Genomic DNA, 72,089 nt, shown 5'->3' on the forward strand with positions numbered 1-72,089 from the left:
TTACACAAGCACTTCCTTTCACACCCTTCCAAGGTCCAAATTAATGTGAAAAGCGGAAGGTAGACGCTCAAGCGCGTGAGGGTGGCTAGTTGTATTCAAGCCACTCCTTTTATTTAACGCGACTCGCTTACGTCGCACCTGCACCGTAGATAAAGGTTTCCCTGGGGTTAAGTATTCTGGAAAGGATTATTAAAAATTATGAGGAGGGATAATTTAAAATCTCATTGGCAAGATTCTCCTTCCAGGGGCTCACCAATAAAAGATAATTTTGATAGACTGTCATCAAGATGAACTTCTTGACATCTGACTCCTAATCTTCATCTTTTCAGAGCCACTGCCTTCAGTCCAACTCGGAAAGTAAAATGCAAGATTTTCTGTGTGAACCTTGGTAGTCAAATATTGCTTCTATACCTTCTATAGGGTGATAACCAAAAGCCTGTCTTATTATTTCATCTACAGTATAATTCCCCGGGATTAGTTGGAAGATCAGAAATTATATACAGGCTAAATCCACCTTGCTAATGGCATTTGGAATTTCAGGGGCGCAGCCTGGTAATTCCCATTTGCACTTCTGCAACAAATGGATTTCCAAGGAAGAGGGTCTCTTGGAGGGAGGGGGGAGCTAAATTCCATTTAGTCAGGCCTGAGAGTGCAAACCTTGTGGAACCAAATGGTGACATTCTAATGTGATCACCATTTTAAACTAATGTTGCTGGAAACATCCAGAGGATTATTTTGAGACCTTAACATGTGGGTTTATGTTTATAACGTGGTGTGCCCAAGGTGGGTGAGCACCTGTTACTCATCCCAACTTCTGCCAACCTAGCAGTTCGAAAGCACGTAAAAAATGCAAGTAGAAAAATAGGGACCACTATGGTGGTGGGAAGGTAACAGCCTTCGGTGCGCCTTCGGCGTCTAGTCATGCCGGCCACATGACCACGGAGGCATCCTCGGACAAGCGCTGGCTCTTCGGCTTTGAAACAGAGATGAGCACCGGACCCTAGCGTTGGAAACGACTAGCACGCGTGTGCGGGGGAACCTTTACCTTTACTGCCGTTTTACCCTGCCTGAGACTGACAGCTGAATACAAAGTAGATTAAAAGAGAAATTCCAGCTACATCTAACTTCCAACTTCGCTTTAAAAAACCTTCAATCGCGCAGCGATTAGAACAATTGTAATAGATACTGAAACGAAGTTGTTTACCAAATTATTGAAAAACCACCAGTCTCCGAACAGCGGAGCGAGCTCAGGCACACTTCATAAGCGCCTCTTAAAATATGGAGCGAAATGCTAACAAATAGGAACCACAACCACTATTCAGTGGAGTGTCAATATTACACAAGCACTTCCTTTCACACCCTTCCAAGGTCCAAATTAATGTGAAAAGCGGAAGGTAGACGCTCAAGCGCGTGAGGGTGGCTAGTTGTATTCAAGCCACTCCTTTTATTTAACGCGACTCGCTTATGTCGCGCCTGCACCGTAGAGTGGCATAGGCTTGCAGTGTGTGGGAAGGGTAAGGTTGGTAAAGCTACGAGTTTGGGAGCTCTTCTTTGGGAGGAAGTGCTGCTGTTTTAGCGAACTTCACCTCTGCAGTTTTGAAACGAATTGATCTATTGCAAGGCTCCAATTCTCAACGCTACTTACTTTGGAATATTTCCACGAGCACTTTCAATGTTGAATAAACGAGCGCAAAGGATCACACTGTAAGTCACAAGGTTCGTTTTTTCTGTCAGTGTTTAACTTTGGCACCTCCCATTCCCAGGGAAAAAAGTGCTGATTTTTTGCTGCGTCTCATGGTGAAGAATGCACCTTAATAGAACTGCTGAAAAAGAAGGGAAGTGGCGGCTGAGGGTGGAACTGCTTATTTCCCACCTCTTGCAAGAGGGTGGGAGTCGTGTGAACGGACGAGGCTGGCACCATTATAGCAGTTTATTTTCTGTTCCATGTCTATGATTGGCTGAGGAGTCCGAACGATTTAGCGTCTGTCTCTGGTCTTGGTGGGATACGGTGAGCAGATGCCCTCCTTAAGTTCTTCAGAAACCTTTCTAACGATCCACACGCGACCCTCAATACTCTCCTGGCCCTTCAAACCATACTGCCCTGTTTTCTCCTCCCCCCTCACCGATTTATCTTCCATTCTTTGCTTTCGATCTTGTTTTCTCCTTTTTAAAACTATCACTCTTTCCTTCCTTCTTTCTTGAAACCTTTTGTTGGGCCATTATGAGGATTCAAAATCATCTTATTTCTTTCTGACTTCTTTCCCCACTTCTTTTAGATGAGTAATTTTTAATATACGTTGTTTTGCAGCAAAGAGTTTTGATATTTTAACACCATTATACTAACCAGAAAAATGCCCTGTTGGGAAAACGAGAACTTTGGTGAATTTCCTATTTGCTTGGAAGCAACCAATGTGGGGAGTGCTGATATTCCTTGTGAAGCAAATTCATCAATTTGTACTATTCAGACTGAATAGTGGAATGAAAAGTTAGCTCCAAGAAGGCAATCTGTTAGCTACTGTTTGTAGTTACATTTTTCAGATATGAACAAGAACTCATATTAAAGCATACACTATGCAGCTAATGAAGCCTAGGATAATGTGCATACGTAATTCTCACAATTAATTTATAATTAGGTCTGTTATGCAAAACCTAAACACTGGCTTAATGCAGTAGGTAAGTTGTGTAAACTTGGTTCCTTGTTTTTTTTTTCCTATCTCATTGGTAGGCACATTTGTCAGTTGGCTCCCTTCTGGCCTTTCTTCAGCAATTTGACGGAATCTTTTCACAGTATTATTGTCTGTTAATATTTTGAAGTTACCATATACATTACCATATATATTTTAAGTTATCATATATGTTAAAGATAAAGTGAAGCTGCTACAAAACAGTATTGTGTAGTAGAGCACTTAATTAGATATGCAGTCTGAATTTTTAAACAATCTTGAAAAAAATGTCAGCTAACTCTGTTTGCAGTATATATACCGGTCATAGCTGTTTTATTTTGAATATAAACTGAGTTGTTTCAAGTGTAGACAGTTACAAATGATAAACAGAATCAATTATTTACTGTGTTTCATAAAATATGGAGGAGAAATTCAAACACAAATTATCTACTTAGCTAATTTTTTATTGTTGTGAGCTGCTCACAGTTGTGTTTAAGGTGGAAGACCATGAAAAACTTAAATAAACAAACAAAACCTTGAAGATGGGCAGCTTATAAATTTTATAAACAAACAAACCTAAATTTGGGATCAACTAAAAAGCATAAAATAGAGTACAAGTTTCAAATTCATCAATCCTTTGTCAATGGGATAATAGGAAAATGAAAAGTCCAGAAATTAAGTCAGATGCTTGCCATGAAGTAATTAAAAATTAATTTCACAAAAGAAATGGTGGGGCTGAATTCAGTAGATGATGGCAATATTAGTGTAAGGTTACAGCTAGCATTCAGGAACAAAATAAATGTTTCCTCTGAAATAATTCAAAGCCATTTAGTTTTCAGACTGTTTTGTGACATGAGTGAAGTCCACAAGCTTCTGACCTGGCAGAAAGTACAATTTAGAAAAATTACAGATTTGTATCAGCAGAAATGGAACATAATTTAAGGTGGTTCATTAGGTTACAAACAGTCAAACTAAATTGTATCTATCTAGAGTTGCAAAGAAACCACACTTCAGAAAAAGAGTCCTCTTAAATAGAAGAAAATTCATTTCCTTTGAATGTTAACTTTATTTATTTATTTTTATTTTAATTCCATTTATATCCCGCCCTTCTCCGAAGACTCAGGGCGGCTTACAAGCTTAGCAGTAGCCTTCATTCTATGTATATGCCTGCTTATTAGGGCTTTCATACACCCCCCCAAGCGGCATTATTACAAAGTCAGCTTAATTGCCCCCAACAATCTGGGTCCTCATTTTACCTACCTCGGAAGGATGGAAGGCTGAGTCAACCTTGAGCCTGGTGGGACTCGAACCTGCACTAATTGCAGGCAGCTGGTGTTACTTAAGGAGGCATTAGCCCACGCTCCAGCTGGAGCTCGGCACTGATCCTGGCGCTTCTGAGCCCAGAAGAAGTGCCAATCAGCTGGAATGTTGCAACATCTGCAGGGTCTTGTGATTTATGTTCAGATGCCTGGACACTGATTCATATTTATGATGGTCACAGTGTCCCAGGGTCATGTAAAGTGACCAAAACCTGCTGCAACCACCCAGTAGATGGGGGAATAAAAACCAAATACCTCCCACCCCACCCCACCCCACCCCCGCTGCCAATCCTCAACCGAAATGCTCACAACAATGAAAACCTCGGACAGGAGGAAGAGCGCCACCGGGCGGGCAGGCAGGTGGCTTGGGGGGCACTTTTTTCAGTGCCATTGTAACTTAACAGTCACTAAGTGAACTGTTGTAAGTCGAGGACTACCTGTACTTCATCATTTCCCCCCCTTTTTTTGGTCATCAAGTTTTTGACACCTTGCTAGGCAACTGATGGTATTCGGATGTTGCCATATCCTAAAAGTGGTACAGTGGATGAAAAGGTTGAAAAGCCCTGCATTACAACACCTTTTCTTGATTTTTCCACTCTCTTATCAACTTTGCTTCTGCAAAGTGTGGTGTAAATAAGGAACCAATCTTCATAGAGCAAATTTGAGTATCTGACAACGGCTGGGATTTTTATCCTTAGCAAATGCTACAAACTGTCCTAGCACTCCTGATGGATAGCCCAGCTGGAATCTTTGGGAGTGATTCTGAAATCTGTCTTTCTCTTCTGTAAATGCCATACCCACTTAAAGTTCCACCCAAGAATTTTTTTTCCAAAAAGCTGGATCCCCTGCCTTCTAACTGTTGAAAGAAGTGGTGCCTATAAAATAATAATACTTAGATCACGATCTATGTGGTCTAGCAGTATTCTCCCTCCTCCTCAACTTTGTATTTCTGTTTGTGGACATCTTCAAGTCCATGTTGACTTCTGATAACTGCAGCTTTCTTAACAAGACTTGGGAAGTGATTTGCGATTCCCTTTTTCCTAGGGCTGAGTCTGTGTAACTTGCCCAAGGTCACCTAGCTGGTTTTATGTCCAATGCAGGACTAGAATTCATGTCTCCTGATTTTTAAGCCAATGCCTTAACCACTATGCCAAATTGGATTTCTTTTTTCTCATTAATGTATAGCAAATCTGAGACCAGTCTTAAGACTGGAGATGAATACTCACTTTTAAAAAGGTGAAGATGATTCAAGTATTCCTTCATTTCTTTTTAAGTTATTGCTATTTCTCATTGATACAACCAACCCTCAACCCAGAAAACCACTGGATAATTTTGGGTTAGTCACTTTCCTTCATATAACCTACCTCACAGGGTTGATGTTGTGGGGGAAAAATAGGATGGAATACTATATTTACCATCTTGAGCCCCTGTATAAAAAGACAAGATATAAATCTATTTAGTAAATTACATGAAAAACTATGATGTATTTAAATAAACAGTTATTCATTTTTCAAAGTGTTTCTGCTCTTGAAACAATTATTTGAACTTAAAACACCTGCGTGCCACTGACAGGACTGAATTACGGTAGATTACCTAATCACATCAATTTTACTATTCCACTGATTGATAAACTCGGGCTGGATGTAGTTTATATATTAACAAAATTCCACAGTTAACTGAGCTTAAGACCAGAAAGCAGTAGCATTTTCACAATTCAGCATCACATAGTTGGATGCAATAAATTCCTGGGATGTGGGAGAAGCTTTAGAAGGGAAAGATATTACTGGAGAAGTCACAGATTTTAAATATGCTTTTCAAGATTGTCTGTCCTAAACTCAGGAACGAAGTGCTGCTTTATAAAATCAAAAGTTCTTTTTCTGCTCTGATTTGTTAATGCTGCTTGTTTACACCAGAGTGACAGCGTTTATGTACAATGGATCAAGCCCTCTTGTGGTTGAAGAACCTGTTTACTAGAAAGGAGGCAGAAGAAAGCAAATCGATTGAGCAGAAAAATTCATATGCTGAGAATAAAGCATCCTCTTATGGCAGCATTAATGGAGCAGATGCTTCTGAGGTGTCTTGTGTTCCTTGCGGTAACCACACCAGTCGAGGTTTTGTCACTTGTCCTACTTGCCAAGGCACTGGAAGAATCCCCCGAGGTAGGTATATTCTCAAGACTTTGTTGATTGACATCTAGAGTTAAACCAGACCCCCTTCTGTTTTCTATATTGTTTAACCAAGGGATGCATTAACTGGGCTTAATAGTACTGGCCTATAAAGCTGCTTTGGCCTGATTAAGATTGCTGCAGACAGGCGGTTCTCATGTAGTTTCTTTGCAGTGAAAGTAGCCAGACCCGTATATCACGTTTTGCACATGGGGAGGCTTTTATTAAATTGACAGATTCTGGCAGTTTTGAATTTCCTAAAGATTTGCTTTTCCAGACTATTCACTAATTTTCTCTCTCTTCTGCTGTCTTCCTTCTAGAGCAAGAGCAACAGCTAGTGGCTCTCATTCCATATGGAGACCAGCGGCTGAAGCCTAGACGGACGTAAGGACATCTTTTTCTGCTAAACAAATTTTTCCTCATTTTTTCTTCAGCCTCTTCATAGTGGAGTTATCCCCATTTGTTAGACACTGCTATCTGTGATTGCTGTGTATGTTGAGGTGGGATTTAATTCTGCTATCACTAACTGCCTGTGATCTGTTTTGACAGGAAGCTGTATGTATTTCTCACAGTAGCCATTTGCCTGCTGACAACTTGTGTCATGATGTACTTCCTGTTCCCACGTTCAGTTGCTGTGCTCCCCTCAGGTCTCAATGCCTCCACCATCTCTTTTGACAATTCTACTTCCAGCATCATCCTGAATATGACTGTAAGTTCAAGGAACAGAGTGACAGAAGAGTGAGTTGGGGAGAGACATGGACCAGATTCATTATATGGATTTTTTTAAAAAAATTCATCTGAGATTGAATATAATTTGTGTGGTAGCTTTAAGAAGCAGGGAGAGAATATTGCAGGGCCGCTAACTGAAAAACGTGTCAATTTTTATCTGGAAGCCTCTCTTTTGTCCAGTTCTATAACATGCAGTTGCTCATTTTTCAGGGAAAGCTTAGAGGTAATTTTTGTCAGAAGATTATATTAAGAATGAACACTGGTGGGTAGAATAGTTGTTGGGATAAACTTTGTCCCCAAATTAAATCTTAATTCTTTAAAACAAAAAATAGATGACTAAATGAGATTAAAAGGAATAAACTTTAGTCAGTCCCGATTTCTATTAACCCAGAGGAAGTACTTCACTGGGTTTTCTGTGTGAGCATGGTTCAATTTCTTTTTAATCAAAACTTGAAACCTGTGAATAGATAGCGTCCAAAGAGAAGAAACATTATGTATCATAGTACAAGTTCCAAAAATCTTGTGTCTGGCCACATGGTCTCTTTTTTTAAAGGCTTATTTCATAATGTTTTATCTTCAATATATTGTGGCTTAATATAGTTTGTTTTTTAAGGGGAAGACTTTTAAACTAAAATGAAATAAATGACCTAGTGCAATGTCTGAATTCAGCATATATGATCCGAGAAATAGATTATACATAAGGGGGGAAAAAGAATTTGTGTAGCTCTTGATAGTACATTCCAGAAGATATTTTTCAAGGCACAATAAAATAAATACATGGTTAATAAACATCAAGAATTTGTTTCCTACTCAGAAGGGCTAAGGCATGAACTTTAATATTTGTTGAATTCTTAGATCATGGCTAACAAACCTTCTGAAAAGGAAAATCTAAACATTTGCTCAGAATTTGTCTTGCAATCAAAACATAGGAAAGAAAAAAACACCTCAGTGTTAGCAAGCAGTAATGCAATTTATTTTTTGCAGCCTTTAACAGCATTATTTTTCTAAAAAGTAAATACTTTGAGTACTCCATATAATGGAGTCTAAAATAATATGCCAGAATGCAAAGAAATGTATTCATCCATAGAAAATGCCAATTTAATTCTTGCAGCCAAGATGATGCTCTTCAGATACTACAGATTATGGTACCCATCATCCCAAATTAGCACGACCTGTTGATTAGGAATAGAAAACTGTAGCCTAAAACATCTGAAGAGCTTTAAATGGCCTGTACCCGATGAAAATACCAGAATCTGAATATATATATTTTAGGAAAGAAAAAATCCATTCATTAAATTCATATTTTTCTTTTGGGGAAAAAGAAATTGAACTTAATTATTTTTATATATGGAATAAAATATAGTAAAGGTAAAGATTCCTCCGGACATGCGTGCTAGTCGTTTCCGACTCTAGGGGCCAGTGCTCATCTCCGTTTCAAAGCCGAAGAGCCAGCGCTTGTCCGAGGACGTCTCCATGGTCATGTGGCCGGCATGACTAGACGCCAAAGGCGCACAGAACGCTGTTACCTTGCCACCGTAGTGGTCCCTATTTTTCTACTTGCATTTTTACGTGCTTTAGAACTGCTAGGTTGGCAGAAGCTGGGACGAGTAACAGGCACTCACTCTGTTACGTGGCACTCGGGATTTGACCTGCCAAACTGCCGACCTTCTGATCAACAAACTCAGCGTCCTAACCCACTGAGCCACCACGTCCCTTTTTAAAATATAGTACATATCATTTATTACATTGGCAGACCAATCTTATTGAGTGTTTTCAATTATCAACATATTTTTATCAATAGGTTAATTTGTGCAGTAAGCATACAATATATACTTTCTCCTTGTTTAGCAACCACAATACATTCCTTAATTCAGAAGGAAACAGAGCACTGAATATATGACAGAGAAAGGGAGGGAGAGGGACAAAGTGGGGGGAGAGAGAGCTGCTTTGAAGATCAATGGTTGTTCTTTCATGCAGCAAACCCAATATTACTCTGGCACAGAAATTTGGTCATAATGCACACATTGGTTGGGAAAATTGTTATACCTGTCATGTTTGCAAACAGTTACTAAATGAGGCATTCGCTAAAACGTGTGCTATATAGATCTTTTCCATTATTCCACGGTGCATGTATACTAAAGTTGAATCACTGGCTTCTAATAACTTCATAATGAAGTATATTGTTTAGTTATCTAAAATAATACCAGACCAAGTGTGCAAAGATGAAATTGCAGTTCCTATAAAGCTTTCTTTTCTCCCTCTATCTCTCACTGTTGTAACCTCTGCAGTCATATCATCAGCACAACTTGTACAGAAGCTCAACAGTATACCACACCCAAACATAAAAATGTATTTTGCAGATAAACATTCAAAGCAGCATTATGCTACCATAAATAAGCACTATATTATTTCATGTGTAGAAATGCTGATTGCAAATGAATGTTCTGAAGAACATGGAAAGGATATCAGCCTTCATCTCATGGATAAAATGAAATTGATCAAAAGGAAGCTGTTCTTGATTTAGTTTGGTTAGTGTTGATCTGTATCTAAGAGAAGCAGGGAATGCAAAAGCATCTGCCATGATCCACAGCTTGGAATAGCGGCACAATAATCTTAGCAGTTGTCCTGCATGCACCAAATACAAAAACATGTCAATTCCATGTTCTGAATAGATTCTTGTATGTTAATAGAACTGGCTCCTGTGACTCTTAAAAAGATAGATTGAGCCAAATTAAAGAGTAATATATACAGTGAGTCATAGAAAAACCTTCATCCTGGGCCAACTTGCTACTTGTCCAGATCACTGTCACACAATCATTGTCTTCTTTCCTTTTGCATTCAGCCATTTATCCCCATAAAAGTAAATGACTATTTATCATGTATATGCTTTACTGTTTTAAGACATGAACCATGGGCTGCACAGCACTTCGGATTTGATTTCAAAAAGGTGCTTGCATGATCTGGGGAAGAGAGTTGCAGATATGGACTGCATTTAAGCACCTGTGCACTTTTGAATTAAATCTGAAACTTTGCACAAACCTGGAAACCATACGTTTCATGTTTTCTATTATATCTTAAAAAGTAGTAGCAGCAGAGACAGAATAGGGCCCTCTTAAGGGGAAAAGTTCAGGAGGATTCTTTTATGAAGGAGAACAATGTGTACCAATTTACAACTTTTTTCTCACCACCTATCCTCCTTCTCTTTAGAATATATTAAATGTGACAAACAACAATTTTTATCCTGTGTATGTGGCTCAGCTTGATATTGAAGTCTTGCATAAAACAGTGGTGATTGGGAAAAAAGCAGTGATGACTCGGTTGGATATCAAGCCTTTGCAGAGTGCCCAGGTGAGACTTGAAGGAATTTATTAATTTCTCTGCAGAACACAAACATAATAATAAACCTTTATTGTCAAAGTACAACATGTGTACATTGAGATTAGTTGAGCCTCCCCCCCCATGCTCCCTTCCCCCAACACACAGTGACAACAAACCCTCCATCCTACCACACCATGTGAACCAACTACACCACACACCGGGCTCCCAAGTCAATTCTGCATAAGTTCACAGAGATTATATCCCATTCAAAAGCCCAACAGCCCACGGATAAAAGCTATTTTTCAGCCTGTTGGTACGGCTGGCTATACTCCTATATCTCCTACCCGATGGAAGGAGAGTAAAGAGATACCATCCAGGGTGTGAGTCATCCCTGAGAATTTTCCTCACTCTTCCAAGGCAACGAGCCCTGGTGATGTCATCCAGTGGTGTCAGGGAACAGCCCACAATGTCTTGTGCTGTGCTCACTACCCTCTGTAATACTTTCCTGTCCGCGGCTGTCAGACCAGCATACCAAACCACAATACCATACGAGAGGACACTCTCTATACTGTCCTCTCTATGAATACACTTTGCAGTAATTTTCTCTTTTTGATATATTTTTAGATCCTTTATAGCGTCTCTAGTACAATCATGGATACCAACACTTAGTAAGTATATCTCTAAGAAATGATTCTGCATTCTGCTGATTCATTTTAAAATAATGGTGTCAAAACTGAAATTTTACTTGTTTTGACAATTATTTATCTGTCTTTTAATCAACTAGTTGATAGATTTGTATGTTGCAGAACTAATGGAGAAGCTTTTAAAAATATTTGAAGGAAGGATCTGCAGTTCTCCAGAATCTAGAGTTCTTTTCCTCCTCACTCGCACCATGGCAGCATTAAAATAGTAAAGGTAAAGGTTCCCCCGCACATGCGTGCTAGTCGTTTCCGACTCTAGGGGCCGGTGCTCATCTCCGTTTCATAGCCGAAGAGCCAGCGCTTGTCCGAGGACGTCTCCGTGGTCATGTGGCCGGCATGACTAGCACGGAACGCTGTTACCTTCCCACCGTAGTGGTCCCTATTTTTCTATTTGCATTTTTTACGTGCTTTCGAACTGCTAGGTGGGCAGAAGCTGGGACGAGTAACAGGCGCTCACTCTGCTACGCAGCACTCGGGATTCGACCCGCCAAACTGCCGACCTTCCGATCGACAAGTTCAGCGTCCTAACCCACTGAGCCACCGCGTCCCTTAGCATTAAAATACTTGACACCTATGTATAAGTTGGCTGGAAATTATAAAATTTTTTTTTCACATTTGAATCCCTTCCTCCTCTTTGTTCCTCTTTGATGGATTTATATTTTCTTACTGAAGCATTGGTCCCTATTGGGGGATTACCTCGCTTTGTTTCTTGTCCCTATTGCTAGAAAAGCAAGCACATCTTCCCCTTGGTGTGTCTTTAAGGATATATTGATTCCATTGATACACTGATATATTTGATTTCAACTCTTGTACAGTACTTGATAGTTTCCCATCTGATGTCTTCATGGGTCAAGTAAAGAAGCAAACATGGTTTTATCATTATTCTTAATACTTGAACTAAAAGGATGAGGAAAAGCTTGTCATTTCACTTGATTAAAGGATAAGCGATAAAAGAACTCCACCATTTCAGTGTGCCATCAAAAAGCTTGTAAAAACTCAAGCAAGTTTCACCAATTCATATTTATTTCTGCCCCTTGGATATAAGGGGAAACTAGAAAACTCTAATCAAGTTCACTTGGTAAAAAAAAAAGGTCCACCTTTAACCAATGCATTTGAATTGTTTAAAAGTGCCTAGCCTTTCACATTTCCACTGGTGAACTTACACAGACTAAAAAGTTCAGCCTTTCACCATTCCATAGTCCAGCAACCCAGGATGAAATAGTAGCTGAGGCTTTGTTGAGAATGATAAGCATTCCTGCCCTCAAGAGATATTAATGGCCTATCCTTGCCATAAGGCAACCTGATTGAGCAGATCAACCCTTAAGGATTTTTCTGGTTATTTTCCCAAGATACTTTGATTTATGGATTTCAAGGACTTGAACATACAAATTTCTGGGTGCAAAATATCTCTGTGCCATGGATCAAAACTTTCCATTAATATGGAATATACCCATTTCATCTGTAAAATCTGGAGAAACTAGTCTAATTTAATACACACCAGAAAGGAATACTAAAATAAAAAATGAATTATACTTAAGATGTGATTTTGCATGTGCCATATAGAAACAGTAAAATTCCCCTTCATTATTTCAGCAAAATTTGCACATGGATCAAAATAAAAGTTCACAATGTTCTTCTGCATATACAGTAAGTCTGATTCTCTTTTCTAGAACTGTTTGTTTTGTTTTCCCTTTATGATAGCTAACTCCTGGTCCAGTATTTGCATCTTCTAACCTAAAATGCTGATGGTTGGATGATTGGAGTAGGGCCAAGTATGTCATCCTGCTCAAATGGAGACCATGCCTTTAATCAAGAGAATCTTCTCTAATTTAGATAGCTGTTTCACTCCTCTTGTTTGATCATTTCATCCTATCACTTATCAATGTAATTAATGTAATTTCTGTTATGCTCCTAGGAATTATATTACATTGGTTCTCTCAGTAATAACTAATAAGTTTCTAGATCTGTTGTTAATTTTACATTCTCTATCTGTCTCTTATCTGTCCCAAAATTTACCAGCCTGGGTTGAGCTCCGGATGGCTCCCGACCTGCGCTCCTTCCGGCGTGATTTAAAAACTTATTTATTTGAACAATCTGGCCTGGTCTGATGGGTTTGGGGTTGGATTTAGTTTTAAACACACTTTTAGTATTGTATTATTGGGCATAATTATTTAATTCTTTTTAATCTCTTTTTAACTTTTGTATTTACATTTTGATATTTATTGCCCTGTACACCGCCCTGAGTCCTTCGGGAGAAGGGCGGTATAAAAATTTAATAAATAAAATAAATAAATAAATAAATAATTTATTGGTAGAGATAACAAGGAGGTATCGTATTTACAAACATTTTATTACTATTGAATTCCTATTTTTCTCTCCCACAGAGGTACCCTGACTTGTTCCTATCTCTCTCATTCGGAGCAACTCTCCTTTGAAAAGTATCAGTATGTGGATTGCAGAGATGGTGTCCTACTGTCTTTATTCTAAAGTCTCATGGCTACAGTAGAGTCTTGGAGGAACTTCTTTTAGCTATGTCTTCAGTCCCCTTCAGTGAAATTGCAGTAGCATGAAGCTTCTGGAGATTTGTGGGAAGAAACTGAAGCTTTGATTTATTGCCAGTTCTACAAAACAGGAAGATGGCTATGGTACCACATTCCTTTTAAGATAGCATGTAATAATGCTGATGGATTAGCTTCATTTTAAAAGAACAGCAGTCGGCACCTGAAGTGCAGAAAATGGAATGCAAGGAGAACATGGTAACATAAGAGAGTTATACTTCATATTGGAATTTGAGTGGACTTAGGGTACAAATAAGACAATGTGTATTTAGATTCTTTCCTTTTAGCTTCTTTGAAATTGGAATTGACCATGGGCAAATTAAAAACTATTGACCAGGACTGTGAGATGGGTGCTTAATACTTTTCTTTAGGTATTAAAAACCAACCCTACAGCCTCAGTCAATCAGAAGCAATAAAGTGAGCAAAATAAAACTTTCAAAGATAAACTATTACAAAATATGTTCAACTGGACATATTTCTTGGTGAAATTCTAGGAATAGGGAAGAATTTTTCTGGGTAACACAGCCTGCTTCTGTTTTTAATTCCTGATCTGCAACTTCTGTTTTAGTTTCATGGGCAATTACAGACTAGCAATGCCTCAGCCAGTGCTAAAGGGCCTAGCATGACAACTTAAATGTGTCCTACCAGATTCTTTACCAGTCTTTTTCAAACCTGTTCCCCAAAAGGAAGGAGTTAACAGACAAGTTTGGGTTGTGGTTGGAAGTTTCAGGGAGAAAAGTGGGGAGTGGTCATAGCAAAGTTTCACACAGAGGCAGGCACTGTGGGTCTGTGACTCCAGAGAACTTTCATTACACTTTCAGAAGAGTTCCCAAAAGTAATCTTCATTGTATACTCTGGCAGAGTTTTCATCTCAGACGTGTGGTGTTGTGTCCTGCAGCACAGTTACAGAACAACATTTCTCCATGCAGTTTTCACTGTATTGTTACCACTGTTGTATATAGTCTAAAGACTAGAAGAGAAAATACAGCCCATTAATTCCTAATCCAACACCCACCCCCATCATACCCAAAGCCAAACATTATAGTTAGAATATGTTGGAAGAAAAAACTCTGAAAGTGGAAAAGGCATCCCAGTTAGAGGAGAGGAACCGAAAGGTGGTGGGCCATAGAATCACAAAGAATCAAGACCCAGAGAATGCCAGAAGCCTTACAGAGAAGAACAGTAGATATAGGAGAACTGTGATTCAAAACTAGTTCCATTAATATCCTACCTAAAGTTTCAACCCAGAAAATCCATTGAGCTCTACAGCACCAACTATCTCGTGCAGTGGTTAGAATGCAATATTCCTCACAGACTGAAGTTCGATCCCGACAGGGCTAAAGCTTTCCATCCGAGGTTGGTAAAATGAGGACCCAGATTGTTGGGGCAATACATTGACATTGTAAACTGCCCAGAGACTGCTGTAAAGCACTATGGGGCAGTATATAATAATAATAATAATAATAATAATAATAATAATAATAATAATAATAATAATAATAATAATAATAATAATAATAATAATAATAATAATAATAATAATAATAATAATAATAAGAATAAGAAGAATAAGAAGAAGAAGAAGAAGAAGAAGAAGAAGAAGAAGAAGAAGAAGAAGAAGTTGTTGGAAGGGACCTTGGAGGTCATCTAGTCCAACCCCCTGCTCAGGCAGGAAACCTTATACCATTTCAGACAAATGGCTGTCCAGTCTCTTCTTAAAAACTTCCAGTGTTGGAGCATTCACCACTTCTGGAGGCAGGTTGTTCCACTGGTTAGTTGTTCTAACTGTCAGGAAGTTTCTCCTTAGTTCTAGGTTGCTTCTCTCCTTGACTAGTTTCCATCCATTGCTTCTTGTCCTGCTCTCAGGTGCTCTGGAGAACAGCCTGGCTCCCTCTTCTTTGTGGCAGCCTCTGAGATATTGGAACACTGCTATCATGTCACCCCTCACCCTTCTCTTCATTAAACTACACATACCCAATTCCAGCAGCCGTTCCTTATATGTTTTAGCCTCCAGTCCCCCAATCATCTTTGTTGCTCTTCTCTGTACTCTTTCTAGAGTCTCGACATCTTTTTTACATCGTGGTGACCAAAACTGGATGCAGTATTCCAGGTGTGGCCTTACCAAGGCATTGTAAAGTGGTATTAGTACTTCACGTGATCTTGATTCTATCCCTCTGTTAATGCAGCCTAGCACTGTGTTGGCTTTTTTGGCAGCTGCAGCACACTGCTGGCTCATATTTAAGGGATTGTCCACTAGGACTCCGAGATATCTCTCAGTTACTACTTTCGAGCAAGGTACCACCTATACTATACCTGTGCATTTGATTTTTCCTACCTAAATGTAGAACCTTACTTTTTTCACAATTGAATTTCATTTTGTTAGATAGTGCCCAGTGTTTGAGTCTGTCCAGATCCTCCTGTATCTTAAGCCTATCTTCTGGAGTATTGGCTATTCTTGCCAGCTTGGTGTCACCTGCAAATTTGATGAGTTCCCCATCTATCCCCTCATCCAAATTGTTGATGAAGATGTTGAAGAGCACTGGGCCCAGAACAGAGCCCTGGGGCACCCCACTACACACTTCCTTCCATGTAGATGCAGTTCCATTGAGGACCACACACTGAGTACAGCCTGTCAGCCAGCTACGAATCCATCTGGTGGTGATGCTATCTAACCCACATTTTTCTATCTTATCAAGTAGTAGGTTGTGATCTACTTTATCAAATGCCTTACTGAAGTCCAAGTAAATTATATCTACAGCATTCCTCTGGTCCACTAGTTTTGTCACTTGGTCAAAGAATGCAATAAGGTTTGTCTGGCATGATCTGTTTTTGACAAACCCATGTTGGCTTTTAGTGATAACTTTGTTTGCGTCAAGGTGTTCGCTGATTTGTTGTTTGATTATCTTTTCCAGAATCTTCCCAGGTATTGAGGTCAGGCTGATAGGTCTGTAGTTTCCTGGATCTATTTTTTCCCCTTTTTTGAATATGGGAACTACATCAGCTCTCTTCCAGTCCTCTGGTAGTTCCCCAGTGTTCCAGGATCTTTGAAAAATATAGTCCAGTGGTTCTGAGATCACATCTGCCAGTTCCTTCAGAACCTTGGGGTGTAATCCATCTGGTCCTAGTGATTTGAACTCGTCTAGGCTGGACAGGTGTTCACTTACCATTTTCTTGCCTATCTTAACTTGCGTTTCTATTCTGTTTTTTATGGCACTGGTTTTGGTAGGTTGGACTGTTTTTTCCCTTTGTGTAAAGACAGATGCAAAAAACGAGTTAAATAGTTCTGCTTTCTCCCTGTTGCTTATCACCTTGTTGCCACTTTCCCCCACTAATGGACCAATCATTTCCTTAACTTTTTTTCTTGTTTCTTATGTGTTGAAATAAGCTTTTTTTTGTTATTTTTGACTTTGGTCGCAAGCCTTAGTTCATTTTGAGCCTTAGCTTCCCTCACTTCATCTTTGCAGGCACGGGCTGTTTGCTGATATTCTGCCTTAGTTATGTGCCCCTCTTTCCACTTCTTATACTTGTCCTTTTTATCTTTCAGTTTATCAGAGAGTTCTTTATGCAGCCATGCTGGTTTCTTTTGAAAGCTTTTATTTTTCTTCTTTGTTGGTATTGTGCTAGACTGGGCCTTTATTATCTCACTTTTCAAAATTTCCCAAGCTTCTTGAGTTGTTTTCCCCTTTAGGATTCTCATCCATGGAATTCTTCCCAAGGGCTCTCTAAGTTTATTGAAATTAGCTCTTTTAAAGTCCAAGACTCTAGTCTGGCTGTATTCTACTGCTTGTGCTTCCATAATGTTGAATTCCAATATTGCACGATCACTTCCCCCCTAGGTTCCTGTGGCTTCGACACTTTCTATCATTTCATCTCTGTTAGTGAGAATTAAATCCAATATGGCTAATCCCCTAGTTCCCTTCTATACTTTTTGGGAGAGAAAGTTGTCTGCTAGGTTTGTCAGGAATCTGTTAGATCTTCCACTTGGTGCAGAATTTGTCTCCCAGTTGATATCAGGGTAATTAAAGTCCCCCATTACTATTGTGATGCGCTTCCTACATACCTTAGTTAACTGACTAGCAAAAAGTTCATCTATTTCCTCTGTTTGGTTGGGCGGCCTATAGTATAAACCTATGGCAATGTCATTTTTCCCCCCATCATAAGTCTTAAATCCTATTGCTGTTGCTATAGCTATATCTATTTGTGTTGTCAAATGGACCTTGGCAATAATATACCTTTTGTTCCCATTACCTTGACTTCTCAAGGCTTCAAGGTTCATTTAAAACTTCAGCCAGGGTTCTGCTATGAAATGGGTCAGGAAGGCTGTGGGTACTATTCTAGAAAGAAAAATACTAAAGCAAATGGACAACAGGGAAGCAGCCATGTTCCCTTTATCTGGGAAGTAAAGAGTGATAAAGCTGAATAGCTAAATTGTCCAATAACACTTTTAAAAAAAAAACATGCCTAAACTAGACTGGAATGAGCCCCATGTGAGCTCTGGGGATAAGCAGATCTCCAACAGCAGATTTTCCATACAAGGGGGGGAAAACATCCTTTATCTATGTCATCTTACCGTGTATCTTTTGAGCAGTTTACCACTTTGACTTGGAACATGCTCTGTATTGCATAGGCAACGATCCTGCATGATCTCTGCAAATAAGGAGTGAATTTATTCAGAGAATGCAGTGTCACAGATCATTCTGCAATTACTTTCATATGTAAGTGACCACATTGAAAATATAGTAACAATAATCGGATATGGAGTTGAGAGTGGGGAAAGATTATATGAAGCACGAAGAGTGGGACAGAACCCGTATCATCCCTAACAAGCACACCATCAATTATCCTAGCTGTGGAGGATGGATGTTATTGTCTATTATACCTGCAAGTCCATAGCAGTTCAAAAAATTATTCTTTAAATTCCTTGGGTATTATTTTCTTAAGTAAAAAGTAAGCATTTTCTTTTGTATTTATCTCCAAAACAGTCTCCTTCTGTGACATATTTTAAACCCTTTACCTTTTTGTGGCAAATTCTGAGATGTCATGTTGGAGCACAAAAAGACGGTGGAATTTTGGGTGCTCTCCTTTGAAACTTGTTGCTGACTTTCTTCTGAGATTCTGCTCTCCTATGTCCACCCCCCAAAAAACCACACATTCATTAGAATTAAGAAATTGCATTTCTTAGCAAATGTCTATTCAACTTCAGATAATGAAATCTAACAGCAGCTTTCCTGGTGCTCAGGATGGAATTGCCCACAGGGAGTTGCTAGTCAAAAATATTAGAATGGCAATTTTGATTGCCTGTTTGTAGTTGCTGTCTTAAAACTTTTTGGCTCCTTTGTTTCCGATAGATAATGCCCATGTCTGCCAGGCTCAATGCCCTATCTGATTCCTTTAATTTAAAAATGAAAATCTGGATTGATGTAAATAAAGGCGGGTACACCCCTCCTAGCCTGCCTTTTGGGCCCTCCAGCCTTTCCATATCTTGGAAGCCTGTTCTCAATTCCTCACCTCTGTTGTTCTCCTGCTGGTTAGTTCAATTTATATTTTCCTTTTTTCCTTTATTTTTTATAGATGGTTTTAATTTAAAAAAACATAATTTTTTTCTTGCTACTTTTTCTGAAACTGTTTTCAGTTTTCTGCATCCTATGTACTGTATTTCATTATTATTCCTTTCTGCGGGCCTCATTTGTTTACCATATGGTTTCTGATTATGTTATTTCTCCTCTTTAGTGCCTGGCACCTGACTTTTCTTTAAGCACCTTTGCCTTCTGGTAAAACATCTGGTGCTTTGCCGGCCCACATCCAAAAATGCCAGGCCAAAAACAAAAAACCAGATTTGCCAGGTCTTCTATGAGCAAAGCATATGTATTTTGCTTTGGACATAGAAGGCTTGTCATATCCCTAGAAACAAGACAAGTCACTAGACACCCTGGCATGGCTGGGCCTCTCCAGACTAAAGTGACCATGGACAAATACTAGTGTAAGTCAGAAGACAGGTTGACCCAAGTCTTTCCCTACTTACACCTAACCAAGATGCAAATGTATCCGGGCAACAACTTTTCTGCTATATTGCCAGGATGTTGGATGTTGTCTTAAGTTTCATCCATTGCCTCAGTCACAATTACTAAAGTATTTCTTATTCGGACTAGGGTAATGTTAAGGTATATAAAATTGGTCAGGCTTTCTCACTATCTTAGTAATGATAGTGACAGTAAACAAAGCAATAGAGGCAGGAGGAATCTGCAGGCGGTTACAAATGTCAAGCTAGACGTTTGTAGAAGTTAGAAAACACCAACTCACAACAATACTCTGGGATGGGTGGAAGGGCTAGTGAGCAAGCCTCATCACTCAAAACAGTTTATGCAGATATTCTGTCTTTTTTAATAAGCATATTCTATGGCAGCATAGATAGATATGATAGAAAAGCTGTTGGATCTCTTGAAAGTCAGAGGATTACAAAATGCAATAAAAACCTGGAGCAGAAGTACCCCCTCTTAAGACAGGGCAATTTCCATGGAGATGCTCTGCTTACATTTGTTCTGCTTTAAAGATAATGTATTACGATGCATCAGCTATCTTAGCGCCTTCCAGAACTTATTCTACAAACTTCAGATGTTTGAAGATCACATTTAAAAACAGGTATGACCTCCAATGACCAGGTTATTCGGCTCTTCCATTTTACTTGCATCTACTATCCCTCTCGGCCGCCCCCGCCACCTCACCCGGGCAGTAGCTGCCCCTTTATCTGTGCAGGACTTTCTCCCACTCCGACCACCTGCATTAGCCGCAGCCGGTGCTCCATTATTATCTGCCTGCGGCGCGCTTCCCAATGGTAGGCAGCCATTCTGCAGCCTGCTATTCTGAGGCTTAGGAAGAAGAAACCAGTGTCTTGGTTGCAGTGACAGAAGCTCAGTGAGTGAAGACTCAACAATGCTCTGATGCGGGGGGCGGAGCCAGCTGTCAAACAGAATGGCTGTGTTGAAATGCTGCTCTGAATGAGCCTGCCGATCTCACAGCTTTTTCTCTGTTCCCAGTGGTTTTTTAAAAAGCCCCAGATCTCTTGGAGATTAGAAGCAGAGGCGCCCAGCTGAGCAGCTCAGGACAGCAGTTCGAGCTGCAGAAAGCAGGAAAGCCTAGGAGAGAGCCGGGTGAAGGAGATGGCCCAATATGGTGGCTGTGAAGAAATGACAGCTGTCAAAAATAGCAGTGAGCCAGCGGGACAGTGATTTAACTAACCTGGCAGAAGATACGCTCAGCAAACTCCTGTAAGTGTTCTGGATGGTGAAATCTTTCCGGAGAATTTCACAGAAGAGAAGATAAGAGGAGATGCCCCATAGCGAATCCATCTCCCCTGTCAGATAATGGTGAGAAGGAGGCAGAGGGAAAAAGAGATTTGACCTTAAAGCGACAGGCTCACAGACTGTAAGGACTGGAGATTGGGGTGGTTTCTCTTTCTGGCTCTTGCAGTAAAGCCAAAAAAGACACAAAAGAAAATAAACTTGAAGAGTGACAGTGCAGACTGAGCTGAGAGAACGGACATCTAGAAGAAGTAATGACCAATTAGCATCAAAGGAGGAAAAAGTGATACTCATAACATAAGAAGTGAACTATTTGTTTTAAAAAGTCTCTAAAACAAAAGGGAGGAATGGTAACTGTTTTGAGAATTTAGACAAATAAGAACCAACTGAATATAACCTATGGTAAGATTGATTTGGAGCAGACTAAGTAGGAACAAAAAGTTGAATGTTTAAGGAGGGAGAGAAAAGCTATTTGTCTCTATGTTGCATAGAATAATATCCATAACTGAACTGACTGTGAAATCTGGTTTTTATTGTTAAAGAATTGAATAATATTGGTTATATTAGTGAGGTAATTTAATGGTTAGATTATTATTACATGTTTATATATAGAAAAGTTAGGTTTGTTTGGAATATAGACATTTGAAATTGATTAATATTGATTAGTATCTCTTAGAAGCGTTAGTGTAATAGGTGTAATAGGTTGGATATTGTGTTAGCAATAAATCTAGCATTGTTAAGATAAAAAGCACTAGTGAGGATAGCCTTGGACAAACGATAAATTTCCCAAGTGTGGCGGAGGGAAAGACAAAGATTGTGTATAAGTGGGAGGGTTGGCTGACATCATTTAGAAAGATGACAAGCATTCCAAATCTCACAAGAGTTGGGACTGGAAGAAGGCAGTTGACCCAAGCCTCATCAGCAGAATTAAGTCCAGTAGGGCAAAGATCTATAGAGTAGATGATGCTGCGGGAGAGAGCAAGTTCACTTAAAGACATACATGCAATATTACAATCTATGCAAGAGGTTATGATGATGAATCATGAGGATTTAAAAAGAGAAATAGGTGAAATAAGGAATGATACTGGAGAACAAGAGAGAGTGGGAACAATGGACGGAAAATTTGAATGTTTCCACCAGCAAATACTGAAAAATGAACAGAAATTATTAGAAATGGAGGATAAAATGAATAAGGAGGAAAGAAGAGTAGATGAAATGAATGAAAAACTTTTGCATGCAAACAGAGAGTTAGAAAAAACCATCATACTGCTTGAAACTGAAAAAGCAGACCACTATTTACATTTCCAAAATGTGAAGGAAGAGAAGGGGGAGGACCTCCCAGAAATGATGATGGAATTGCTAGCAAGGGCCCTAGGGATAGGGAAGAGATGGCAAACGAGATTGATGAGACTTATAAAATTCACTCAAATTACGCTAGAAGAAATAACTTACCCAAAGAAGTACATATTAGATTTGTGAAGAAGTCAATTAGGGATGAGATTTTGCACAGGACAAGGAGTATAGAGGTAAACAATTAATTGTACTCAAACAAGTCCCTAGGAGGGTAAGAGATTTGAGAAGGCCCTACCAATATATTACATCAAAATTAATAAGACAAAATATTAATCTTAGGTGGTTGAAGAAAAAAGATATAGGTTAGATTCGATTGATAAAGCAGAAGAGTTTTTCCAGCGGCATCTAGGCGAAGAAGAGGTATTAGAAGAAAGAGAGCTAAAAGAAGGGAATAATGCAGAGAGATATAATAGAAAGACATGGGAACCACAAGATAAAGAACAGGAAACAGAGAAGAGAAAAAATGAGAATGCACCATGACAACAATGATGAGAGTAGACACAAAGAAGTTAAGGAAGATAGACCGACAAGGGCAACAAGATCAAAACAGAGGCAGTAATATAGAAATATTAACAGTACTATCATTAAATGTGAATGGACTAAACTCCCCAGCCAAGAGAAATATAATTTTGAACAAGCTCAATAAGAAAAATTTAGACATAACAATTCTACAAGAAACACACATAAAAATTCAAGATCAGGACCTATTAAACTACCCTAAGCTAAGAATTAAATTTGTATCATTTTCACAGCAGAAGAAAGGAGGAATTGTGATATATGTTAAAGAAAGAACCCCAGCAAGACAAATTTATCGAGATGAGGAAGGTAGAATATTGATTATAAAAATTTCCTTGAACAAAAAAAAGGTCGCCCTTGTAGGAATTTATGCTCCCAATGAAAAACAAAGACAATTCTATAAGAAATTGCATAACGTTATTGCTGATATGGAATATGAGAATATTTGTATAATGGGCGATTTTAACGCAATTACAGAGAATTAGATTATAAAAGTGAGGAAGTTAGGAAACGAACTAGGAGAATATTACCTGGTACTTTTTAAAAAAATGGTGGTGGAATTAAATATTCAAGATAGTTGGAGGGAGAGAAATTTGAACAAAACGCAATTTACATACTATTCAGGGCGGCATCAATCATGGTCTAGAATTGATATGGTCTGGACAACGAACTAAATTCAGATATTGATGATATAATAATAGATATTAATACTTGGGCAGACCATAATCCCATTGTAATTAAATGGAAAGAACAGAAGACAATAACAAGGAGGTGGACTCTTAAAAAGGCAACTCTAAACCAAACAGAATTTAAACATAAGATGGAGCAACAAATGCAGACCTTTTTCCAGATGAATAAGAAAGAGGAGACTAACACTCAAAATCTATGGGATACGGCCAAAGCAGTTATGAGAGGAACTGCAATTGCATATATGGCCAATGACTATAAAAAGAAAAGGCAATATCGAAAAAATTCAGAGGATGAGCATAAAAAATTAGAATTAGAACTACAGAAAAACCCACAATAGAGATTTAAAACAACAGTTGGACTTAAATAAGCATAAATTGAATATTATAGAAAAGGGAGAAATGGCACAAAAAATAAAAAGTGCTAGACAATTTTTTTTTATTTTTTTGAGCAGGCAAATACCGTAAACCTGGGAGATGGCTGGCCTATAGATTGAAAAAACAAAAAGATAATAGAAAACAAAAAGATTATCTATTCCAAGCAAGAGGCAAAAGTAATCATAAACGGAGAATTAACAAATAGCATTCAAATACAAAAAGGTACGAGACAAGGCTGTCCACTATCGCCCTTATTATTTATTCTTTCATTAGAAGCACTCACAAGAATTATCCGAAAAGACAAGATGATTAAAGGATTAGAAATCAGAAAAGAGATAGTTAAACTACAGGCTTATGTGGATGATTTAGTTTTCATTCTGGAAGACCCTCTAGAATCTGGGACAAGATTATTACAGGTGCTGGAAAATTATGGAGATGTTACGTGATTAAAAATCAAGAAGGAAAAAATTAAAATGCTAGTTAAAAATATGTCCAACTTACAAGAAACTGAGCTAGTAGAAAAAATTAACATCCAGACATCTAAAAGAATAAAGTACTTGGGGATCCAATTATCAGCAAGATGTGCTACACTTAAAAGAGATAATTATGATAAGTTAATTGACCAGATTATAATAGACCTAGATAGATGGAAAAACTTGCAGCTCTCTTTTATGGGAAGAATAGCAAAATGAATATAAAGCCCAAATTACTCTTTTTATTCCAATGCGTACCAATAAAATTAGGTAAGGATATTTTTGAAAATTTAAATAGAATTACATCTAAATTTATCTGGCAAGGTAGAAAACCGAAAATCAAGTTTAAAATATTACAGGATGCAAATGAAAGAGGAGGGCTCAGCCTCCCAGATTGGGAAAAATATTATCAAGCAGCAATAGCGGTATGGATAAAGGATTGGATACATTTAAAAACAGAAGACTACTAGCGCTAGAAGGTCATGACATGCAAATTGGGTGGCATGCTATAATGTGGGATGGAAAATATAGGGCCCACCAGTACTTTCAGAATCATTATATTAGATGAGCATTATTAGATGTATGGTTAAAAATTAAAAAGTTTAACTATATAGAAATTCCCAGTTGGCTATCTACATTAGAGATTTTTATGCACCCCACATTTATAAATCTAGGAAGTGTAATCACATATAAAGATCTCTTAGATGACAATGGAGACCTGAAAACAAGAAAAAGATTATCAGAAGATGGTGTAGAGTTGGAATGGTGGGCATACTTACAAATACAGTCACGATACAGAAAAGATAAAAAAAGAACCAGGGATAAAATTAGAGCATACACAATTAGATAAAATTCTTCTAGGAACAGAAGATCGAATGATAAAAAAGGTATATCAATATTTATTAGAACAGGACATGTTAGAAGAACAGGTAAAAGAAACAATGTTAATCTGGTGTAAAAATTTTGGCTACAATATTGACTTAGATAATTGGCAATTATTATGGGAGAGAAATAGGAGGCTAACGCTAGCCACCTCCTACAAAGAGAACTTGTACAAGAAGTTTTATAGATGGCATCTTCCCCCTACAAGGTTAGTAAAAATAGACAAAAAAATATCACCAATGTGCTGGAAATGCAGAAGGTTTCCAGGGACTTACTATCATATGTGGTGGGAATGCTCAGAAGCGAAAATGTTTTGGCAGCAGATAAAAAATTGGTTGGAGGAAATATTGCGACAAAAAATAGATTTAAAACCAGATTTTTTTTATTAGGGATTATTAATGACAATCTCAGTAAAGCATCTCTCTACCTATTAGTACATATCTTAACTGCAGCAAGACTGGCATATGCCCAAAAATGGAAAAGAAAGGAAACACCCACTGAAGAAGAAATAATAGATAAAATTTTATCCTGCGCGGAAATGGACAGGTTGACTCTAGAGATCAAAAATAAGAACGAAACGGAGTATTATGAAATTTGGCAAAATTTGTATAATTGGTTAGAGTTAAGGAGGATCACTGTGACGAACACTGGTTGACTTGTTGACAATGTAAGGATTTTTTTTATTAGTATCTATGTATTGGATATAACCGAAAGATATGTAAATATATCGTTGAGGATGGAATGATAGCTCATTAAAAAAATGACTGATGTTATATGTATATACTCTGTCCTGTTATAGACTGTATTTTAGGTTTTTGTTATTTTTCTTTGTAACATAAGAAAATACTAACAGTAGTGTTGTAACTAGGGAAGTTGAATCTTGTCCACTTTTGTTTTTAAATGTGTATTTAATAAAATTTATTTTTTAAACAACAATGCTCTGATGCTGGGCAACTCAGGAGACGCCAGCCTCTCCTTCCTGCACGTAGCACAACTGGCCACCAGAGAGCAGCGAAAACCGAGAGTTCTGGTTTTCCTTGTACTTTAAAACGAGGAGGGAGGGGGAGACAAGGAAGCATTAGGGAAATAATGGAAATCTTAAAAGTCCTGATCAATTTCGGTAAAGCAAGCTCCTCTTCCAAAGGTTCCGCTTTGTAAACCTTTATTCTGGAATTAACAAGAGTGCATACAGGATGGCGTTACTGCCAGTTCAAAGCCTGGGTCTAGTAAAGATCTTTACACTTTTGTCTCACTTTTCAGGGGAAAGTAGTAGTGATTACGGTTGCTCAGGAAAACAAATACCGTAGTATGCTTTTAGTCTTGAGTGCCTCCGATGACAATTCGTTGCGAAGTAGAAAAGTGCAGACTTAGGTTTATTAACTTCTTCGTAGAAAAACAGAGCCCTGTGGATTTTTTTAGTGTAGCATTTATACGGACCCAAATCATTAGGCCGTAAACCGTGGTTTATGGCTAAATGTTTAGGAACACAGGCAGGCGGCCTGTGACTTGGAATTCCTTTGAATAGCTGGTCCCCAAACTTCTGTTTTGGGAGTGATTCCCCAGGGAGGAAGCCTCTTGCCTGTGCTCTGGATCGTTGTCTCCACCTCGATTTCATGTCTTTCACAAGCGAGTAGGGCTCGGGAGCTCAGCGTGCCCCAGAACGATTTTTCACGAAGTGCAAAACGGGCAGCGAATGCCCTATATGTGATAAACTATGCGACTGACAGAAGCAAACAAATTTTGCACACTGCCCGGGGACACGCTGTGGCTTCATTGTGCTCTTTCACATAACCCCAGATTAAGGTACAGAATTGGGAACTAAAAGTAACTCAGGCCACAAGGATGCCCTCCCCCCTTGCTTCCCTTTCGAACAAGTCCCGGACCGAGCGCAGTAGGAGAGGGAACTCTCGCGAGCCTTTGGTTGGCTCTCTCCTGCTCCCTCCTCCACCAAGGTTCCGCCTCTTTGCAGCCATCCACACGCCAGGCAGTTATTGACTGGTGCCGAAGAAGCCCCACCTTCCTTTCCGCGATCGCAGCTGCTGCTTTGGTAGTTGGCGGTTGAGCGCATGAAGAGTTTCTGAGGCGCCGGCTGGGTGCTTGTGGACTGCGGATGTTCAGTTATCAGCTGGGTCGCCGATGGAGGTAAAGTTCTGGCTAGTTTTCATTAGGCAGATCTGAGTTTGGGCCGAATCTCGGCACCTATTTTCAGTACTAAATTTATTTCATGTTAGAAATCGAACGAGTACTGCAAATGAAAAACACACTGAATATACGAGGAGTTTACTACCTTCTCTCCGGGGAGTGATTACAATGCACTCTTCCCCTCGCTTGGTGGTTGGGGCTTAAATCCAGGGTGATGCTTCTAAGCGGGCTTAACTCTTTTCCACTGTTCAAATTCTCTAAAAGAAATGGGCAGCTCAGAGATAAAAGATTTGGATCGCTTGCGTGGTCTCTCGTCGCCTACCTGCGGATTCAGAAGCCGCTCTGCGAGATTTGCGGTCACGTCACTTTAGTTTATAACTGAAGCAACAAAACGACCTCCTTTGTTTGAATTGTAGGAAGGAAGCAAAAAAATAAAAAGCTTCAGGGAAAATTGGAGTAACTTTGTTTGCAAGTTCCTTCTCTGATGCATGTGTGGACTGAATGTTTGCCGGTCCACGTTTTTAAATTAGTCTCAATTTTTAAGTCTGCTGCAGTCGCTTGCATCTGATAGGGCTAGATTTGAACCCTACAACCTGTCTCTGCCTTCTAGCCTGCTCTTTGGTGCAGACCTTGCTCTTTCTTTGTATTCTCAGTGGGGGAGCCCAAAGGTCTAGATTTAAGCTGAGAGGCATTGAACATACCTATCTAAATCTGATTATAATGTCCAGATCTGGCTGGGTTTAGTAAAGAAGGGAAAAATTACTCTTCTGATTGTATGCAAATATTCTTTCCTCCTATATGTAAGGGTCCCTGCTTCATCTTAAGAGCAATAGTGCAGTTGCTGTCATAGTAGAAAACCTGATACAGCTTTTTTATAGTAATTTTTGTCTCTGTGATGGATAGCAGTTTGAAGACTGGAAATTATTCTTGATAAAAATTGATTCCTGTTTTCAGGGAATCATTATTATTAGCGGGTTATGAATTGTCCATAATTGGGGTGGGGATATTACTTAATTCTGGCTGATCATTATCTAGCCTTTATGTGGATTGGGAGAGATGGTTTGTTTGTTTGTCCTTTAGAATAATAAACAAAGGAAAAATACTTCCTGGTATCCTAATTACATTTTACTACATACAGTTGGATGAAATTCCTGAAATGTTATATAGTAGTAATATTTTTCATAAGTCCCAATCCATTTAATCAGAATGAATTTAACCTGCATTTGTTAGAACACATTTTTTGTGAAAAAATGGTATGTATATTTTGAATAAATGGGAAAAAATCTTATAATACAAAAAATAAAGATTACTTATGTTAGTCATAGACATTTTAAATTTTGTTTTAGGCTAATAATGTTATTAGGCCAACTCAGAAGAAAAGGTTCAAGCTTTGAAAATCAGAAGTTTCTTTAATGTGGATTGTAAAGAGAGATTTTACTTTGGGCATAATCTAGACCGGGAATTTGCAACAGAATCTGTAGAATCACAGCTTCTTCTTTCTGTTGCAAAGGAATGCCTCAATAGCTATTTTGTAGGTGTCTTCTTTTTTTATATGTCGGGTCAATGTAAATTTTTACTTATGGTATTTAAGAGTTCTGTTAATTTAGATTTATATTGGATATCTGAAGAATATCTTCATATATGATATAGGTCCCAAAGAAAAAATACATCAGCTTTGTACTTAAATCTAAAAGATGAACCTGCATCTGTGGCAAAAAGCTAGAATATGAATATGAAGAGTACATCTTTTGGTGTGATCCAATAGAAATACTGTATACCATAATGGGTTTAAGTATTAACAACTGTTCTTGTTGTCATAATTTCTTAGATGCCATGAGCAGTGATCATCTATTGGTGCTTTTCAAGATTTGGTGTCAATTCAATGACTATGGGGAATCAGTTGGCACCTTTGCCTCCTTTCCTGCCTCACTTGCAGACTCTGCATGTGGTCGTGGCTGGATTAGATCTAGCCGGCAAAACATCTCTACTTTACCGTCTGAAGTTTCAGAAGTTTATCAAGAGTGCACCTACCAAGGGCTTCAACATGGAGAAGATCCGGGTGCCAGTGGGAGGCTCTCGCATCATCACTTTCCAAGTATGGGATGTGGGTGGCCAGGAAAAGCTGTGTCCTCTCTGGAAATCTTACATGCGCCAAACAGATGGAATTGTTTTTGTGGTGGACTTGGCAGAGATTGAACATTTGGAAGAGGCTCGCGTTGAGTTACACAGAATTGCCCATAATAATGCTTGAGGAGGGGGGAAGACTATATCTAGCATTGGGCAGTATACTTTAAAAATAATTCTCAAATTTTCAAAACTGAGTCCCTGAAAGATCTGCTGTCAAATAATCAAGAGCTTGGTTCAGAACTTGGTAGCATCTTCCCACAGCATAACTGCTTTCTTCTTGGGGCAATTGTAGGAGAGATAGTATATTTCAGATGATTGCCCAACTGTGTTGTTTTGCAATGCTCAAATGAGGGGGGTGGGATGGGAAGCAGTAGCTGGATCATAAAATAATTGAGGGCAATGGTTTAACTCTGCCCCAGGACACTTATATAAGGGCTTTCCAAATCCAACCTGCTGTGGCACCACACCCAGGATTAGTCCTCTTGAGTCATGATCCTCCTGTGCAGATGTTCAGTCTCTGTACACCTGTAGACACCTGTACCCACCTCTTATGGTTTGGAGGGAGTAGTCCCTCTGCCCGCTTCCCCCATTTTTCAACTGAAGCATGTTTCCCTTGCTCTTCGGCACATTTTCCAGTGGTTGTTGCAAATCCTCACCTATTTGTTAATAACCTAAAACATAGGACTTCTTCCCCTGGATTTTTTCCAAGCCGATTATCTCTCTGTATTTTTTTTCTTGTGGCTCTTTAACCTTTCCAGATATCTGTTAAACTTCAGGCTGATGTCACCAGAAGCCTCGGAAATTCCTGTGTCCAGAATAAGCATATTATCCAGACCTGCAGAAATGGTAGTGTTTCTGCAGTTAATATTTGAAGCTGGACATGGATCTGTGACTCCATCCCCCCTTTTAAAAGCACAATCCGAATCGTCCCTTCATCGTGGAGACGGACGCGTCCAACGTGGCTCTTGGGGCGGTGTTGTTGCAGGCCCCGGTGGATGGTGGCACACTTTTTCCCTGCGCTTACTATTCGCGGAAACTCAATCTTTCCGAGCGCAATTACACCATCTGGGAAAAAGAGTTGCTGGCTATCAAGGCCGCGTTCGAGGTTTGGCGGCATCATCTTGAGGAAGCCCAACACCAGGTGGAGGGCCGGATGGACCATTGGAACCTAGAATACCTGAAGATGGCCAAGAAGTTGAACCAGCGGCAGATCCGGTGGTCTTTGTTTTTCGCCTGGTTCAACGTTCGTGTGACCTGCATCCCCAGCGGTCACAACCAGAAGGCAGATGCCCTGTCCCACAAGCTGGAGTACCTCCGCACCAAGGACCCACTGCCCCCGGGGACGGTGCTACCGGCGGAATCCTTGGCCGCAGTCCATGAGCCGGTGGACTTGCGGGCTCAGGTGCTCTTCCCTCTGGCTCCCTCAGATTCCCCGGTTCCCAAGACCCAGGACTTCCTGTCAGAGTTGTATGCAGTCCAACAATTGGTACATCGCCAATTGATCCGGGCCAAGGAGGACTATAAATGGTTTGCCGACCGCTCCCGACGAGCAATGCCACCGCTGGCAGTCGGAGAGCAAGTGTGGTTATCCACAAGGCATCTCCCGACTGACCGACCGGCTAAGAAATTGGATCATTGATACGTTGGCCCATTCCTGATTGAAGCGGTCATCAACCCTGTGGCCTACCGGTTGACCCTGCCGTGCTCCATGCGGATCCACCCAGTCTTCCACCGATCCCTGCTGGTCCCCAAAGCCCCTTCGTGTTCCCTCCGATGCCCGACGGTTCCTGCTCCACTGCCTACACCTGACCAGGACGGATCAGCAGAGTATGAGGTGGCCAGTATTCGGGACTCCCATTGGCTTAAGGGGCGTTTTCAATATTTGGTTGAGTGGAAGGGGGTATGGGCCTGAGGACCTCTCCTGGGTCAATGCTTTGCAGTTCGTGCCCCCGATCTTGTGCGGGCGTTTCACGAACAATTCCCATCTCAACCGCATCCCGACCGTCAGACCCGGGGGAAGGGCCCTGCGGTGGGGGATAGTGTTGTGGCCCCGACCCCCGTGCCTGTCCTAACCAAGGAAGAGGACTCTGAGGATGATGGGGAGGAACTGGCAAGGCCTCCCTCGTCGGGGCCCTCCTCTCTGGCAAGGCCTCTGTCTCCATCTGAAGGCCGAGAGAAGCAGACTGGGAGTAGCCAGGTTGGGAGGGAGTTCGAGCAGCTGCAGCAGTCTAGCGAAGATGAGTCATGGCTAGACCCTCAAGAAAGATGCAGGGCCAAGTGTTTGCAGCAACACAGGTTGGGTAGGAGGGTCAGGGAGTAGCTGAGTCATTGAGCCACACCCCATAAGGTATAAAGGGGGTGTGGCTGCTTTCAGAACTTTGTGACAAACAATAGTTTAAACAACTTCTGGTCACATCTTTGGAACTCTGCTTCTTGTTTGAAACCCTGTTTAATGCCTGTACTGCTGTGATTGGAGCTGTGCTGCACTTTGGGATCCTGGAGACAGATCCCTCAGGTATATCTGTGCCTCCAGCGTGTCTTACTGGCAGACAGGGTGGGGAGCGTGGTCCCACCAAGGCTCTTTACCTGGTCTGACACCCAGTGATTTCAGCGTGCCTCTATTGGTAGGCGGGGGGGTGGTGAGAACTAGGCGTGCCGGGGCTCTTTATCCAGCCTATCACCCAGTGATTTCAGTCTCTTGGTTAGCAGCAGTTCTCTCCTCTGCAGCATCCCACCATCGTCACCACTATTGAGTAGTGGTCTTCAGTAGGCAAGGAGCACACCAGCATAGTTACAACATTATTTATTGACTCAAACTAGAACTGGAGAACTGCAGGCAATTGCCTGTAATGTATACTCTGAACCCACAGGGCCTTAACCAATCACAATACTTGAAAAAACCCGCCCAAATATGAATGTTCAAAGTTTCCCTCCAAAACAGTTGGAGTTAACAGTCAGGGTCATCTAAAGGTTAGTTTCATTTTAGCTTCACAAGCAGTTGGAGTTAAGTCTTAGTTTTACACTTCCTGGTCATTCTCACCAGAAATCTCAACTTAGGGGACTCAAATTTATTTATTTATTTAATTTAATTTGTATACCGCCCTTCTGAAGGACTCAGGGCGGTGAACAGGGCCATAAATACCAAAATAACCAAAATACAAAATTAAAAACAAATTAAACCCTAGTGCCCAAATGTAAAAATAAATTATATTAAAACAATAATTAAAACCCATCAGACCAGGCCGGATTGTTCAAACAAATAGGTTTTTAGATCACGTCGGAAGGAGCGAAGGTCGGGAGCCATCCGGAGCTCAACCGGTAAACGGTTCCAAAGGTCAGGCGCACCCACAGAAAACGCCCTCCTGTTAAACATATCACATGGTTGCATAGAAAGAAAGAGAGAAAAAAAAATCACTATTCCTATATTTTAATTTCCTTTTAAGTACCTTTATTTAGCCAAATTGGTTTCTCAGCAAAGCCCTGAACAAAGTCCAATTTTTTACACAAATCTTTCACTTTTTTCTTTTTCAAACCTGCCTAGACAGGGAATTGCCTCCTGTCCCAGGCATCAAGCACGTCTTCCAATGGGGAGCCTACCATGACCCTCAAGCTAGAGCTTCCCATGTTTCCCTATTCCTGATGTAGGGATTCACTTTGTCTTCACTGGGCCCCAGTGAATTTTGGGCTTCCTAGTGAAGCCCCTTGCCCCCATCTACAGTTTTCAGACCAAAAGGAGTATTGGGGGACTCTGCTTCCCTTTACAGAGTATGGACCCCCTCTCTCCAAGGGAACCCTGCCGTCAATTTTCAGATCATAAAGGGATCTGGGAGGACTGCAGATGCTCCCCACAGTGAGTATGGGCACCTCCTTCCCTGGCCTTTTCCTTTTCCTGTCTGTTTTTGGACTCACTAAAATCTGGGAGAACCTCTCCTTGCTCCCCAGAGGTATTGACCCCTCCTTTTTTCCCAGGGCTTTGCTTAGGCCTTACCAGCTGGTTGCCCAAATCCTATTCTTTCATTCATTTTTCCATTCCATCTCACACAGCCTCTCCCTTCTCCCTAACAAAAGGTCCTGTGCTCTAGCCAAACCTCCATGCTTTCCAGGGTCTATCACTTAAACAGATCCTTTCTGTGGTTAGGAAAATCCAGAGGGAGCATAATCCAACTGTGATTGGGAAAAGGTCTTCTCATTCTCACACACAGACATACACACATTTCCTTTGCTCCCCTGGTCTTCAAAAGTTAAAATTTAGAGGTACCCACATTCTTTCAAAGCAGTCTTTGAGCTCAAACTCAGAACTCCCTTTTATTACCCTTGCTCCACATGGCCAGAGTCTGGGAAACCCATCCACAGTCACAAGGGGTCTGCTGCTGTCAAGATGGGGCTTACTAGTCTCAGTTCATTGGAGAAGTTAGCTTGGAGCTCCCATCCTGGGTGCCAAATTGTTGAAGGAAAAGACTTCATCAGGGTCCAGTCCAAGCCGGGAATAAACAACATGGAGACTGGTTTAGAAAGCAGGTTGTAGTTTATTGAAGAGAAGAGCCAGACAGAAAGATGGCTCTGGAAGAAAAGAGAGAGCACATGTAGTAGGGAGTGGGTTTTATACCTTCTTGAGCTTTTGTTTGAAGTTGTTCCTGTGGCATGAACTTTGACCTGAGCCTCAATGTGCCTTTCTGGTATTCTGATAGTGGATATATTTGTATACCATTTTTTGTTTTCCATAAATATTTAATAATATTTATATTTCAATAAAATATGGAAGAATTGGAAAGAAAACTATGCTTGTTGGCAATGTAAGAACTGATAAAGCAAAACCCCATTCCATGACAAAACCCTCAAATGATGCAACACAGCCTTTCCTGAACTGGTTGTCTTCAGATATGCTGAATTTCAACCCACATAATTTTTAGCTAATACAGCTTGATATTGTAGCACCATTGCATGGGAAAGAGGCTTGGGGAAATTGGCCCTCCTTTTCATGGAAGCCCCTAGCCCTGGGGGCATTGTGCATCTGGAGGGGTGTATCAAGTCTCCAATGCCATCCAACCTTGGAATCCCCCTCACCTACACCCTATCAGATCACCCCAAGAGCTCTGCCCATTCTGAGGCTGTGGGAAAGCATTGAACCTCCTCTTCCTCCAATGTGAGTAGGTCAATCTCTGGATCCAGGGATAACCCATCTTCCCCCACTGCAGTCTGGCTCAGAGAGGTGATGCCAGAGCCGATAAGCTGCCACCACTGCCTAGATGGTTAAATTAATCAAGAATTGCATCCTGCTCAAGCGCTCCCCAGGCATTGCGCTTTGCCCACCTGGCTGTGCTGCCCTTGCTCCTTGCTGACACTAGATCTCCCTTCCCCAGACCCTGTGGAACTCCCAACTACAAGCAGAAAAGGAGACCAGAAGGGGATGGATCTCCCCCCCCCCCCCGCAATCCAATCCTGTCCACCCAGACACCCCTTGCCCAGCTTTAAAAAAAAAGGCATTGCTCTGCCAATTCTGTGTGAGGTAATTTGGGGGATCAACTGATGAAATCCATCTGGTGCCAGCAGGGAGTGAGGGCAGCATAGCTGGCCGGGTTGTGTGAAGTGTAGTTTCTGGGGAACACTCACTAGAAGGCTCAATCCTTGATTAATTTGCCCATTTAGCTACTGATGGCAACAGCAGTTTATCATCTCTGGCATCACCTCTCTGAGCCAGATCACAGCGGAGAAAGATCCCCCTGGATCAAGAGACTGACCTGACTTACAGTGGAGGAGAACAAGGTTTGGTCCTTTCCTGCAGCCTCAGCATGGCCAGGGGTCTCCAGACTGTTTGCTAGACCCAACTTAACGTTTTCCGAGGCACAGGACGAGGTGATGGCCGATGAAGCCGCCGGGGGCACAGTGCAGACTGTTCAGCCTACCAAACCTTCAAAAGTCAAAGAATCGGTCCATCTAGAGGTCGCCAAATGCACCGGAGAATTGTTAGAAGAAGAACCCGAGATCAACAGGCTTCAAAGGCAATCCAACGCGCAAAACCGCAACACCCTGCACGGCCACAGATAAAAGTACTGCAGAACTACGTTGGGGGAGGCGTTTAATTACTAAACTGGACAGGTTGCATCCAGACAGAGTGGCAGCAGAAGCCTCTCGACCAAAGCCTCTTACTTCACAAGGCAACCCCTTTTGTAACAGTAGACTGGAAAAATAAACCCTTTTTTATTTGAGTTACAGACCTTGTCCACAAACAAAATGGAGCACGAGCCAAAACAGGAAATAACTCACTGGTAAAAGAAACAGACTATCACCTCTTGACACAGAAGTTCTTTGCAAACGATTGGCTCCAGCAACCAGCCCTGCCCACATATTCCCGTTTTGTTACGCAGCCGCCAAGGCATGGCTTCTCACTGCTTTCTCCTTCTGCCCTGGAGTTGCCTCCCTCTGATTTACTTGTGTGACCTGTCTTCATTTACGTGCGTCTCTGAGGTCTTCCAGCTGTGCTTCCTCTGAGTCTGACTCAGCCTCCCAGCACAGATGGCTTTCAGCTTGATCATGAGAGGAGAGGCCAGGTTCTTCCTCACTTTGTAAGTCTTGTAACTCATCAGAGCCTTCCTCCAACTCTGATGGTTCCCCATGCCCTTCTCCTCCTCTGATTCCTCGGACTCAGCTGCCAGGATCACAGGCTGACACGGAATCACAACACTTGGTAGGATGAAACTCATGATTGGAATGTACTGATGGAAGGATATACACCAGACATGTCAAACTTGTGACATCACGTGACATTGTGCAATGTATCAGGAGGGTTTTGCCATTGCTGGCAATGGGGTGGGTGTGGCTTCCAGATGACACGTCTGGCCCACGGGCTGGCAGTTTGACACCCCTGATATAAACTATTCAGAAGAAACAGACCTAACAAAAGAGCAGTTGCACTGTATATAAAAATCACTACATCTCTATAGAAATACACAAAACCAGGGATTAAAGCCTTTTTGTTTGTTTGTGTGTGTGTGCCTGGTCACATGGCCAAACAAGATCCGGTGATTTTTGCAGCCAGCAGGATAATTTGTTTTTGTTTTCCTGGACTGCGTGGAAGATCTGCTTGCTGGGCTTGATGACTACAGTACTCCAGAGAGCTAGAATTACTTCTGAAGGTTTTTTAAAATATTCCTTTTTGTTACTCTATAGCAGGGGTCTTCAAACTCAGCCCTTTTATGACTCATGGACTTCAACTCCCAAAATTCCTCAGCCAGGCATGCTAGCTGAGGAATTCTGGGAGTTCAAGTCCATGAGTCATAAAAGGGCCAAATTTGAAGACTGCTGCTCTATAGTACAGCTTTTCAACCCATTGTACTTGTACCGCCAGTGGTATGCGAGCATCTGACTGGTGGTATGTGAGCCCTAGCTAATTGGAGTGGGGGAGGGAACCAGTTAAAACAGAGCCGCACATACCTGGAGGAGATCAGTTGGAGCTGCAGAGCTTGCTTGAATCCCCAGGAACTGCCATGTTGCAACATACTAATTGGAGCTTCCAGTGTACCCAGAAGAAAAAAGGAGCTAAATGGTATGGGTGATATCTTGTGGCTAAACCTGACAGTACAGCTTGATATTGCCTAAAAGAGACTTGGCTGGAAGCAAAGGCTATAGATAAGACTGCAACCTTGACAGATATCAACTTTGAGAAGCCCAGCTGTGTTCTATATGACAAAATCATTCTGTGTCTGTAAAGTTTTTAGCTTAACACTCTACTAAGAGAACATGGATGAAGATCAGGAACAGATTCTCTTTATATTGAAAGCAATTTATGGAACTATTCTTATAGCCACTGGTGAAATAAGAAGCTACAGAAAAGAAAAAGATGTCAGCCTAGATATACGAACCCAAACTTTGATTACTGTTAGACATATGGTGATAGCCTATCTAGTTGGGTTGGAAATATATAAACCATGATGATGTAACTTTAAGGTGCTAATTGGCTAATGGGTGTGTAAGTTTTTGGATGGCCATAAGAGGGAGCTAGGAACGTAGCTTCTCTCTCTCTGCTATCGCTGTTTTTTCACTGTTAGTTACTCTGTTACTGCTATTGTTGGTTTACTACTGTGTTAAACCTGAACAACTGTGTTTTTGACCTTTGGGCCGATAAGAAGACTTTGTATTTGGATTACTACTTGGACTGTTACTATTGTGTATGACCTGGACTGTTTATTTTTGACCGTGCTTTGTTTTCAATCACAAAGTAAAATATTTTTCTGTTTATCACAACTCAGTGTCTCTTGTGGTTACTGTGTGATTCTTACTGCTCTCAGTACCCTTCATTGTCTGTGGTACTTCTTGTTAGCTCAAGGAGACCTCTGCACACTTACTGACAATTTGGTTATGGGCCCACGTCCATACTGAGAGTTAGTACACACAGTATTAGAGCTGAGTTTGTGTTAACTATCCAAATGGAAAAAATGGCACAGGAACAGTTGTCAGGCATCTCCTGGATAACCCGATTAGATGGGACCAACTATGTTACATGGTCGACAAAGTGTTGCTTGGTGCTGCGCAAAGAAGCACTATGGGCTGTAGTTAATGACCCTCCAGATGTGGCTGCTTGGGATCCAGAAGATGAGGACGATGCACAGAAGATAGCCAAGTTTAACCATGACAATGAAAAGGCTCTATGCATAATTGGACTAACACTGAATGACCAGCAGCTTGTCCATATTTGTGGTGAAGTGTCTGCTGCTAGGTGTTGGGCCACTTTGTGACATATCTACGTTCGTGATAGTGTGGGTGCACATATACACCTTACACGTAAACTGTTTAGGGCTCATCTTCAAAAGAATGGGGATATGTTAGCCCATTTGAACTTCATGAAGACAACTCTGCAAAAGCTACAAGAGAAAGAACTGATTTTTTCAGAGCTGCATCAGGTTTATATCATCCTGTCCTCCTTAGATGACAGTTATGATGCATACGTATCTTCTTTGGAAGTCCTGTCCAAAGATGAGATGACATTGCCAGGGATAACCGGAAGATTGCTGGAAGAGTCCAGAAGAAGGCGTGACAGAGACCAGCTGAGAGAGACACAACCACAAGAGGAGCAGCAATCTACTACTGCTTATACCGTCAAGAAATGTTATTCTTGTGGGGCTAAAGGGCATATAGTTAGGTTCTGTAGGAAGGGAAGAAAACAGAACGCAGATAGTAGTAGGAAGATAAAGAAGGACATTGGTTTGGCTGTTTCTGGTGAACCAACAACCATAAACAATGAACTGTGGGTGGTTGATAGTGGGGCTTCTCAATGTATCACCAAAGTCAAAGAGGGTTTGTCCATATGAAATGCAGCAATCAACATATTTCACTGGCCAATGGTTGGAGGATGAAGGCCTCTGGTGAAGGTAATGCATACTGTCCATATATAAATGAACGTTTACCAATGTTGTATGTGTCGAAACTACGATTTAACCTTTTATCTGTAAAGGCATTGGTTAAGGCTGGGTTTGTGGTAACATTCAAAGGGGAGGAATGTATTATAGAGAGAAATGGAACCTGTGTTACTGCCAACCTAAAAAATGGTTTGTTTGTTCTCACTGGTAACCCGGTTAGTATGGCTAATGCTAACTCTATATGTGAGAACAAGAAGACGCATGATGAGTGCATATATTTGCTTTATCGACGGTTAGGGCATGTGAACTTTACCGCACTATGTAGGACTGTTGAATTAGTGCAAGGAGTAAGACTGAAGCCATGTAAGAGGTACCTGAATTGCAATGCATGTAATCAGGAAAAGAGCAAAGCAACCCCTGCAAACAGGTTTCAAGACCACTGTCCCTTTGGAAGTTGTATTTGCAGATCTAATTGGCCCCATGAAAGGCTGACACATTCCAACATTTTTCTAATTGGCTTAAATTTGCAGAGAGAAAAACAAAGTGAAAAGTTCAGTGTATAATAACTGATAATGGCACTGAATTAACAAACAAGCGTTTGGTTGATATGCTACAATCAGCAGGCATTGAGCATAAATGTTCAGCCCCTTATAGGCCTCAACACAATGCATTCGTTGGTCCTTCTCCTGGACTCTGCTAGCCCAAATTCCTTGCCTGGCGGGACCTGCAGCTTGTCTCTTCTGCTGACTGGGTTGGGTCGGCTAGCCACAATAGGGTGAGACTATTCCTCAAGTAAGCCATGCAAGTCTTTGAGGGTAGTCACTCACACTCTGAATTGCATCCGCAAGTAAACCAGCAACCAGTGCAGCTCGCAGAGCAGTGATGTAACATGGACCCCTCTAGAGGCCCCAAGAATTACATGGGTTGCAGCAGCCCTTGCATCAGTTGACGCTTGTATGTAAGCTTGCTTTTTCTATGGGTTCTCCATGCATTGGATCTATCATTTCAGTCCTTTCATTTCAAATACTACTACCTTTAGATTAGCTTGTCTTTGTCTTTCCAACTGCAGCCATTGAGGATTTTACAAATGGGACATCAGCAAAAAGATGCTCTTTAATCTCACAGTGTGATCTCTTCTGTTGGGCTTGGAGGAAAGTCAACCTCACATTTAAGCCTTCTTATCCAAGCCCTAGTCAAGTTGGAACATATTTTGCAGGTAAATGAATTTGTGGCAGAAGATGACAATCCTCTTTTGTGCACAGCTTCGAAAGCATTGTGCAAGGCACTTCTCCCATCCTCCATTGTGCCAGCAAGCAAAGAATTTTGTAGTGTCATTAACTCAGTTCACTTATAGCTAAAGAGAGTGAGAGTCAGAGGATTTCTGCATCAGCTAGGAACTCTCATTTGGGTTAGTGAAGTAGGACAGTCTAGAAAAAAATGCAATTTTTGCCTTGTATTTTCAACCAGGTTAGTGAGTGCTAGTACTAGGAGGCGTCCTCTGCTTCCTAGTTCTGCTTCCCCCAATCTGAATTTTTAACTCAGAATGCTCTTAGAATCTGAACTATGTTCAGCTACTAAAAATGGACCCTTTATTTTTTGCATCTTACACTACTAGAGTACAAGAGAAATTAGGATGTTAACATTCTGTGGGCAGTGTATTTTCTATTTAGTTTATATATGCAAAGAGTTTTGGGTGTGTAGAGATAGAATAGAATAGAGCTGGAAGGGACCTTGGTGGCCTTCCAGTCCAGCCTGCTGCTCAAGCAGCAGAACCTATACTATCTCAGACAAAAACCTCTTTAAAAACCTCCAGTGATGGAGCACCCATGATTTCTGAAAGCAAGCTGTTCCATTGGTTAATTGTTCTCACTGTTAGGAAGTTTCTCCTTAATTCCAGGTTGCTTCTCTCTTTGATCAGTTTCCAGCCATTGTTTCTTGTCCTGCCCTCTGGTGCTTTGGTGAATAACGTAACCCTCTCTTCTTTGTGGCAGCCCCTCAAATTTTGGAATACCGCTATCATGTCTCCCCTATTTCTTCTTTTCTTTAGCCAAACCCAAATCCTGCAGCCATTCTTCATATGTTTTAGTCTGTAGAACTTTAATCACTTTAGTTGCTCTTCTCTGAACTTTTTCAAAAGTCTCAACATCTTTTTTGTAGTATGGTGACCAAAATTGATTGCAGTATTCTAAGTGTAGTCTTACTAGGGTTTTATAAAGTGGTACTAATACTTCGTGTGATCTCAATTCTATGCCTCTGTTTATACAACCCAGGATTGTTTTAGCTTTTTTGGCTGCAGCTGCACACTGCTCATATTCAAGTGATCATGCACTAGGACTCCAAGGCCCCTCTCACAGTTACTGTTTTTGAGCCAGGTCTCACCTAATCTCTACTTATAACTTTGATTTTCCTCCCTAAATGTAAAACCTTGCTTTTCTCCACATTACAACTCATTTTTTGGATAGGGCCCATTGTTCAAGTCTGTCGAGATCTTTTTGGATCCTGAGCTTGTCTTCTGGGGTGTTGGCTATTGCTGCCAGCATAGTGTCATCTGCAAATTTGATGGGTTCCCCTTGTATTCCCTCTTCTAAGTCATTTATGAAGATATTGAAGAGTACTGGGCCTAAGATGGAGCCTTGTGGTACCCCACTGCTTACTTTTCTCCATGTGGATGTAGTACCATTGAGGACTACTCATTGGTGGTGATGTTGACTATTCCACATTTTTTCAAGCTTACCAAGAAATAGGTTGTGGTCCACTTTGTCAAATGCCTTACTGAAATTTAAGTATACTATGTCCACAGCATTTCCCTGGTCTACTAATGTCCACTTTATCAAAGAATGAAATAAGCTTGGTTTAGCATGATCTCTTTTTAACAAACCCATGCTGTCTACTAGTTATAACTTTGTTTGCTTCTAGTTGTTTGGAGATCTTTTTTTATTATATTTTCCAGGCTCTTCCCAGGGATTGATGTTAGACTGATTGGTCTGTAGTTTTCTGGATCTGTCCCCCCACCCCACCTTTCTTGAAGATGGGAACCACATCAGCCCTTTTCCAATCCTCAGGTATTTCCCCGGTGCTCCGGGATTTTTGCAATGGTTCTGAGATAACATCTGCGAGCTCCTTCAGAACTCTGGGATGTAATCTGTTGCATCCCGGTGATTTATATTCTTCGAGGTCAGATAGGTGTTCGCTAACCATTTTCTTGCTTATTTTAATTTTTATTTCTAGACCGTCTTTTACAGTAGTTTTTTTGATATGTTGGACTATAATTTCTTTTTGTTAATTTTAATTGCAATGAAACTGCAATAGTAACAGTTATATATTAGATGTTGTTTTAAAGGAATGCTACTCACTCCATCTTTGGAGAAGTTTGACTAGCAGGAGACTCTTTTTCAGACCTGACAAAGAACAGAAAGACAGAGCAGAAGTTAAAAAAAACTCTGCTGCAGCTACGCTTGTCTCCCTTCCAGGATGGGAAGGATGATGGCTCATTTGTTTTCAAAGTTCCTAAAATGAAAGGAAGTTTTAACCTAGTTTTTCTCAATCTCAGCGTCTTTTAAGATGTTAATCTTAAGTATGGCTGGGAGTTGAAACCCAGATATCTTAAAGGCCCTGTGATTGAGAAATCCTGCTAAAGACAAATTGTCCTCTGGAACATGGCTACCATGAGCTCCAATCTTTTGGAGAATTTTTTTTCTCCTGGACAAATTAAACAAAATATTGCTCCATCCCAATTTGCTTGCCTTTAGATACGGCTAGCAATTTCAATTTCTCTTTGTCTAGCAGCTATGAAACACAACCATTTTATATAAATATGATTCATAAATTCAATAGCAATGGCACCAAAACTTACATACAGTGCTTTACAGCTCTGTCTAAGCAGTTTATAGAATCAATATATTCCCCCAACAATCTGAGTCCTCATCTGAGTCCTCATCGGCAGGATGAAAGGCTAAGTCAATGTTGAGACAGTCAGGTCTGAACTCCTGGCGGTAAGCAGTGCGCCACTGTCTGCTCTTTCATAAATTCAATGAATTAGAATCTAAGGGTGGATCTACCTTCAATTAAATAATAATATCCAACATGTATAACTACAGCTACTCACAGTTTCTTTGAACTAGCCTTTTTAATAGGCTCTGGAGCCGGAGCTGGAGCCTGAGCCAGACTCGGAGACCGAGCTGGAGCTTCAGATGGAGCCAGAGTCAGAGGTGCTGGTGGTGCTGGTGGCGGCATTTGCTCCCTAGGAAGACAAAATAGAAACAAAGATTAATCCAAGTTTAAAGGGGTTAATGAAGACCAAGATCTTTTGTTTCCTTGTGTGAACCCAGCATTTCACACTTTCTCTAAAGGAAGCAACAATTATATAATTGCTTTGTTGCAAAAGCCAGGTGTTGCCTGCATGTTAGAGAATGCTTGTGTGTACCCAGGGCCTTACTTTTATGAATCTCAAGTCCAGCTTTCCCAAAATGCCTAAGCAGACTCTTGTTCTTTTTTCCAAGTCTTTGATTCTTATATTCATTTATTTCTTTTATGTATTCTCATTCCTTCAGCTTGTTAATTCATAGCTGAAAGTGGGATTTAAAGGATAACTGGGTTAAACTGTTGGACCAGGTGTGGGGAGACCCAAGTTCAAATCTCCACAAATGTTATGGAGTCCTCTGATTTGGAACCAGTCACTTCCTGGGATTAACCCGGCTCACAGGATTGTTGCTGTTGGGATAAAATGAGGGGGATTCTCCTATATGCTACCTTGAGTCCACAGAAAAAAATGGTAAAACACACGTCTAACAAATAAAAATATAAACAAATATTTCTCTAGCATTGGTACCAGAAGCTGGTCAGTTGAAAAATATTCATGTCTCTTCTATAACTTGAGAGACTGTTAACCATCCTAGAGGAGAAGATGCAATAAAATAACAAACTAATTTTAGCCCATATGAAATCTGAATTTGTCACTGAACAAAATACGGTCTTTTTTGTTTTGTTTTTGTTGCTCATCCAAACATAAAGGACTTCTTTTTTATTAGTTTTATTCATTTATAACAAAAATATGAAAATACAAAAGCAAATAGTAGAGGACAACAGTAGAAAAAAGGAAAACAAAGTTGTGAAGAAAGGGGGGGAGAAACAAAAGGCATTGACTTCCAACTCTCTCTCTCGCAGTAAAATCAGACATTAAAATCAAATCTCAGCCATTTCTGTATCGGCAAATCAGTCTAATCGGTAAAACCCAAAATCATAATATTATTTTTTCCACCTCAAGCACAAAGTCCAGAAGCAGTTTTCAAGGAGAAACAAAAGTACTTAGATTCTTATCTTTTATCAGCACAATCAATTTGGCCATCACTGTTAATTCCATCAGCTTTTGTAACCATTCGTCCATTCGTCCATGGTGGGAACCGAGGCATCCTTCCGTCACCATATATAAAATCAAAGTTCCAATTTTTTTTCTAGTTCTCTTTCCATTAGACCCAGAAGGAAAGTTTCTGATTTAATCTTTATGTTCACTTTAAGAATTTTCTGCATTAATATATGAATCCTACTCCAATATTTCTTTGCCTTATCACATGTCCACCATAAATGATAAAAACTCCTTTCTTTACATTTACATTTCCAACATTCATTTGAAATACCTTTAGGGCTTTTCAACTGGTGGTATGCATACCACCAGTGGTACACGAGCACCTGGCTGGTGGTATGCAAGCCTGCCTAGCTAACTGGAGTGGGAAAGAGAAAAAAATTAATACAGAGCCGCACAGACCTGGAGGAGATCAGTTGGAGTGGCAGAGCTTGCCTGAATCCCCAGGATCTGTGGCGACATACTAATTGGACTGGAGCTTCTGGTGCACCCGGAAGAGAAAAGGAGGAGGGCCAAGAGAAGAAGAGGTATAAAAGGGGCAGACTGTCCTGGCCTGTTTTCTGAGGAGCAGCAAGAAAGGGTGAGTGAGCAAGTGTTGTGTTTTGGGGGGAAGGGCTGGCAAGTGAACGGCTCATTCCCAGCTCGCTTGCAGAAAACATTCTGCTTGCTAAGTGAAGCCCCAGGATCAGTGCTAGGCTACAGCTGATACAACTTCCCCGCCTCCTCAAGAAGCCTGCCCTGGACCTGGCTGTTTTAAATAACTATCGTCCGGTCTCCAACCTCCGCTTTCTGGCGAAGGTTGTTGAGAGTGTGGTGGCCCATCAGCTTCCTCTGTTCCTGGATGAAACTGATTATCTGGACCCGTACCAATCGGGTTTCAGGCCTGGGTACAGCACGGAGATGGCATTGGTCGCGCTGGTGAATGATCTCTGGCGGGCTCGGGACAGGGGTTGTTCCTCTGTCCTAGTCCTATTAGACCTCTCAGCGGCTTTCAATACCATCGACCATGGTATCCTACTGCGGCGTCTCAGGGGGTTGGGAGTGGGAGGCACTGTTTTGCGGTGGTTCTCCTCCTATCTCCTGGGCCGCTTGCAGTCGGTGTTGACGGGAGGGCAGAGGTCTGCCCTGAGGCCTCTTGTTTGTGGAGTTCCTCAGGGGTCGGTTCTCTCGCCCCTCCTATTCAACATCTATATGAAGCCGCTGGGCGAGATCATTCGTGGTTTTGGGGTGGGGTATCATCAGTACGCTGATGATACCCAACTTTTTTTCTCCACCCCAAACCAACCCAGCGATGCCCTTGCCGTGATGTCCCGTTGCCTGGAAGCGGTCTGGGTCTGGATGGGGAGAAACAGGCTTCGTCTCAATCCTGCCAAGACTGAGTGGCTGTGCATACCGGCATCTCGGGTCAACCAGACTATTCCATCTCTAACGATGGGGGGTGAGGTGTTACCCCCCGTTGATAGGGCTCGCAACTTGGGCATCCTCCTGGATTCGCAGCTCACTTTTGAAGACCATATAGGAGCTGTGACCAGGGGGGCTTTTGCCCAGGTTCACCTGGTGCGCCAGTTGCGACCCTACCTGGACCAAGATGCCCTACGCACAGTCACTCATGCGCTCGTGACCTCCCGTTTAGACTACTGCAACGCTCTGTACATGGGGCTGCCCTTGAGGACCACCCGGAGGCTTCAACTGGTGCAGAATGCGGCCGCGCGAGTCGTGATGGGGGTCTCCCGATACTCCCATGTAACACCTCTACTCTGCGAGCTGCATTGACTTCCAGTTGCCCTTCGGGTGAGATTCAAGGTGCTGGTGATGACCTATAAAGCCCTAAATGGCTTGGGTCCGGGTTATTTGAGGGAACACCTGCTGCCAGCATCAAGTTCCCTTTGTCCAGTGCGCTCCCACAGGGAGGGTCTCCTCAGGGTGCCGCCGGTTAAAGATTGCCGGCGGGTAACACCCAGGGGTAGGGCCTTCTCAGTGGGTGCACCTGCCCTGTGGAACCAGCTGCCCGTGGAGCTTAGGACTGCCCCTGACCTTCGTTCATTCCGCCGGGATCTGAAGACCTGGCTCTTTGAGCTCTCCGGCCCAGGCTGAGAATTTTTAACGGGTTTTTATTTTTAGGGATAATTTAATCTTTTTAAATTGTTTTTTAACTTTTGTGTTTTGTATTGTTGATTTTAAATACCCTGTAAACTGCCCTGAGTCCTTCGGGAAAGGGTGGTATATAAATATAAATATAAATATAAATATAAATATAAATATAAATATAAATATAAATATAAATATAAATATAAATATAAATATAAATATAAATATAAATATAAATATAAATATAAATATAAATCAATCAATCAATCAATCAATCCCCAGCTGCAATTCCCATGCAAGATTTCCTGCTTGCAAAAGGGTGATCACTTCTGCCTCTCTTGCGAAGACAAGGATTTCTTCAGCAGAGAATGCCAGCAATCCAGGGTGGGGCTGTGGGCAAGGAAGGGAAACCCTTCCTTGGAGCATCCAGGATGGGGGAACCCTCTGCCCCACTGCCTGCCTTCTCCTTTTTTTCTGCAAGGGGGGGGAGGAGGAAGGAGGCGCAGAAGCAGCGGGTGAGATTGCAGCCCATCCCAGAGAAGGGGAAGGAAGAGCCAGTTGGAGACTGCGTCTTTCTCCCCCCATCCCCAGAGGGAGAAGCCCCCCTTGCCTGCCCGCCACCCCAGCCATGCTGTACAAAGCTGCCAGCCACACGACACGCCTGGGCATGGCGGGTCAAGCGGCACCCTGGGCAAAGAAGAGGCACGCGCATGGCCACCTTCAAGCATGTGCTCTCCTCTGCCACTGCGCATGCACAGGCAGGGCCGTGATGGTGCCGATTCACTTCACCTGCAGCCACTCCATGTGGTGAAAATGTTCTGCTGCCTGCCAAAACCAGGGAGGGGTCTGGGCGGCGTAGCGCAGGACAATGGGAGGAAGGAAGGGAAGGAAAGAACAAAGAGGGAAGGAAGGGAGGGAGGGAGGGAAGGAAGGAAGGGACAAACAGGGAAGGGTGGGACAATGAGAGGGAGAGAGGGACAATGGAAAGGAGGAAGGGACAAAGAGGGAGGGAAGAAAGGAAGGAAAGAAGAAAGGTAGGGACAATGGGAGAGAGGGAGGGAGGGATGAAAGGCACCCACCCCAATCCCACCCCATTCCACCAGAGACCCACGGATTTCCACACACACACAGGCACCCTGCAACCTGAGTGATGAGCTGGCCACACACCCCCAGCCATTGACTTCGCTTGTCGAAAAGTTGCAAAAGTTGATCACATGACCCTGGGACATAGAACGTCATAAGTATGAATCAGTTGCCAAGCATCCGAATGTAAGTCACATTACCCTGGGGATGCTGCAACAGTCATAAGTGTGAAAAATGGTCGTAAGTCCCTTTTTCCAGTGCCGTTGTAACTTTGAACAGTCACTAAGGGAATTGTTGTAAGTCGAGGACTACCTGTACTTTATCATTTTTTCGGTCAAGTTTTTGACACCTTGCTGGGCGACTGGTGGTACTCGGATAGTGCCTTATTCTAAAAGTGGCACAATAGGTGAAAAGGTTGAAAAGCCCTCTAGATAACTTGTGTTAAATACCAATGATAAATCATTTTGTAGAAATTTTCTTCTAGGTTATAATTCAATGTCAATTTAAAGTCTTTTATCCACATATTCTCCCATGATTCAAACATCACATTATACCCAAAATTCCTTGCCCAGTGGATCATACGGTGTTTTACACGTTCATTCTCCAAATTCAATTTTAATAACATTTTATAGACCTTGGCGATTATATGATCATCACTACCACTTAGTAGGATTTCCAATTCCTTTTTAGCGAACTCAAAACCATGGTCTTTTTTGTCTAGTTTAAATCTTTCCTTCATTTGTTGATAGGTTAACCAGTGACAAGCGTGACCTTCTAATTCTAATTCTTCCCTAGACTTGAGGATGGGGTTTCCAGAATGGAAAGATACTATTTTACCATCCTCCACCAGTCTGGATTCACCACCATTTCTTTTCTAAAAAAAAAAAAAGCTTCGGGAGGACACTCACGGGGGCAATTTCATAAAAAGCCTTGTTTTATATTTGTTCCAAACTCTTAACATGGCACGTCTAATAAAATGTTTATTAAAATCAACATTAAGGCTTGAATGGCATTAATGGTATGATAAAGTCAAATATAAAGGATTTCTATTGCTTTTCCTTCGGGACTGACGCTAAGCCTGAAAGCTTCTACTCATTAAAGGCATACCTGTTCACACAGGTGTTGAAGTGGTTCTGCAGCCTTGCTGCTCTAGGTTAACAGGTTTGGGGGGATTTAAATAAAGATTCTGGGTGGATTTATTCATTTAACAAACGTTTCTGTACCTGTCTTCATATTGATGTTCACTTCTGGAACTGCCTGGACTTGTCCCTGCAGTTTTCTTGGAGAGATTTCAGAAGTGGTTTGCCATTCCCTCCTTCCCAAAGACTGACTGACCCAAGGTCACCCAGCTGGCATAATGCCTCAGGTGGGACTAGAACTCACCATCTCCCGGTTTCTCTCCTAGTGCCTAAAACATGGCATCAGACTATCAATTGTAGCTGTTTGTAAAATGTTAATTTAATTTTATCCTCACTTTTGGATTGCTAAAATATGAGGAAAATATAGTTACATTTGAAAAACAAAGTACTTAATTGCAGGTCATAAGCCCCTATATAGATGGTGTAAAATACCTAATAAAGTCAAAATTTAAAAAATTCAATGAAGTACCATAACTGTTCTTACAATACCTTTAACTCTACTCAATTATGTTGGAAACAACTCTTCTACTAATTTCATTTCAACAAAAATGCAGAATTGCTGTGGTGCTTGAAATTTTAAAGAGGAAAACAATATTAGTAATCTCCCTTTACTTCTTTGTCAGTAAATTTAAATTTAACATACAAATATTAGTAAATCTTTTGTAGCACCTGTAGTTACTTACAGTTTTTCCACAGTAATAAACTCAGGGATTACTGGAGGTCTGATAAGTAAAGAAGAGCAGAAATTACAGAGTTTGTTGTAGAACAATATATTTGCAAGTTGTATAGTTTGTTTTGTTTTAATGTACAGTTTTTGTACATTGAGTTTGTAAACAAACTTATTTTCAAAATAATATTACATACATTTCCTTTGCCTGTGTTCAGAGAAAACAGCCACAGCCAGAAAAGCAAATTAGTATCCCCAGCAAACTATAGAAGCAGTATATGAAAAGATTAGAACAACCAAATTTTGCAGTCTGCAAAGGCAACAGCTACAGTTTCACACATTATTAATTCTTGCAGAATTGTTGTGGCTTTTTTCAATGGAAAAAAAAGTTCTATAGAATGCCACACTTTTACTTCTATTCAATTTATTTGCAAAGAAAAGCAACTTAGATGATTAAAGGCCTGGAGAGTAAAACATATAAACAACAATTGCAGAATTTGAGAACGGAAGAAGAGAAAAGGAGGACTAGCGGGGACATGATAGCAGTACTCCAGTATTTGAGAGGCTGCCAGAAGAGGAGGAGGTCAATTTATTTTCCAAAGCACCAGGAGGCAAGACAAAGAAATAATGGATGGAAATTAATCAAGGAGAGAAGTAACCTGGAATTAAGGAGAAACATCCTAACAGTGAGGACAATTAACCAGTGGAGCAACTTGCCTTCAGACATTGTAGATTTTTAAGAAGAGACTGGACAGCCACTTATCTGAAATGATATAGGGTCTCCTGCTTGAGCAGGGAGCTGGACTAGAAGACCTCCAATGTCCCTCCCAGCTCTATTCTGTTCGATTCCATTCCATTCCATTCCATTCCATTCCATTCCATTCCATTCCATTCCATTCCATTCTATTCTATTCTATTCTATTCTATTCTATTCTATTCTATTCTATTCTATTCTATTCTATTCTATTCTATTCTATTCTATTCTATTCTATTCTATTCTATTCTATTCTATTCTATTTCTTCTCAATATTTGCGTGGCTGCCCATAATTCTGGGTGGCTCATAACAAAGAAACCAATAACTATACGACCATAAAATGAGAACAAAAATCCGTCTTCTCAGTCATCCCCCTGGGATGTACCACCATCAGCTTCAGACATTCTTTCTTCCATCCCTGCACCCAGGTAAAAGCTCAGGTTTTGACAGCCTTCCAAAAGGCTGAAAAAGTGAGGGCTTGCTGAATCATTTGGGGAAGAGTATTCCATAAGGTAGGCACAACCACAGGAAACAGCACACTTCCGAGCTCCCACTAGAGGGCAAGACCTCAGGGAAGGGACATGGAGCATACCTACCCTATCTGATCTGGTAGGATGGGCAGACACTGTCAGGAAGAAGGGATCCCACAAATATCCTGCTCCCTGCAATGTAGGGATTTAAAAGTGACAACCAGCATCTTGAATTACACCCAGAAGAAAGCTGGGCGACAACACAGCTCCTACCACAGAGGTGTAACATGGGCAAACAGAGGAACACCCAATACTGCACGTGCCACTGTTTTTTGGACCAGATGTAGCTTCTGAGTTACCTTCAAGGGCACTTGAAGTCATCTTCAAAGACAGCCCCATGTAAAGTGCACTGCAGTAATATAAATTTGGAGAAATGCAAATTTGTCCCAAAAATTTTGTAATGAAAATAATAAAGATGTCCTCTAACTTGCAAAATGGGACTATTCCCTCTATAATTTTACTTTGTCATGGAGGGGAATTCACTGGAGAAAGCAAAGATATTTGGAAGAGTTAGTGGTAAAAGAAGTCCAGGCCATGAAAGAACATGGTGGCTGGACACTATCAGATCTGACATTAGCCAGAGCAGACAAAAACTCAAAGAAGTTATTGCAAGATTGGAAGATGTGGAGAGACTTGGCCCATAGAATCACCAAGAGTTGGACATGACTGAATGCATCACCACTATTGTGTAGCCGGTTCTTGCAGGAATTGAGCAAGACGGAAGGTTCAAAACAGCAACATGCTTTATCAAAGGTCAAAACAGAACAGAAGCAACAAGGGAGCTGCTGTGCAGCTGTTTATACGGTGGGCCAATAGGTGGCGACCAATAGGTTTGAAGCATAGGTTTCCCGCCCAAAGACCTACTTAGCCGGCTGGAGACAACCAGTCTGGGCCGGATAGCACCCGCTACAACATACACATGAACTAGCACTTAGCAATTTAATGCAAGCAATTAGCAAGCAGTGCAACAAGAGCAAACACTTACAACATAGACACAAGGCCAATACATTACACCCATCATCATCAGATTTTTGCCAGTTTCTTTCTTGAAATATGTGCCAAAGGGAAAAAGAAAAGAAAAGAAAAGGGAAAGGAGAGGGGAGGGGAGGGGAGGGGAGGGGAAAGGAAGGGAAGGGAAGAAAAGAGAAGAAACAATACCTTGCGTTAGCCCAATTAAATATGTTTTCCTCTTCTGTGGACTCTTCATCATATAATTGATAAAAGATATCTTCTTTTCTTATTTCATCTAGCGGTTGATGGATAACTTTAAACCAAAGAGGCTTTGGAAATGATGTTGCTGATGTCTGAACATGAGGAAAGGATGTTAAAAATGATCATAAAACTTCATTCTAAGTTTTTAATTTATATGTTGCATTATCATTTTATTTGAATCTCAAATTCCAATTCCTGGAATGGAGGTTCTTCCTGAAGGAATATGTGACTAGCAAATTAGAGCAAACTTAATTGTGAACTCCTAATTAGGTCACCAGTTTTAGCTCCCTCTTTATCTACAATAGGGAATCCTGGAACATATTTTGTACTTCTGCCAATTAGTATTAGTAGCCAGTAACATTAGTAGTTAGTAGCTGTAATTTTAAAAAATTCCCCAGTCCTAGTATTCCTAAATTTTGGAAGTGGTGTTGCGTTTAATATATGTCATTTAATTTGGGCTTAGTTATGATCTATGAAATAAATGCATGCTTTAATATTGTTTGGGAATGAGGCTTTTATCAATTCATCTAGTTGATACAAATATACTTGCAGTAAACAAAGCCATCTTTGTTAATATTGGTATATTTAATAAGTCACAACTGGTTATAGCAAAACTTTTCTTCTGAAAAGATCTCATAGGAATAATATACAAAATACATAAAACTGTATGACATGGTTTGCACACCTGACTCAATACACTTTACACATTAAGTTGCAAATAAGCCATATTTTCATTTCAGGTTTTGTGAATCCAGCCATTGTGATTTATTCCAGAAATAATTTTCTGGTCATCCACAGTTTGGCACAATGTGGGAACTGCAGTATGTCATGAAAACGTCTACCAAAAAGGTTCAAAATACTGCTTTTTTCTAAATACTATAGCATGTATTTGGGCATTTCAAACTGTCAGTCATGTAGAAATCACAGGTGTAGGACAGGCTGGGATCAAGACCATTGGCTATTACAACAGCCTCCTTCTCCTTCTACACAGAGAAGCCAGAGTGGTTCTGAATTACTTCTATGTGGGCAGAAAATAAGGGTGCCTCCTGTTCCTGAAGACAATGGATTGGCTTACAGGATCCAGAAGAAATGGAGAGAAGCGAGGGAAATGGCAAATTCAGGAGGAATGGCTGGGAAGCTGCCATCTTTATCCACACTACTGCAGTGCTGGCTTAGATGACTTTAAAATTCAATGAGAGACTTTAAAACAGGAGCAGTTACCTTTAAAGAGAGTACAACAGATGGCTCTAGACATCAGTTGCCAAGTAAAAGCCAACCTTTCTTAAACACTGCAACCCAATCCTAACGTATATGTACTCAGAACTAAGCCCCATTGAGTTGAATACACTCGCAAAATGACAGGATTATATTTTATTTATTTAAACAAATTTATGGCAGCCTGCAAAATCTAAAAAAAAAATCCACCACCCAGTCACATTACTACCACTACTACTACTACTACTACTACTACTACTACTACTACGATTATTATTATTATTATTATTATTATTATTATTATTATTATTATTATTATTATTATTATTATTATTCAGGCTTGCCTAAGCCACATCTGTAATACTTGTGGTTGCTTCTGCATTTACACACCTGTTTTTCCAGTGTACCACTCTCCATTCTATCCAGAAGTGTCCATAAAGAAACAATAAAAGAAAAAATGGTGAAATTTTAGCCTGGATAAAACCCTTTTGACAATATTCAAACAAAATGTGGCATACATTTCTGTATTGGAAAATTACACAAACTCTTATCATTTATATGAAAGATGTACCCGGAAAATAAGTTCTAGCATCATTTTTCAAGATGCTCATAATATAAGTGCTACCCTAAAAATAAGCCCCAGTTAAGATCATCAGCCAGACTGACGCATTTAGTACCATATTTTCCCCAAAATAAGATCTAAGTGTAAAATAAACACTAATGCTTCTTTTGAAGCAAAAATTAATATAAGACCCGATCTTATTTTCAGGGAAATAGGGTATATATTTCTGTTTCTCAACATAAGACTCAAAAGGTCTTTTCAGTCACAAGACACGTTTGTGCACATAGAAGCAGTATGTAGATAATAGAAAGCTTAATTGCCTCTCATGCTGAAACACACACTGGCAATTGTCTCCAAGCTTTAGGAGTGCATGTTGCAGGTAACCACATATTTCTTTGGGGATTTTTGGATTCGTTAGCTTGCATGCTCAGCTTGGCAATCTCAAGTTTGGCATTGGTTTGGCGCTGAAAATAGTTTAAAGTTGCCAAGAGGAGAGGGGGACATATGGGACCAGTTGGGGAATATAGCAGGAAGCCAATGCTATACATACAAATTCAGACAGCAAAAACGCAGATTATTCAGCAATATTCTCAGTGTTTTCAACTTTTACATGCAACATCCTATGCACTAAAATTTGCTTTTCAAAGGTGAAACCCATAGGTGCATTGCCAAAATAATCTTGAGACTGGTCCTCATAAGAGCATTTTTAGAGTAGAGAGTTGCAAATAACTAAGTAGCTTCAGGCAAGAGTTACCGGTTTTCCAGAGAAGTCCCTTCCATTCCCTTGGCAGTTTGATGGGAACGGATCTGTTTAATCCAAAAAGAGCTGTGGTTATGAGGGATAAATGTAACGATTTTTCACAATGAGGAAAAAGAATCAATGACTGGCACAGAGAACAATGTCTTTTCTCTGTTTCTCCATGAGAAACTCTTCATTTTCTCCATCGTCTCTGTGTGAAAAGGTCTGCGGCCTTCAACTTGGTTTTGATAAGGGTTCTAAGAAGGTCTTATGAAGCAAATCAAGCCTACCAGCCAGATGTTCACTATCAGAACTGGAGATGGAAAGAATCCCACTCAATACACCCATTTATTTGACTCCCTCCCCAATAATTTTACAAAAATCAGTGCCACCCTTTCTTGTGATGTTGCTATATCACTGCCACATCTGCTGTGGCTCTTTGAGGCTGAATATATTATATTAAATTTTGGCTGCAGTAATGTGGTCCCCCTGAGTCAGTGTTTAAGGAAATGTTAGCTCTGGGGGATGTCCAGTTAGGTATCACGGTATGACAGGTGGAGGAAGATGGGGTTCCATCTTCCACATTCGATTTTGCCCCACTGGGGACCCTAAAAAGGGTCGAAAGTCATCCCAAAGAGGTGATGAAGAAGGAGGGGACACTCGTCGATCGCGGAGGGGCAGCCTTTCTGCTGGATCAGAGGAAGCCCTCCAAACCGGCGGGGGAAAGACTGGATACATTTGTGTGGCCAGTTAGACGCTCCTGACAACCAAAGATAAGCACTAACTAGCAATTTTTGAGCAATGTGGATGGAACTGGGTGAGACTTTATTCTTTTTTTATGACCTTAATACTACTCCCCTGGAAAAAAGAATGCCCAAAGTAAAGTATCCTCCCCGATGAGAGAGGGAAGGGAAGTTTTTGCCTCACTCCCTCAGCAAATTAATTGCTTTGGGGAAACATAGAGAAAACTACAAGATCAATTTGGAATTAATGCAGATTAATACCGCTTTGAAATTTGGGGACTAAAAATACCTTTGAGACTTTTTTTTAGAAAAGATATTTGAAAGTCTGTAAAATAGGCTTGGATTTGGTAAGCTGGAGGGCGGAATCAATGACATCTAGTGGCACTACAATTTATTATGCTTAAAGGAAACTTGGCTTGAAGCCCGGACTTAAATAAGACTCTTTGTTGTTCCTGGAAACTCACTTTTGCAGACTGCAGCTGGGAAAAGGAAAAAAAATGTTTTGGGCTGCTTATCTGTGTTGGACAATAAAGCCTACATACAAAAACAAAATGGGTGTTTCATACTTAGCCTCAAATGATAAAAAAGCATCTTTAACACTTTTCTCCAAAGTCCCCAGCTTGATATACCAACAAGAAAATGTTAATGAATCTTAAAGAAATTCTATGTTTAAATCAATCCAAGAGACAATTGTTTCATTTCATGATACCAAAAATAATGCAAATGAGATAAAAGAATGATTTTCTAAACTTCTAAACTTTCGAATCCAGACAATGACTACAAAAAGGGAACTAGTAACCTAGAAAACAAAAGGAAAATTAGAAGAAAGAGATCTAAAGATCGAGGACCTAAAGGAAGGAATTAACAGACAGATACAGAGAAATAAAAAATTAGAAGATGCAGTGATAAAACCGGTAATGGAAAAGATATCTTACTTGTCAAGATCTCAGAACACATTTGAAGATAAGGAAGAATAGCTGATTGAATGGATGATAAAACTGTTAAGAGAAATGCTGAATATTGACAAACAAGAAAGGAAAAAAAACACTGAAGGAGAAGGATAGAGGCTGTTTAATGAATATAAATGGGTTGAGTGTTCTTCCAAAAATACTTCAATCAAATAATTAGAAGAATAGGATTTGTAACTAGAATATTATACTTTGTTATGAGATGGGAAATATGAATTCTATAAAGGTTTGAATAAGGAAATCTTTTGGTTATCCAAATATAATTTATTATGAGAAAATTATATGTGATAGAGGTATTTTGAACATTGATGGGAAATTATTATTTTTTTAAAAGCAGGAAAAACAGGATATTGATTGACCAAATGGATTTTAAGTGCAAATGCAATTGAGATATTTTCTGGCTAGAAAAGATATTATAAACTGACATTATGTATAATACCAGAAAATGTGACGAAGATGTCTATATTTAATTGTATATGTATTAACAGTAACAAGAATTGTATTTGCCCACCAGAAGAAGAGAGGGTCAAGGAAGCACTGGATGGTGTAGTATTGGAATTAGACTGAGAAAGTTAGTATCTACCACTGAATTACCAATGGATCCAGACAACATGTTGTTTATTAAGTACTCATGATTGTAAAATTAGAAAATTAATAAAATATGTGTATAAAAAAAGAAATTAGCTCTTCACTAAAGCAATATATTGAGAATTGGAGAAGTTTGTTTTTTCATTATTCGGCTTTGAGAGATAGTGGAATAATAAATTAAAATAAGGATCTCTAGTAAAATACTTTAGCTTACCTGAACTGAAAGAATTATTAGTATAATTATCATAATAAACATTGTCACTGAAAAAGGCATCTTTAACAAAACAACCCCTCCCCACCCCCCCCTTCCCAACCCAACCCTCCCCCCTCCCCTTCCCCCCCGACTTCCCAGAGCTAAATACAAGGTATAAAAGTAAAAACAATCATAAACTACCATATGCTAATAACAATGAACTATTAAGTCTACCGCACTTTAGCTCTTATAAAATGACTACAAGCAATATAAATATCACATCAATACTTAGATGCCTTAGAGTATGGCAGCCAACATTAGTGGTCACTCTGTGGTTACTAAGCAACCACTTGTCATTCCATATGGAGGCTGCAGGAGAAGGCCACGACATTTCAAGGGTTCTGTTTGGTTGTGACATCATTTTATCACAATTGCTGATATAATAGAATTGCCAGAACCATGGCAACAAAATAGGTAGTGATCTCTTTTTTTAGATAATGAGTTGACTTTATGAGATCATTCAGATATTTGCACTTATTTTTTTTGGTGAGCATCACAGTGGGAAATATCATACATTTCAATGGGAAATCAGATTGTAAGACCTGGCTGTCATTCTCCAGCTACTAAAACATATTATTGCAAATTACGTAAAGCAAGAAAAAAGGGGAATATTAGTGGAGGGAGGAGGGTAGGAGCACTTAGACTTATATACTGTCCCATAGTGCTTTACTCTCTGAGTAGTTTCCAATGTCAGCATATTGCCCCCAACAATCTGGCTCCTTGGTTTACTGACCTTGGAAGGATGGAAGGCCTTTGAGCCCTTTAGGATCAAACTCCCGGCTGTGGGCAGAATTAGCCTGCAATAGTGCATATACAGTAAGATAAGTAGAAGATAGCAGATAAATTATAAAGAGATATCCCTGTGCAGCATCCAGCTATCTTCTTTCCACTCAAATTTATTTATTGTCTTTGTGTTTATTTTATTTATTTTATTTTATTTTATTATATTTATATACCGCCTTTTCCCGAAGGACTCAGGGCAGTTTACAGGGTAATTAAAAACCAAGATACAAAAGTTAAAAACAAGTTTTAAAAAATTATATTTGTTCCTGTATAAATAAAACCCCAGTTAAAATAAGATTAATCCTCAGCCTGGGCCAGAGAGCTCGAACAGCCAGGTCTTCAGGCCCCGGCAGAATGAACGGAGGTCGGGGGCAGTCCTCAGCTCCACTGGCAGCTGGTTCCAAAGGGCAGGCGCCCCCACTGAGAAGGCCCTATCCCTGGGTGTCGTCCGCCGGCAATCTCTTACCGGTGGCACCCTGAGAAGACCCTCCCTGTGGGAGTGCACTGGTCGAAGGGAACTTGATGCCGGCAGCAGGTGTTCCCTCAGATATCCCGGACCCAAGCCATTTAGGGCTTTATAGGTCATCACCAGCACCTTGAATCTCACCCGGAGGGCAACCGGAAGCCAATGCAGCTCGCGGAGTAGAGGTGTTACATGGGAGTATCGGGAGATCCCCATCACAACTCGCGCGGCCGCATTCTGCACCAGCTGAAGCCTCCGAGTGGTCCTCAAGGGCAGCCCCATGTAGAGAGCGTTGCAGTAGTCTAAACGGGAGGTCACGAGCGCATGAGTGACTGTGCGTAGGGCATCTCGGTCCAGATAGGGTCGCAACTGGCGCACCAGGCGAACCTGGGCAAAAGCCCCCCTGGTCACGGCTCCTATATGGTCTTCAAAATTGAGTCGTGAATCCAGGAGGACGCCCAAGTTGTGAGCCCTATCAATGGGGGGTTAAATTACAAGCAGTGGAATTTCGCTTATATGAGTACCATCTCTGGGACAATTATCAACATTGAGAATATTAAAAATGACTACTCAGGAAAAAGAAGCTATAATAACAAAAAATGACCCTAAATAAGTTAAAATGTTTTCCAGATCAGCTTGTTCTTTAGAATATTAATATTAATAAGGCTAAAACAAGCAAGTATGGAGTATTTTTTCTTTTGAAATGTAAGGGTAAAAGTCATGGTCTTAATTAACTACTTTTAAAATAATCTGTAGCCCTGTGTTGTGCTCTGGTGAATGGTTGAAATTTTCCAATTTTTAAGAACCCCTGATTGGCTAGAAAAAGGGGTAAATGAATAAATAAATAAATAATATTCTTTGACCGCAAGAGGGAGCTACGAAGATGTTTAACTCTGAGCTGGAGTCTGTAGTCAAATCTTTGAAAAGTTCATTCAGAAAATAATATATCAGTTAGGGGCCAAAGACACTAATTATACAAAGGATATTAAAAAAAGAACAAGAGATACAATTAGGTATAGAAAATCACCAACCTACTGTGCCAGTTCTACAAATGCTGTATAATGCAAATGTTGTTGTTAGTTGCGAAGTTGTGTCCGACCCATCACGACCCCATGGACAACATTCCTCCAGGCCTTCCTGTCCTCTACCATCTTCTGGAGTCCATTTAAGCTCATGCCTATTGCTTCAGTGACTCCATCCAGCCACCTCATTCTCTGTCGTCCCTTTCTTCTATTGCTCTCAATCTTTCCCAGCATTAGGCTCCTCTCCAGTGAGTCCTTCCTTCTCATTAGGTGGCCAAAGTATTTGAGTTTCAACTTCAGGATCTGGCCTACTAAAGAACAGTCAGGGTTGATCTCCTCTAGGACTGACTGGTTTGATCGCCTTGCAGTTCAAAGGACTCACAGGAGTTTTCTCCAGCACCATAGTTCAAAGGCCTCAATTCTTTGGCGCTCAGCCTTTCTTTTTTTTTTATTGAAAAGTTTTATAAAAGTTACAAAAAATCCCCCAAACCAACCCACCCTAAACCCCCCCTCTCCCTCCCCCACTTCCCAGAGCTGAGTACAGGGTTACAAATATAATAATCATAATCTAACTAACATTAACCAATTATATAAATAACCAAGTTCATAATGCGCTTTAACTCCCCTTTAACATAAATACAAGCAAAATAACAGTATACATAATAATAAAAACATAAACAAATTAAAATCCAAATTATTAAACAATACAATATCCAAATTATTAAACAATACTAATACTAATACTAATAATATCATATACTTAAAACTAATAAAAATTCCACTATAATAAACTATTAATAATAATAACAATCTAAAATTTCTCATAGGCTAAATGGAACATTTTAGTCCCATATTTATTCTGAATATTGTCAGGACCCACCCCAAACCACGTCTTAGGAAGACAAAAACTCTTGGAGTCAAATTATTAGTCCAAAAGGAATCTTTACTATGACATGCTTGGTTGTAGGAAATGAGACAGGGCTTAATGGTTCCACGATGTAAATCCTTATAAAGAGTTCCCGGTTTAACCCCCCCTTAATCCCCATTTGGTCAGTCCCCCCCATCCTTCCTCTCGTATCATCCATCTCGTGGGAAAAAGGAAGTTAGGACCCTTTTGTTTATTGCTGTCTACCGTGACAAAAGCCAGATGCTAGCCCCCCCTTTTGTTTCCCCAGTTCAAAAGGCTTCTCCTTTCCTTTGAAATGCCTATTGCCGGTTCAATACACATCTATCCTCTTCTCTTCGGGAGATGGCAGAATCCATGGGATATGTTTGAAACATTCCATTTATGAATATGATATAAATGGATTCTGACAGTCCGCTCTCCTTAGAAGAAAGATGTGTCCATCTGTAGGGGGAGAAAAGAAAAGAGAAGAAAAAAAAATGTGTAAATGTTAACTCGGTTTGTTTGGATATTCTGTATGAAATCTCTTAAGCAGCTTTGGTGCTTTAACGTGGTGTTTGCTGACCCATTCATTTTCTGAGGAGGGGAGGTGTTTCCAAGCCACTAGATATTGAGTTGTTCCATGATGTCTCCTGGAATCCAGAATTTCCTTCACCTCAAAATGTTGTTCTCCTTCCACCATGATGGGAGGTGGTGGTGGTGGAATTTTTGTTCGTAGGGGAGATTGTTGTTCTCTCTTTATTAGACTGCAGTGAAAGATTGGGTGTATTCGTCTAAGATTTTTAGGTAGTTCTAATTCAACTGTTACTGGGTTTATGATTCTTTTAATTGGAAAAGGTCCAATGTATTTTGGTCCTAGTTTTTTACAGGGTTGGAGAGACTTAAGGTATTTTGTAGACAGATATACCATCTCTCCCACCTTGAACGGTGTGGGATCAGATCTTTTCTTGTCTGCCTGTGTCTTGTGTGCTAATCTAGCCTCTGTTAATGCTTTTCTGACAATAGGCCAGGTGTATTGTAACTGAGCAATCCATTCCTTTAGTTCTGGAATTACCGGTTCTTTTGGAGTTAGATCAGGTATGGGGTTGAAGCTCTGGCCTGTGGCTACTTGAAAAGGAGTATAACCTGTGCTGGAGTGAATTGCGTTGTTATATGCCACTTCTGCGAAAGGCAGCAGGTCTGTCCAATTGTTCTGCTGAAAATGTACATAACATCTTAAATATTGCTCAAGTACAGAGTTAGCCTTTTCTGCTTGCCCATTACCCTGAGGGTGATGACTAGATGTCATTCCTTGGGTAGTTCCTAACAGAGATAAAAATTCCTTCCAGAATGCTGAGGTAAATTGCACCCCCCTGTCAGATATGATGCGTTGTGGTGCCCCATGCAATCTGTAAATATGTTGTACAAAAAGTTTTGCTAATGCTTTTGCAGTTGGAATTTTTGGGCAAGGTATGAAATGGACTTGCTTAGAGAACAGATCAGTAACAGTCCAGATAACGGTGTTTCCGTTGCTTTCTGGTAGTTCCACAATAAAATCCATGGCTATTTCTTTCCATGGGGCTGAGGGATTCGCCACTGGTTGTAACAGTCCTGGCGATTTCCCTTGTAACCTCTTGGCCATTGCGCAAATTTGACAACTACCCACATAGCTTTCTGTGTCCTTTTTCATAGATGGCCACCAAAATTGCCTTTTAGTTAAGTGTAAGGTTTTTACAAAGCCAAAGTGTCCTGCTGATTTTGTATCATGGCACAGTTGCATGAAATTGATTCTCTGTGTGGCCGGTATATATAGCTTCTCCCCCACCCATGGCAGTCCATCTTTAATTGTGCACACATGTTTATTTTTCTGGAACCATTCATCACTTTCCAAAGATTTCCTGAATTCTATTCCAGTTTGGCTATCTACCTTCGGCTTCATTTTTTCTTGTGCCCTGGTGGTGACTGGTGCTGCCAGTTGTTGTTCCGGTACAAGTGGTTTAAAGTCAGTAACTCTTGTGCTGTTATATTGGGGCATGCGGGATAATGCATCTGCCAGGAAGTTCTTTCCCCCCGGTAAGTGTTTGAGAGTGAAATTGAATCGGTGAAAGTGTTGGGACCAGCGGGCTTGCTTAGGAGTGAGCTTCCTGGGCGTTTTTAGTGCTTCTAAATTTTTGTGGTCAGTCCAGACTTGGAAAGGTATTTTTTTTCCTTCCAAAAATTGACGCCAAGTTAATAATGACCACCTTAATGAGAATGCTTCCTTCTCCCATATTGGCCATCGTTGTTCAGTTTCTGTAAGTTTCCTGGATGTATATGCGCAAGGTTGCAACGCCCCTCATCATTTTCCTGTAGTAATACGGCTCCGACTGCTACGTCGCTCGCATCTGCCTGTATTACAAAAGGTTTGTTGGGATCTGGGTGTTTAAGTACAGGTTCCGCAGAAAAGAGTCTCTTTAGCCTCTCAAATGCTGCTTGACATTCCATTGACCATTTTAGAGGCTGGCTGGGTTTCACGGGTGACCCCCCCTTCGTTTTCAACAAATTTGTGAGGGGCATGGCTATTTGGCCAAATGCAGGGATGAATTGGCGGTAGAAATTTGCAAACCCCAGGAAACTTTGCAATTGCTTCCGTGTGTGGGGGGGTGCCCACTCTAGTACTGCCCTGACCTTCTCTGGGTCCATTTCGATGCCCTCTGGGGATATGCGATATCCCAGGTAGTCGATTTTTTCCTGATGGAATTCACACTTTGATAATTTAGCATATAAATGGGCAGCTCGCAATTTCTTCAGGACTGCTCTGACTAGTTTGATATGTTCCTCTTTGGTTTATGTGAAGATAAGGATGTCATGGAGGTAAACCAGGACCCCCTTATATAGGTGCTCTCTCAGTACGTCATTAATTAATTGCATAAAGACTGCGGGGGCCCCTTGCAGTCCAAATGGCAATACTTTGAATTGATAGCACCCCATTGGGCAGTTGAATGCAGTTTTCCATTCGTCTCCTTCCTTAATCCTAATACGGTAGTATGCTTCCCTCAGGTCTAGTTTGGTAAAAATCTTTCCTTTCGATAGGTGGGATAGCATATCCTTCATTAGGGGAAGGGGGTACAGATTACATTCACTAATTGTATTTAGGTTTCGGTAATCCACAACCAAACGAAAAGACCCATCCTTCTTCTCCCTGAACAGAACCGGGGAGGCTACTTTGGGTTTGGCGGGCTCAATAAATCCTCTTTCTAAGTTTTTCTTTATGAATCTTTCCATTTCTGCCATTTCCCTTGGGCTCATGGCATACATCCTGGGTTTTGGGAGTTTTGCCCCAGGTTTGAATTCTATGGTGCAGTCTGTGGGGCGGTGGGGGGGGAGCTCATCTGCTCTTTCCTCACTGAAAACCTCAGCCAGGTCCCTGTATTCCTCCGGTATCTCTGTTAGCCCCTTCTCTTCCCCCACTGCTGCTTTTTCCTCCCTCTGGGTTGGGGGGGGTGTTTGGGGGTTTTACGTTTTCCTGTTCCCCTTTTGGGAAGTTGAGTTCTGCAGTCCTCCAGTTTATCCCAGGGTTCCATTTCTTCAGCCATTCCAGTCCTAAAATCATTGGGCATTCCATGCCTGGGGCCACTATAAATGTTATGTCTTCCTCATGGGACCCCAGAGACATGTGGAGTGGTAGAGTGGCTAGGGTAGCTGGTCCCCCCCTGCTATAGACCCATCTAACTGACTGAAGGAGATTGGTTGTTTTAGTCTCCTCACTGGGATGCTCAGTTCCTCCACCAGCATTGGGCTGATGAGGCAGCGGATGCAGCCAGAGTCTATCAGAGCTTTTATTTCATTGGCTTTTGGTGCAGAGGAAGCTAATATAGTCACTGTCTTAAGTATGGGTGGACGAGGTCCACTTACCAAAGGTTCTCCCTCTGAGCTGTCTTCCGAGGTGTCCACTGCCCCTGCAGTGTAGGCTGGAGTCCAATCCCAGGTTTTGCCAGGAATTGTGGACTCTACAGCCTCTGTCCCCTTCATGGAAGATTCTTTTGGGTTGCCTTGAGACTTCCCCAGCTTTTTGGAAGATGGTGCCTCTGTTTTGCGTGGAGGGGCTTTCGAACGACATTCTGCAGCACGATGGCCCTTTCTCCTGCAATTGAAACATCCCTTTGATTTTTTAGCCGTGGCCGGTGGGTTTTCCCCCTCACGTGTTTGCTCGAGTGGCAGGCGGCACCATGGTTTTCCTCTGCGTTGTCTTTTCAATAGGTCTATTTCCACTTCCTCTGCCAGGACATACCAGTCATCAAGATGGTAGGGGTCTGCCAGAGGCAGGCAAGCGTCATACAGGTCGTAGTTTAGACCGTCTTTGAAATGGCTGAGGAGGATGTCTTCTGGCCAGTTCAGCTTGCTGGCGATGGCTCGGAATTCTTGGGTATATTCGGCCACTGTTCTCCTGCCCTGCCTCACCGTCTTGATTCTCTCCCGGGCCTTCCGGTCAGCCAAAGGGTCCTCGAATCATCGCCTCAAGGATGACATGAATCGGTTGAAGTCGTTGAGTTCTGGGGCGTTGGAGTCATGCAGGTTCACCACCCAGTCTGCAGCCGTCCCGTCCAGGGCAGATTGCACAATTCGGATGCGTGTTTTGTCACTGGGGATGTCCCGTCCGTACTCTTCCATGTAGCTGAGGACTTGGGTTAGGAAAAATCCCAGTCGTGATGGCTCCCCCTTGAATTTTGCTTCCAGGGGTGGGAATCTTTGGCTGGATCGTTGTCTGCGCCGCAGAGTGTATCGCTCCTCATCTCGATCCCCATCTGTGGGTCTGGGGGGGGGGTGGGTACCGCTGAGTCAGCGGCTCCTGTTCCATTGGACAGCCCTGGGGTTTCAGGTGTTGGATCCCTTCTGTTACCCCTCCAGTTGCGACCCCAGGTGTTGTGGTTTCCAGCTCTCTCCTCCCTTAGTGAGCTCAGGGTTGTTTTCATCAAGTCAATAGCTTTTTCCAGAATCCGCTCTTCCTCACTGGCGTGCAGGGAGTTCTCCATCTCTTGTTTCCATTCCGGTTGGTGGTCGCTCCGTCTCAGGGTCACTTCTCTCGAAGCCTTTTCCCACTCACTTTTCCTTCCAACGCCCATCGACCACCGGGGTTTTTGTTCGTGCTGCTCCGCCGTTTCCTCCCAGGAGGAATATGATGCTTCAGCTTCCCAATGTTTCTGGGAGTTCGGCTGGGAGGAAGGCTTCTTCTCCGTGGGGCTTTCTTCCTTTCTTGCTTCATCGTCAGACATCATATTTATTTGCAAAGTCCCCCGGTAAGGTTCTTCTTCCCGGGTTGACTTTCGTTGCAAGCCCTGTCTAATGTCAGGACCCACCCCAAACTACGTCTTAGGAAGACAAAAACTCTTGGAGTCAAATTATTAGTCCAAAAGGAATCTTTACTATGACATGCTTGGTTGTAGGAAATGAGACAGGGCTTAATGGTTCCACGATGTAAATCCTTATAAAGAGTTCCCGGTTTAACCCCCCCTTAATCCCCATTTGGTCAGTCCCCCCCATCCTTCCTCTCGTATCATCCATCTCGTGGGAAAAAGGAAGTTAGGACCCTTTTGTTTATTGCTGTCTACCGTGACAAAAGCCAGATGCTAGCCCCCCCCTTTTGTTTCCCCAGTTCAAAAGGCTTCTCCTTTCCTTTGAAATGCCTATTGCCGGTTCAATACACATCTATCCTCTTCTCTTCGGGAGATGGCAGAATCCATGGGATATGTTTGAAACATTCCATTTATGAATCTATCCATCTTCTCCAGACTGAAATGTATCTATCTCGTGAATGATCCTTCAAATAAGCAGAAATCTTATCCATTTCTGCTAAATTTGACACTTTAAGCGTCCATTCTTCTATAGTATTTTGGTCTGTATGTATAAATTTGATCAAAAATTTCTTTAGTCTTTCTGCCATTACTGAGGTGAATATTTTATAATTACATTTAATAGTGATATTGGTCTATAACTTTTTATTTGTGTTAAATAAGAGTCTTTGTGTATTAAAGTAATGTTGGCTTCAGTCCATGTATTTGGTATTTTAGCCTCCAGAAGTATTTCATTACAGTTCTTTCAGGATTGGACTTAATACATCTTGTAATGATTTAGGTCAGACATGTCAAACACAAGGCCCAGGGGCCGGATGCGGCCCGCGAAGTGGTTTCATGTGGCCCGCGAAGCCATCCTGGAAACAGTGAGGGAACAGTCCCTACTGCCTTGGCCCTGGCCCAGAGATCCTCCTCCTGCCAGACACCCTCAGATCTGTCCCACTCCTGCCCAGGCCCCCATAGGCACCCTTGATGTGAATGATGTAGAGCTGGCCATGTCCACCCAGTAGGTCATACGCACTCTAGCCACTCCCACCCAGTAGGCCACGCCCACCCTGGCCATACCCACCTGGCCCCCTGAGGGCAACCGCAATGCTGATGCGGCCCTCAATGAAATTGAGTTTGACACCCCTGATTTAGGTAATCCATCTGGGCCAAGAATTTTATCATTTTTTTGCCTTTTTATAGCCTCTATAATCTCCATCATTAATATTTTTCCATTTAATATGTTTTGAATATTCTCTGGAATTTTTGGTAAATCTGCTTTTTTAAAATACTGCTGTATTTTTTCTTTTGGAATTTCCTCTGCCTTATAAAGTATCTGATAATAATCTTTCATAATTTTTTTAATTGTATCATTTTGAAACTGTAATTCACCTTTTGGATCTTGCAGCTTGTTTATCATTTTTTTATCTTTTTCTTTTTTCAGTCTATATGCTAACCATATCCCCGGCTTGTTGGCATTTTCAGAAAAGTTCTGTTTAACCCTTTTAATCTGTTGAGCCATTATTTCCATCTTGGCTAGATTTAATTTATGTTTTATTACCCCCATTTGTTTCTTAAGTATTTTCTTTTGTGGATCTATTTGTAATTCTGATTCTAACTTTCTGATTCTTCCTTCAACTTTAACTGTTGTTTCTTTTCTTTATTCTTTTTAGCGATATAAGTTATAGCCAACCCTCTGAAATATGCTTTAGCTGTATCCCACACATTTTAGCTAAATCTATTTTAAAGCTACATTAGCCATATCTTGCAAGTCCAAAGTTACAATGCTCGCAATGCACTTTTAACCATTTGTAATTTCTGATTTTCTAATCTTTGCTTTACAAGCAAAACATTTTACCTTTATTATAGAACTTATCTAAATTTTTTTCACTAGCCCTTTCTTTTTTTGTTTACTATCATTAAAGTTGTCTGGTAGAATCTGAGAAGAATAAAAATAAATATGATTAAAATTGTCTGGTACAATCTCAGAAGAATAAAAATAAATCTTGTATGAGAAGCGAAATGTCTTCAAGGAAAAACAAAGAAGTCTAGTTGCCTCTTGGAAAAGCACTTTTGGGGCAATCATGACCTGGATGACTGAGAATTTCCATAGATATCTTGGAGTCCTTGTTATTTAAAAGGTAAAATGACTCCCACTGTTAAATGTTGAATTCTGGTAGAGCAGGCATGTCACTCGCGACATCATGTGATGTTGCGTGATGTATCATGAGTTTTTCCCCATTGCCGGCAATGGTGTGGACGCAGTTTTGGCATGACGTATCCGGCCCGCAGGCCAGCAGTTTGATATGCCTGTGGTAGAGGAATAATGGCTTCAAAAGTTTGCTAACAAGGGAAAAAGAAATTCCGTGCTCCCATTTCGTCTGTGAAGAGAAATGTTAACAAATATATTTATAAATAAAGGCTTTAAAGAAGCTAACAATAAACTACTGATAAATATTGCTGAATTAGAAATAATTATTCTCTTTCCAGATCCTATTAATATTCTTGAGAGAGAGGAAAAAAAAACCTTTTTTATTTGAAATTTTTGGCCTTTTGGAATCTCTTTTCAGTATTTATAAAAGCATTAAGCTAATGTCAACACAATGCTGCAGAACATGTATTTTTCATAAAGGCATGAAGACAAGGTTTTGAAAACATATAGCAAAAGTGCTAATAAATAATTTAGAAACAAGATTTCAAAATATTAACATCAGCCACTTAAACATCTTTATAGAGTCATTTTAGATACAATCAGGAAATTAATCCTGTATCATGTAGGGTTTTGTTTTAATTTAAAACTGAGGTCATGCTTAATTAAATTCCTTTGATCAACAACTCAAAATAGTATTTTGCAGCTCACTGGATTATATGTTCTTTGGCAAACACTGAAATAATTATGTTTCCTGGTGTTGAAAGAAAAACCAGTTCCAGTTCCAAGCTGGAAATAAAATGGAGGCTGCTTAAAAAAGAAGGTTTCTGTTTATTGACAAGCAGAAACAGCAACAGCATGCAGTTCTGGAACAGCTGACAAAATGGAGTTGAGAGTTGGTGCGTTTTTATACCTTCTTTGGGCTTTGTATTTGAGATGCCTGTTCCTGTACTTTGACCTGTGCAAGAGCATGCCCTTTTAGTATTCTAATTATTGTTGCCTGACTCCTATTGTGGCTGGGAAGTCATTTCCTGTCCTTGGAACTTGGTGGGGAAATGTAAATTCTTAATCCCATCAGCTGTGGGGGCTGAAGGCACTTTGCTTATGAATAGTGTGCCTCAGTTTTTCTGAATGGATTACCAAATCTCCAATTTCTAAAGACTTCAAGCTCCTCAGGTTTCTTTCAGCAGGAAGGCTGGGGCAGCTTTCTGTCTTTAAGATAGGCAACTGAAATACAAAGCCCAAAGAACGTATAAAAACCCTCTCACTCTCAACTCCATTTTGTCAGCTATCCCAAAACTGCATGCTGTTGCTGGTTCTGCTCATCAATAAACAGGTTAAGCAACCTCCATTTTAGTCCCAGCTTGGAACTGGACCTGGTTTTTTGTCCAACAATGTGGCACCCCAGATAGGACTCTAAGCTAACCTGACCAATGGACTGGGCCTGGGTAAGCCTCCACCTTGCTGGCAGCAGACTCATTGTGTCTGTGGGTGGGTTTCCCAGACCCTGCCCATTTGGAGCAAGGGCAGTAAAGGAAGTTTTGAGTTTTGAGCTCAACCTGCTTGGAAAGAAGATGAGTAGCTCTAAACTTTAACTTTTAAAGCCCAGGGGAGTGAGAGAAATGTCTGTATGCCTGTGTGTGAGAGCAAAAGGAACCTTCTCCCAATCACAGCTGGATCCTTCTCCTTGTATGTCTTTCCTAGCTGCAAAAAGATCTGTTCAACTGACAGACTCTGGAAAGCAAGGGGATTTGGCCAGAGCGTAGGATCTTTTGTTAGGGAAATGGTAGAGGTTGTGTGAAAATGGAACAGAAAAGTAGGAGAGAGAGTTGGACCTGGGCAACCAGCTGGGAAGTCACTGAGCAGGTCTATTGAGTAGGAGATGTCCGTACTACTGCTGAGGACAGCAGAGGTCCTCCAGACTCTCCTGGGTCTGAAAACCATGAGGCAGGCTGAGAAGGAGATGCCCATATTACTGCCGAGGAGCAGAGGTCCTCCCAGACTCCTTTTTGGTTTGAAAACCTTAGGCAGAGCGGAAGTTCATAAAAAGACTTAGTTGCCAAGGGACCCGGCAGGGCCAATTGGATATCTACAACAGAAATAGACACATGGGAAGCTCTAGCTCAAGGGTCAAACCAGGCTCCCCACTAGGAGACTTGCTCATGTCTTGGGATGAGAGGAGAGTGCCTGTATGAAGAAGATACAAGCAAGGAAATTATGCAAAAAAATGGACTTTGCTCAGGGACAAAGCTGGAAAGATCAATTTGGCTAAATAAAAGTACTTAAAAAGAAAAGGAAATATATATTTATAGGAACATTGATTTTTTTACATCTCTCTCTCTTTTCTATGCAACAATATGTTTGTTAAGATTTTTGCCTTCCCTAATTTGAGTTAACTGAGATTTATGGTGGGAATGAACAGGATGTGTAAACTTGAGAGTTCTGTTTTCCTTTCTTCTTGTCTTTCCCTTGCCTTTGTATGTATATGTGTGTTAAAGTCTTTATCTGTTAGATGATGATATTATTATTATTATTATTATTATTATTATTATTATTATTATTATTATTATTATTATTATTATTATTATTATTATTATTATTATTATTTGGATTTATATACCGCCCATCTCCCGAAGGACTTGGGGCAGTGTACAGGGCAGTTAAAACACAATATACAATATACACTATACAAAGTTAAAAATAAATTAAATTAAATTAGCCCTAATAAATAAAACACATTCTAAAAGTTTAAAATTTAAAAATTTAAAATCCCAATCCCTCAGTCCAGGCCAGCAAGCTCAAATAACCAAGTTTTCAGGTTGCGGCGAAAGGAGCAAAGGTCGGGGGCCGTCCAGAGCTCAACAGGGAGTTGGTTCCAGAGGACAGGTGCGCCCACAGAGAATGCTCTCTCCCTGGGGACCACCGGTCAGCATTCCCTGACCGACGGCACCCTGATGAGGCCCTCTCTGTGGGAGCACACAGGACGATGGGAAGTTGACGCCGGCAAAAGGTGCTCCCATAAATAATCCGGACCCATGCCATTTAGGGCTTTATAGGTCATCACCAGCACCTTGAATCTCACCCAGAAGACAACTGGAAGCCAATGCAGCTCACGGAGCAGAGATGTTACATGGGAGTATTGGGAAACCCCCATCACAACTCGCACGGCCGCATTCTGCACCAGTTGGAGCCTCCAAGTGGTCTTCAAGGGCAGCCCCATGTAGAGAGCATTGCAGTAGTCAATCCGAGAGGTCACGAGTGCATGAGTGACTGTACGTAGGGCATCTCGGTCCAGATAGGGCCGCAGCTGGCGCACCAGGTGAACCTGGGCAAAAGCCCCCATGGTCACAGCTCCTATATGATCTTCTAAACTGAGCTGTGAGTCAAGGAGGACACCCAAGTTGCGAGCCCTATCTACGGGGGGTAACACCTCACCCCCCATAGTTAAAGATGGAATAGAGTGGATAACCCGAGATGCCGGTATGTACAGCCACTTGGTCTTGTCGGGATTTAGATGAAACCTGTTCCTCCCCATCCAGACCCTCACCGCCTCCAGGCAACAGGACATCATGGCAAGGGCATCACTGGGTTGATTTGGGGTGGAAATAAAAAGCTGGGTATCATCAGCGTACTGATGATACCCCACCCCAAAACCACGAATGATTTCACCCAGCGGCTTCATATAGATGTTGAACAGGAGGGGCGAGAGGACCGACCCCTGAGGGACTCCACAAACAAGACGTCTTGAGTCCGACCTCTGCCCTCCTGCCAACACCGACTGCAAACGACCCAGGAGGTAGGAGGAGAACCACTGTAAAACAGTGCCACCCACTCCCAAGCCCCTGAGGCACCGCAGTAAGATACCATGGCCGATGGTATCAAAAGCCACCGAGAGGTCTAATAGGACTAGGACAGAGGAACAACCCCTGTCCTGAGCCCACCAGAGATCATTCACCAGCGCTACCAATGCCGTCTCCGTGCTGTACCCGGGCCTAAAACCCGATTGGTAGGGGTCCAGATAATCCGCTTCCTCCAGGAACAGAGGGAGCTGATGCGCCACCACGCTCTCAACAACCTTCGCAAGAAAGCGAAGGTTGGAGACTGGACGATAGTTGTTCAAAATAGCTGGATCCAGGGCAGGCTTCTTGAGGAGGAGCCTCACCACCGCCTCCTTAAAGGTGGCAGGGAAGCTACCCTCCCTCAAAGAAGCAGTTATTACCACCTGGAGCCAGCCTCGTGTCCCCTCCTGAGCTGCATATACCAACCAGGAGGGGCACAGGTCCAATAAACACGTGGTGGAACATGTAACTGTTAAATGTCTCCAATCTCTAAAGAAAAGAATTTTCAATTCTGCTAGGAAAAAATGTTAAAATAAGCCACTAAAGGAAATACCTTCACCCTAGTTTGCCTGGCCAGCAAAATAGGGTGAACAGAACTGAGTTCCCTTATTTCTCCTCTCTGTACCTTTAAGAACAGCCCAAGGTTGTCAGGAGGGAATGTTTTAAGCTCATTTAGAGGAAAAATTGTATTTGTGCATTTTCTGTAAATGTTGTAAATGGGTTTTATCTGTCTATCCTTTTCCTGAAACATGAAAATGGGTAGCCAGTAATTATTTACTATGGCAAAACCATGACTGTGAAGAATTTTGGGGCATGTGCTTGCTTCAAACCTGTCTGAAAGCTCACAGAAAGTGACATCAAACATCTAAAATAATTGGCACAAAATATTGGATCCAATAATTTTTCTTTCTACCTTCACTGGCTGAAGCTCTTCTTTTGGGAGCCACAGTGATAACCATTATAGCAGACATGTCAAACTCGTGACGTCACGTGACGTTGCGCGATGTATCGGAACTGTTTCCCATTGCCGGCAATGGGATGGGCGCGGTTTCTTCGTGACGCTCCGGCCCGCG

The 72,089-nt window shown here is 41.2% G+C and overlaps 2 protein-coding genes across 7 annotated transcripts; both read left to right on the forward strand.

The window, feature by feature from the left end:
* Positions 1 to 1,485: 1,485 nt before the first annotated feature.
* Positions 1,486 to 13,792, forward strand: LOC308678184 (transmembrane protein 106A-like). 6 transcript variants are annotated; one of them, XR_014028619.1, is made up of 9 exons: positions 1,486 to 1,704; positions 5,896 to 6,141; positions 6,468 to 6,531; positions 6,697 to 6,856; positions 10,084 to 10,224; positions 10,819 to 10,862; positions 10,979 to 11,109; positions 12,489 to 12,542; positions 13,280 to 13,340. XR_014028619.1 is itself a non-coding variant. In XM_081345164.1 (8 exons), exons 2-8 carry the CDS (start codon positions 5,916 to 5,918, stop codon positions 13,380 to 13,382), a joined length of 792 nt encoding a protein of 263 aa, XP_081201290.1. In that variant the 5' UTR covers positions 1,486 to 1,716; positions 5,896 to 5,915; the 3' UTR covers positions 13,383 to 13,792. The 6 variants fall into 6 exon arrangements, 4 of the variants coding, with proteins under 4 accessions (XP_081201290.1, XP_081201288.1, XP_081201289.1 ...); XR_014028618.1 differs by having other exon boundaries at positions 10,979 to 12,542; positions 13,280 to 13,351; XM_081345164.1 differs by lacking the exon at positions 10,979 to 11,109 and having other exon boundaries at positions 1,486 to 1,716; positions 13,280 to 13,792.
* A 13,183-nt stretch (positions 13,793 to 26,975) lies between these two features.
* Positions 26,976 to 34,391, forward strand: ARL4D (ARF like GTPase 4D). Its single transcript, XM_081342917.1, has 2 exons — positions 26,976 to 27,181; positions 29,010 to 34,391. The coding sequence occupies exon 2, from the start codon at positions 29,064 to 29,066 to the stop codon at positions 29,430 to 29,432; it is 369 nt and encodes a 122-aa protein (XP_081199043.1). The 5' UTR covers positions 26,976 to 27,181; positions 29,010 to 29,063; the 3' UTR covers positions 29,433 to 34,391.
* The last annotated feature ends 37,698 nt before the right edge of the window (positions 34,392 to 72,089 follow it).

The sequence above is a fragment of the Vipera berus genome (genome assembly GCF_964194415.1).
Source record: "Vipera berus genome assembly, chromosome: Z".
Taxonomy (NCBI): domain Eukaryota; kingdom Metazoa; phylum Chordata; class Lepidosauria; order Squamata; family Viperidae; genus Vipera; species Vipera berus.

Coding starts and splice junctions, on each gene's coding strand:
- LOC308678184 (XM_081345164.1), top strand. CDS start 5,916: ATGGATCAAGCCCTCTTGTGGTTGAAGAACCTGTTTACTAGAAAGGAG. Junction 6,142..6,467: donor CACTGGAAGAATCCCCCGAG/GTAGGTATATTC, acceptor TCTTCCTTCTAG/AGCAAGAGCAACAGCTAGTG. Junction 10,225..10,818: donor AGCCTTTGCAGAGTGCCCAG/GTGAGACTTGAA, acceptor ATATATTTTTAG/ATCCTTTATAGCGTCTCTAG.
- ARL4D (XM_081342917.1), top strand. CDS start 29,064: ATGACTATGGGGAATCAGTTGGCACCTTTGCCTCCTTTCCTGCCTCAC.